At 45.0% G+C, this 72,089-nt stretch overlaps 1 long non-coding RNA gene across 3 annotated transcripts; it reads right to left on the bottom strand.

Moving 5' to 3' along the window:
• Nucleotides 1-21,255: 21,255 nt before the first annotated feature.
• On the bottom strand, nt 21,256-54,996 carry LOC147576554 (uncharacterized). 3 transcript variants are annotated; one of them, XR_015240907.1, is made up of 5 exons: nt 54,859-54,996; nt 37,576-37,747; nt 31,831-36,063; nt 31,082-31,656; nt 21,256-21,729 (listed from the first exon to the last, which is right to left on the bottom strand). It is a non-coding gene; the product is annotated as an uncharacterized LOC147576554 (long non-coding RNA). The 3 variants fall into 3 exon arrangements; XR_015240905.1 differs by lacking the exon at nt 54,859-54,996 and having other exon boundaries at nt 37,576-38,485; XR_015240906.1 differs by lacking the exon at nt 54,859-54,996 and having other exon boundaries at nt 35,397-36,063; nt 37,576-38,485.
• Nucleotides 54,997-72,089: the final 17,093 nt, after the last annotated feature.

The raw sequence follows: 72,089 nt of genomic DNA, 5'->3' as shown, positions 1-72,089 counted from the left end.
CGATTCTGTGTCTCCCTCTCTCTCTGCCCCTCCCCTGTTCATGCTCTGTCTCTCTTTGTCCCAAAAATAAATAAACGTTGAAAAAAAAAAAAAAAAAGATCTTTTAAAGATGAGGCTGTTGTGATCAAATGAGATATTCTATTAGTCAAGCACTTGATAAAGCATAAAGTATTACACGTAAGTTGTCAAAATGATAATCACATAAATTGCACTTTTTCTGCTTCTTTCCAGTGGCTCATAAACAGCCCGTTTGGTAAAGAATGGCATTGGGTCAGGGAACTAACTATAGGAGAGCACTCAATAAGTTACTGTCCTTCGCGACAGAACTATTGCCCTTTAGTACGTACTTTGTGCTCCAAGTATTAAGAGTATTTTCGCCTGGGTTTAGCTTTATCTATATTGTGCTCTTGGTAAAAACTTTTATTTTTCTGTGCCTCAGTGTGCTTACCTATGAAAAATGAGGAAACAGGAGGGAAAATTAACCGTGGTGGTGGTGGTTGCTAGTCTTGTTTAATCTCAATTCTATAAAGCGGGTCCAGCCTATTTTAACATCATCATTGCAAGGGAGGGTAATGAAACTCAAGAGATTATGTAATTTGCCCAGTGGCGCATGGTTCAGGCATCGCAACTGGGATTTGAACCCGGATCCGTGCAGCACCCAACTTCAAGCTCGCCACAGTGCAGGTGGTACCGTTGCTGAGATAGTTGGGTATTAACACACCGCACCTTCCCCCGGGAGTAACTGAGGGGCCTGTTCCTCAGTAGTAACACTGATGTGTTTGCTACATGGCCACTCTTAAATCAGTTCATGTTTTTTTCTGTAATAGTTCTCTTTGTGTCTTTCGGGTAATTGCGTGCAGAGAATGCTGAGGGATTTTTGTTTTCATTATGGACACCCCCTGTTAACTTGAAATGCTGACTTTAAGTAATACAACTGCTCCCTCTGAATGGAAGACTTGGAAAAATATCAACTTAAACTAGGGGCTTAGTTTCTCTATGGATAAAAATACGACATATTTCACACTTAACAAATACCTGAGAATCTGGTCCAAGTTCAGAAGCAAAAGTAGTGACTCCCAATTTTTCCTTTGGAGGCTCCAGACTTCTGTGTGGACAACCAGTATCAGTCAAGGTCTAATCTTGTATATTGACTTTATTAGCCAGGGACCACTGGTTGCGGTTCACCGTCATTGGGTCGTTGAGGCCAGATCTGTCCACATTCACCACGGGAAACCGGAAGCAGCTCTCCAGGGCACAGGTGAGCCTCAGCCACTGGGCTGGTGCACGTGAAAGGGCTCAGGGTGCCCCGGTGGATGGGAGGCCTGGAGCACACGGTACCTACACTGAGAGGGCCATGGGGACATAGCGTTAGGAGGGCCATTCCGGACATATGGCAAGAACGAAGACACCTGCTTATTCCGTCACGCGCCTTCCGAGAGAGCTTAACAGATCGTTCTTGCTGTACGTTTCCTAAGATATGCTTCAGAGAATTGCATTCATTATTTTACAACAGGCATTAAAGGGTAAATTTGAAGTTGAGAGACAATAAATCAGTAACTGGCACAATAAGCCCAACCAGGAAGGCTGGGGAGTAAAGTATGATGTCATTATTTGGAATAACACCAAATAATAAGAAATCTTAGAAAAGCATAGCAGTCTACATTAGACCTGCTTTGTGGGGAAAAACCTATCGAAAATACCGAAAATATGGTCACTTCATCTCAAATAATTTCCCCCATTTCCTAGGTGGGACGTCCATTAAAGTGTGAAACGAAAGTAAAATGGGAAATAGAGTATTCATTCAACAGTGCTGAGCATCTCCTGTGCATCAGCACTGCGGATTCATAGCTAATGGCCCTTGCCCTCACTCAGCGCAAACTCCAGAGGAGTGATACGCCATTCAGCGACTTCTGTAATCAAAGTATGTGCCTGGGCCTGGGTCGAGAGGTAGGCTTCCTAGAGGAGATAACATTTGAAGCAGGTTTTTTACTGGTTTTAACCACCTCCCTTTTGGTTCTGGCTTCTCTACTTTCAGTAGCCAAATATTTAACACCTTATGCACACCTAATGTACAAGTATCAGCAGTCCATCTTTTTTAACCTTGACTCAGTACCTGTGCATACCACTAGTAACTTAAACGCCAACAGTGCTTAGAAACTGAGTTGGAAGGGAAGGTACTCAGTGGGCAGTTGCATGGGCAGAGAGAGCTTTACACCCTGTTACCTGCAAGAAAATGTTCTTGCCAAAGTCGTCATGCCTAAAGAAAGTCATGTTCGTTTAGGAATAAGCGCTCGTGCCCTGTTTAATTGAAACACATTTTAATAATACCTCTATTCCTACCCTCTTCCCCAGCCTCTGCTTTTTTGAAGATGCCTTGTGTGCGCAGATGCATTCTGTTAATGGAGTAAGTCGTCTGCCAGGACAGATACTTCTTTGGGTATCTTCACGCCCATTGTTTCACATCTCAAGGGACCATCTGTTAAATTTATTTTCAGAGTCGTGATCATCTTTGGGCTCTCCAGCTAACCAAGCAAAACTATAGGAGCAAGTGAAAATCAAGTTCTATTTTGAGCACTCAGTATCTTTAATGCTAAATATCAGCTTAGTAGGTTCGGAGACCAACTTCATTCACCCGCTTAGCACCATGCAACCCTTCCAGTTAACTTGATTTCTTTACTTAATACATTATGCAATCTGTGGGCGTTTCATTTTGACACCAAGTCATCTGTTCATTATTGATACATTAATAACAATGTATTTTATCTCAACTTGTTAATGAAATTAATCAGAATGTAAGTTTCCAGATATTCTACTTTTAATGCTTTGATACAACTTGAGAAGAATGAAACTATATGGTAAGTTTTATAGATCTATCTGTTCCTGACAGTAGACCCTAATCCTCCTTCAAAAAATTTCAGTTTGGTCCCTTTTTTCAGAAGCCATGATTCCTTTGAGCTGAGAGTACATGAGCCTGTGAATTGGGCAAAATGGAAACTCCATAGTCATTGGGGGATAGGGCTTTTATATGTGTTTCCTCATTTCCTAAGGGAGTCTTCCCAATGTTGGGGAATATTGGAAGAAATCACTTCTTAAAATTGTTTTAAAAATGGAAAAACTGATAAAATGCATAAACATACATTAAGCGCAAAATATTCTTTTACTTGGGCAGTCCTCTACAGGACTTTTATTTTCCAGGCAGATATTCAATATAATTTTTCTAGTTCTTAGTTCTTCATAAGTAGATGCAGAGCTTTTCTTTTCTTCAAACTACACATACGCTGACCATGAAAATATAATACTAATTGAATAATGTAATGTGTTCCAAACATTCTTCTGAATGCTCTGTATGTATTATTAACTCATTAAATCCTCACAAGCCCCCAGGATAGGTATTGGTATGATCAGAACTTCGCTTGTCTGAGATCCCACAGCTAGCAAGTAGGACAAGAATCAAGATAGGCAGGCTGGCCCCAGAACCTCACAAAAGATTTCTCTTTTCAAAAATGCCAATCTGTTAGGAAATTCTGGAGCTTAGCACGTGAAAAAGACATTAGTTGAGGAAATGCCTCTCTGTTAATATAGTGTTAACAGCTTGTTGAACTCAGTAGCACCTCCTACAGGAATATCATAGAAATGAGTCTTGGGGCGCCTGGGTGGCGCAGTCGGTTGGGCGTCCGACTTCAGCCAGGTCACGATCTCGCGGTCCGGGAGTTCGAGCCCCGCGTCGGGCTCTGGGCTGATGGCTCAGAGCCTGGAGCCTGTTTCCGATTCTGTGTCTCCCTCTCTCTCTGCCCCTCCCCTGTTCATGCTCTGTCTCTCTCTGTCCCAAAAATAAATAAACGTTGAAAAAAAAAATTTAAAAAAAAAAAAAGAAATGAGTCTTGCTAAAGCCACAGTAATATGACATTTATTGTCCTCTAGTCTTTTATATTAATGAGTGACGTGTTCCTTTAATCTTCTGATTCCTGAAGGGGGTGGTAGTTGATGTGGTTTAAAAATTGAGGGTCAGACAGGAAGACACCTTGACCTTATTTACAGGGCAAATTTTTGGGTGATGACCAGAGTTCTTTAATTTTTGTCTGAGATAACAAGTTATGGAAAAAGAAGTGTCTGATAATTTTTTTAAGAAGCATAGTAAGTGTCTTTGTGCTTGAAAGTATATGTTTTTTCTGTGCAGATACCAGATAAGTTACTGATAACAGGTAAGTAGAGACATCTTGATTTTTCCCGGATTGTTTTGCAAGTTTCTTGGATATGTTTTTGTTTGAAGCATTATCACTTCACCCCTCATCCTATATCACCATCACAGCTATTAATTCAAAATATAGAACATAAGACTCATACCTGGTAGGATTCCAGACTGGGTCTCTCCCGTCTCCCCCCCCCTTCCCAATCCCCTGATGTGTCAGTCTGACCTTCACCAAACACTTCCTTTTTTAAGGGCCTGGGGAATCTTGTTGGAGCAGTTCTGTGCCTAGGTTTCAAGAACATACTGATCAAGTAAGAATGTTACCATTTATCAAGACTGACCCATAACATTACACTTTCCGTAAGACGAGTTCTATGGCCAATTTCCCGTATATGGTGGGTAGATATATGAACATTTTCGGCTGGTAGCAGAATCCTCTCTTACTTGAAGGTCAAGGAAGTCTTGTGTGTTTATGTTTGCAATACCTTATATAAGACATTCCAAAGCAACTTGCCTTTTGAATGATGAAGTCTCCTTATCTGCATCAATTGTGTGTGTGGTTTTTTTTCATAATTGAAAGACTACAGTCTCTGTAAATGGAGGATGACTCTTTAGAAAAGGTTTCTAGCTCACGATACTCAGATAATAACAGATATTTGGTGGACTTTTGCCTCCTTCGCTTTTTAAGAGAAAAATCATTAAAGAGAAGATGAGGTGGGAGGAATAAGACACAAATGGAAAAAGATTCATGGTATTAAATAGGCACCTAGACGAGGACTCAGGGTTAACATGGACAGTCAGTAATTTGACTTGATTAGAGACAGGACAGGCTTTTTTTCTTTTTCCTTTTCTTTTTAAGAAAACGTTAAAGTGTCATTGCAATCTATTTTTCCAGCACGAAAGTAAACTCCTCAGTGATCGGTGTTGGCTGTTGGCCTAAAGTTACCAAACAAAACTAGGAAGTAACAGAATTTTTAACATTTCTGTACATCTTGGTTTCGTAACTGCATTTTATGTCACCTTTAGACAGGCATTCTTTAAATCACAAGCAACGACAATTTAAAAATTAACATGTAAGAAGCCATGGTGTGCGTGGGTACTCTGCTGGGTGAAAAGTGGAAATCCTTACTGGTCTTTTTGTTAGGTACCCCCAACATGTACCAGAATTGACAGGAAGATTCAAACTCCTTTTGTTCCCTACTTCAACACTTTCATATTCCCCTCGTCTCTGCTCCCAGGAACCATCTGATGTGGATTCAGGCGGGAGGATATTTATTGGGCAGTGGTGGCCAAACTGCCATCTGTTAGGGTTCTTTCTTTCTTTCCACATGGCAGGTGTGGTCAGATCAGCCCAAAGCTGTCCCTGCTTGGAAGGCAACCTTCTTAGAAAGGGCTGGATTAGGCAGATTAAATTATCTGCTTCGGGTCTTTAGGAAAATCTCTTTTCCCTTTGATTCATGTTCTTGTACAATTCTTTGTATTTTTCTTGACAGGAGAATGGTAAACTTAATGGCTGAGATAAGGGTGTGGACCTATAGGATAGAAGCCAAGGAAGCTGTTCAACCTGTTTTTGTTCTTGGCTTAGGCAGTGGCCTGCTGGTAAATGTTTAACAGCTGGCTCGGGAGGGGGGGGGGGGGGATGTATAGGTGCCTATAATCAAATGTAAGTCTGTTATAAATGTTACTGATAAATAATAAAATACATAAATAACAAGTTGGAAAGGATATGCTATAAAATACAATAGTGTATAAATACATTAATAATACAATGCAATACAATATACAATTCACAAATAGTACTAGAACATACAGCGCTCTTAATTGTCAATTTTATAGAGCTCATTGATTCTCACAGAATGCATTCATTGATTTTATGGAACTCTTCTATATGGTTGCAGTTGATGAGTAAGTAGGATTCCCAGCATGAATGTTGGTTGATATTTTACTTCACACGAGAGAGTAAGATGGAAGTTAAAACAAAGACGTATGTTGGAATTTCGCTTATTTGTCAATGAAGAGGGTCACTTATTTACTGAAATCAGATCATTTTCACATACTGGAAGCACATTTCCTCAAATTTTGTGCCATTCACAACGTGCCAGCTATCGATGCGACGTATTTTTAAGTTTCATCTGCATTATTTACACTTTTCCGGCACTTCCTTAAGCCTGGAGATAATCAACAATAAGCCAAGCCCTGATTTTTAGCTTTTGCCTATTATATCAATGCTCTGACCTCAGGCTACCAATGTGATGCCACTGAATAGAGAGTTGGGAAGAGGCACGTGGCCCGCGCACCGTTAGATAAATTTTGTGCCATTAGTACAGATACAATAGATGTGAAAAACATCACGCACATGGATCACAGTACATGAGAAGGAGGTCAGGAGTGTTGGGCATTATTTGGGGTTTTGATAATTATTTAATAGTAAGCTTATGTAACAACTTTTAACAAAGGCTTGCAAAATTTCCTGAAACCATCTGCTTCCCTTAACAGTACAGCGGTACAGGCCGGGTACCGCTTGCCCAAGCTGGTGCCAGGCAGCCTCAGCGCACCACTGGCTCTTCACCCTCCAACTCCGACCGGTGCTTCCTTAATGCCCGTGGCTTGGGGGACGGGGGAGACACGTGCCAATGTGCCTTTTAAAATACAGAATCCAGGGCCCTACCCCTGGAGATCAGTCTGAGGCGAGAGGCCGGGCTGCAAAACCCAGAGCTCCCCAGGCGATTACGATGGGCAAGGAGACTCAGGAACCGTTCCTTTGGCGAGAGTGCTCATCGTCCACGCCAGTCCCCCAGGACCCACTACTCCCAAGTTCGAAGTGGGGTCCCACTAACAAGCTGTCTTTCTCGCCTGGCCTCCTTTCTCCCCTCATACACGGTGTCCCTTGGGAACCCCACGGGGCAGAGGTGAGTGTGGGGGGCCTCAGGTGGGCAAGCGTTGATGCGCTTGAGATCCTGAAACCCCTGGGCTCTGGCGGCTAGCACCACTGCTGTTCTACAGAAGTCAGGACCAACCCGATCTTTCAGTTCCTAACCAGAAATTCGACTCTTAAGAGACCACTGAAAAAGCAGAACTGGATATGAAAGGCTGTGGGCTCGTTAGTTGGAACCGTGAGATCTGTTGCTGGGGGTGGCTACTGACTCACGGGGAAGTTTTCAGTTTCGGTAGTCCACGGCGCCAAATGTCACCGTTTGGTAACGCTGAAGAGCAAAGCGCGATTGGCTCTTGGGTTGGTGCGGAGCCGGCTCAGCAAAGGAAAGAGAATGGGGGCCTCCGTCAGTGTTTCAGCTTAGGTCACGAAAACCGGAAATCAGAACCGGAATCACGAAGCATAGATGGATACTTTTCCAAAGGGCCTTTTGTTTTTTGGAAAGATCCACAGAAAGGTCCCTGGAAAATACCCTTCAGATCGTTTTTAAATGGTGCTTACAAAAATCCTTATTTGTGTAAAAATTTTGTAAATTTTTTTTTTTTAATATCTTGTAGAAACACACCGATTGCATTAAACACAGGAAACTTACATTCATCGTACAGCATCCAGAATCGGTCTTTTTCCCCTTGTGAAATAGGAAATGTGACCCAAATGAGAGGAACTAGGGGGTCACATACGAGCACATAGGGTACGTTTGAGGACAGTAACGACACAACTTTTTCTTCTTTGCTACGCTGAGAGTCACTACGCCAGCAGTTTTGAAATTGCTTTTTGTCCCTGTAACACATTCTGGCCAATGAACTTACTAATGAACATTGAGGAACCTCGGCTTTGGTGAAAATCTAAAGTCCTGAAAAATCCATCGTAAGACATTTATGGGAAGGGAAAAAAAATCATGGGTTGATGTGGAGCGGAGAGGCTGGTATTCACGGAACCAGATAAACTAAGTTCCGCTCACTCATCAGATTCTGGTATGTATTAATTAGCTGTGCCCATAATTTCTCAAGGAAAATTTAGAAAGTCAGTGTCCAGGGAAAAACATGAAAATAATTTTTCAGGGATCGTTAGGCATCAAATTGTTCTCCCGAGCAGTTTCCCGGGTCTCTGATGAGCCTTAAGTGCATTAGTGCACCGTGGGCCATGCTACAGATCAGAACAATAATAGGAGATGATTAGGACATTACATGAGCCTTTTTTTTTTTTTTTTTAAAGTAATGACATTTCCACTTACAAGCCTCCTTCAGCTCTGCGAAGGCATGATTTCCAAGGGAGAATGTTTAACCTGATGTGACAGGAAGGCTCCTTTGGTCATGGAGACCAGAGATTGGAAAAAAGAAGCAAGCAAACCCAAGTGCTTTGTTTTCTTAATTTTCTACTGCTTTGCCGTGTGGGCTGAGACCATTTACTCTATCTCTTGGTACCCTGGCTTCTAGGTGGAAATGTGTAAGATTCCGTGCAGCAACACTCTCATGGAAGAGAACCAGCGAATTTTCTTTTTTTCCCCCTCTTCCCCTACCTCCCTTTATTTGAGATGTCACACGTGGGGCTTGCTGTCTCTGCACACGCTGTCTCTTCCCATCTCCGAGTGCCATTTACACGGCTCTCCACCATCTAGATTCCTTATTTCATGACCTTATGCAATGAGAGCGTGTTCCAGAAGGCTTCTGGGATGATCACTGTACAGAGCAGAATACTGAACAAGCATAACCCTCTCAGAGTTTGAAGAAGGTCATTGCCGTAAGTCTCCTGGAGAGGCAGGCTGGCACCATGAACTGGCGCTAAGCCTGGACTAGTCTCCACATGCTCTGTAAGCCATGCCTGGGGCCCAAAGGCAGTGTCAGATGAAGCAAATGGGGACATAGAGTCTCACTAACTTCTGTGAACTTAGCAGAGATCTCATTCTTTCATACGTGATACCCAGAAAGGTCCCTGGAAAATACCCTGGTCTATATTCCAATTCTGCTGTCTCTCCCCTTTGGTGCTTCCTCTCTTTTTAAAGAGAAAGTTCAAATTTCTTAGCCCACGGGACAAAGGCCTTCATGAACCGACCATGACTCCAGCCACTCCCTTGGTTATGTCCCTCTGTCTGCTGCAACCACATCAATCCACTTGTTTTTTGGACTCTTCCAAAAGGCCTGCTATTTGTCCTTTAAAGTTCAGGTCAAGCATCATTTCTTGGCTTTTGGATGGATTTTCTGGGATCTGCACACCTACAAAGGCCTTACAGACCTTTTCTCGGAGCACGTATTGCTTTTCTAATCATGACCTTATCTTGCTCACTGTATTGTGAGCGTCCTGAGAGCAGACCATGTTTCTTCATCTCTGGGTCCCCAACAAAGAATGGTTACTCTTCAACTAGTGCTGGAATGAATAAATGATCTGTTGCATCACTCAGAATCATTGAATTCTATTCATTAGAAATTAAAACTAATGAATAAGAAGAGAAGTGGGGGAAAGTTAAGAGATTGTCTCTGAGTTCTATTCCTAAGGAATTCAGAATTTTAGCACTGTTCAGAGAGGAAAGGAAAGATGCCACCCCCCCCGCCCGTATTTGATGAAGGCGGGAAATCTGACAGTTGACTCAGTTGACTAAGAGTATAAAGCCTTGAGAAAGGACAAGCATACTACTCAGGAAGAGCTTAAAAGAAAAATTATCATTAAACAAACACTGAGGGAGAGGTGCCTTCGGTAAGAAATAATGCCCTAAGAATGCATCAGGCTTCAGAACAAATAAATCTAGATAAAGAAGAGATTGTATCAAAAGGAACACGTTTTGTTAGCTGAAAAGTTAGGACGGATGATTCATAGTTTTGGGTTACAAAGTACAGTAGATAAGTCAGTGACATGGTGGCAAAGAATCTGTAACTTCTTATTATGGTGTGCTGTTAGCTCCGGGGGAAGAAAGGTATTGCACTCAGTATGATAGGACGTATGCCACATAGCTATTCAGTTGATAAGGTCAAAGAAAGTGTCGATGCGTGGCATTCCTTCCAAGTTGGCCATAACACCTGTCATCAAACAGCACTGGTGTGTTAGATTCCCCCAAAAGGTGGTGTTGACTTGCGGCTGTGCTGGTTCGCCCAAGGATAACTGCAACCTGAGTTGTTATACTAGTTCCCGGCTCAGCCCCACCCTGCTCCAAGAGGACTGAAGACGGAAAAGACCTGAAGGGCACAGAACGAAACAACATCTAACACCCCATAATGTTTTAGCGTTGAAAAGAGGCCCCATTCAAGACCTTGGGCCCTAATGGCCATGAGCTTAGACTCAAGATAGCTTTCTACATTTTCATCACTGCCTCTCTGTAGTGAAGTGGCAAGAACTTTCCTCGTAGAGTCTTGTTGAGTTTGGGGTTCTTAATGGGCCTGTTTTAGAAATGAGTGAGCATGATGTCTTTCCTGTGCAAAGATCTCCCTGGGCTAGGATTGGCTTCCATGAAAGGCACTAAAGGCACTTGCTCTTGAGGGGAACAGCCAGGACATCAGAATAGGGCGGTCAGGACCTCAGGGTGGCTATGTTTTCAAGACCCCTGGAGACACAGCTTATTTCTTGAAATCGGTCTTGGGAGTGGCTCTCTTTGGCAGGTTTCTTGTGTTCCCTCATTCAGTATCACATGAACATTTCTTACCCCAAACGACATCCATACGCTGACAGGTCGGTAGGTGGCAAAGAGATCCCAAGCTGGTCGTTTTATCTTCGTGATTCTAGGCTTTGCCTTCCAGAATCATCCTGATTCACACCACTGCCACACAGTGCTTGTGCTTATCCATGGTAATAGGTGTCCGAAATAACGCGGGAGAACCAAGCAGGTGGTAGAGAGGGCACCGGCTGGTTCTCGTCTTGGTTCCTGCTAACCGCTATTGACTGGCAGATAAACTGTGATTCTCACCTAAGCACAATAACGTCAAGGGAGCTCGGTCCTCAGATCAGCCTATTATCCTGTATCTCTCCTGGTCTCTAGTACCTAGCTTACGGCCAGAATGCCTGAGTTCAAATCCCTTTGCACCACCCGCTGCATGACAGTTTAAGCTGCTCGACCTCTGTGTGCCATTCTCCTCACCCAGCAAATAGGAGTCACAATTACAATACTCACTCATAGGATTCTAAAGAGGATTAAATGCCTTAATACACGGAGAGTGCACGTTAGGTACTATTATTTTTAAGTCCTTCTGGAGCGTGCGGTTCTGATCTTCAACATTTCAGTTACAAAGCACAGAACGTACAGCAGAGGGGCGCCTGGGTGGTTCAGTCGGTTGAGCGTCTGACTTGCTTTCGGCTCGGGTCACGATCCCAGGGTTGTGGGATGGAGCCCTGCTGAGCGCGGAGCCTGCTTAAGATTCTCTCTCTGTCCCTCTGTTCCCCCACCCTGCTTGAGCGCTCTCTCAAGTTAAAAAAAAAAAAAAAAAAGAACGTGCAGGTGAAAGAAATATGACTGACTGCCCAGCCAGCTTCTCATTTGTAAAGAGGAGAAAACTAAAATCTAGAGAAAAGACAGGTCTTTCCCCAAAGTCAAATGGCTATTAGGGACAGAGTGAAACCTAGCTGTCCATGGGTACTGGACAATGAGAGGAACAAATTTCCGTGGAGTCAATTGGCCATTGCCTAGATGCATTAGTCTTGCCTGCTTAGTTAGGTCTTCTGAATGGCCGTGAAGTGAAGGGCTTTACAGTTGAAGAATATGATGCCAGAATCCAAGTGTGTGAGCTCAGGAGACATAAGGGTTTCAGGGGGCAACATTACAAATACCAAGTGGCCAGAGGTCCCATACTTTGAGGGCCATGGGACTTTGCTTTGGAGGTAATTGATGGCCAGGGAGGGACCGGGAGAGGAGGAGCTGCAAGAGTATTTGCCAGGAAGGGCTAAGAAAAGACCTGCAGTCCATATTCATATGTGGCAGTCGAGCAGTGAAATTGGCTTCACCAGCCAGGCGGTAAAACGGGCGCCTTCAATCTTTGGTCCTGTCTCACATGTCTACACTAAATCCCCCCCAGCCCACCCCAAGATCATGACTATCCTTGTCGACCAAAGTAGGCCTTCTGACCCCTCTTTACCGCCTCTTCCCCCATTCGTGGTTCCTTGACGATGCTCAGAGTTCATTTCCGTGTGATCAAACCTGGATATAAAGATTTGAGGGGCGCCTGGGTGGCGCAGTTGGTTAAGCGTCCGACTTCAGCCAGGTCACGATCTCGCGGTCCCTGAGTTCGAGCCCCGCGTCAGGCTCTGGGCTGATGGCTCGGAGCCTGGAGCCTGTTTCCGATTCTGTGTCTCCCTCTCTCTCTGCCCCTCCCCCATTCATGCTCTGTCTCTCTCTGTCCCAAAAATAAATAAACGTTGAAAAAAAAAATTTAAAAAAAAAAAAAAAAAAAAGATTTGAGATGGGGCACAGCATGGAACAGCCATGGCAGGAAGAGAAGAATTTAAAATCCCCCTTAGAGTAAAAACAGTCCACAGATCCGAGCGGTAAGCAGAGCAAGCATTATGCCTTTTCTTTTCTTTTTTTTTTTTTTTTTTTAAGCAACTGTCAATTTTGCTGGCTGGGTGGTCTCTGAGAGCCAGGGACCCAGGGCCACCCTCAAAACAAGAGAAGAGGTCCTCTCCAAATCTGCAGAGCACATCACTCCTTTATTTTTATTTTTTTTTTAATGTTTTAATTTATTTTCGAGGCAGAGAGACAGAGCATGAGCGGGGGAGGGGCAGAGAGAGAGGGAGACACAGAATCGGAAGCAGGCTCCAGGCTCCGAGCGGTCAGCACAGAGCCCGACGCGGGGCTCGAACTCACGAACCGTGAGATCATGACCCGAGCCGAAGTCGGACGCTCAACCGACTGAGCCACCCAGGCGCCCCACTCCTTTATTTTTATGGATCAAGATAGTCTCTAAACGCTCGCGAAGGTTCAGGATCCCTTTTACGGTTTCTCTTTTAAGTTCTCAGGAACTGGCAATTACCAAATTTTGTCAGTTAATTTACTTCATTTATTCTTTATGCCCCACTGAGCCCCAGCACGTTGGGAAGTAAATGGTATTTTCTTCTAGAATTGAGCCTGCAGACATGTTGCAATAGCCTAGGGTAGCCCTGGTGTTGACGACAGGGGGGCTCTCCCTCTGAGGTCAGGACAACCTCCGGTTGACCTGCCTCTCCCTTTCCTCCAAACTCCAGCTTCCTTGAAGCTGAAGATGAAGCGGGGTAAGAAAATGAATAGCCTGAGAAAGCCTAGCAGGATGTGAGTAAATTAAAGAATTGGGTTTTTTCCCTCGGGTTTTTAGGCAAAGGGGAACCTAGCTACTATAAAAACTTAAATAAAAAGTACCAACATGAATGAATGTAGGGGCAAGCCCAACGCTGAGATACCATTTTTGCTCTAAGGCAAAATATCCACTGAGGGAATTTCCTCCTGTAAAAAGAAGAAGAAAAGAAGGGTTAGAAACCGCTGCTTTCACCATTCTATCTATGCCTAATTTTCCACCCTTCTAAGATAGGGCTGTGGAGGCTGATCAAGGAGAAGAATGATGGGGCACCTGGGTGGCTCAGCTGGTTAAGCATCTGACTTTGGCTCAGGTCATGATCTCGCGGTTCATGAATTTGAGCCCCGTGTCGGGCTCTGTGCTGACAGCTCAGAGCCTGGAGCCTGCTTTGGATTCTGTGTCTTCCTCTCTCTCTGCCCCTCCCCCTCTTGCTCACTCTCTCTCTCTCTCTTGCTCTCTCTCTCAAAAATGAACATTTTTGTCATTGTGTTGGGTGGTGAAGAAACTAATGATTTGATGCTTGAAACGAATGATTTGAGCAGACTGACATGAACCAGGCACTTGAATGTGAGGCAGAGGTCACCCATAAGGATGGGGCGGGAGTATGACCCCTATGTTACTAACGAGTAACATAGCGATGACCTTGGTTGCTCCGAGGAAGAGGGATCTGGCTTTGGACTCGCCTGCCTGAAGCACTACACAAGCCAACTATCTCGGGGATTTTACCTGCTGACTTTATCTTAAGGGGTAGAGCTGGCTAAACATCTCAGTAGCCCAATTTCTAGGTCCCTGTGTTTTGAAAGAAGGCAGCCAACATCCTGACCCTACTCAGGTTCCTGATTACCTTGAATCAGGTGGCCAGGAAAGCCCCAGAGATTTCACCGTCTGATTTCTGGGAGTCAATTGCAAGAGAAGGTTAACAGCAGAAAACCCAAAGAAAACACAAAAGCTAGTACCTTCCGGGAGTAGCTTCTTGGTCTCCGGAGTTAGTGTCTACATGTAGCCAGCACCATTTCAAATGATGTCCCTTGGTTTGGGGAAAGGCACGTAGGGCAGCGTAATCTTTGCTTTCCCTCGGAGGTTTGCCTACTTGAGGGTGATGTTGCTTCTTTTCGTGTTGTTGCTTTGAAACACAATCGTCTTTTATTTTGCTCTTGCCACGGAAACTCATAAATAAAGGGAAGCGTGATTTCTTAACGGCCTCCATCTTCAGACATCCTTCTCAGCCCAATTAGCTGGGAGAGCACACTGCTATTTGGAATAAAGAAAAGGAGGAGGGAATGTGAATATTGGAAGTACTGGTGAGTAGACGTCTGGGCTTCATGTCTGGAAAATAATGTACCCTTGTGTCGCTTTCGGACATTTGGTGTCCTTTTATTTGCAAAAGATACAGTATATGCATTATGCTTTTAATTTTTTTAGAAAATGGAGTTAAATCCATTTTTTGGTGTGTGTTTTGGCCATCCTTCATGTAGCTTTTTTTTGGGGGGGGGGGTTGTGCACAATTACTTTGACGTGGTGTCACATAGGCTCATTCCAGTGGAATCCACTTAGACAGTCCTGATGCTTTTGGTCCAGCTGTGGACATGTGGTTTGATTTACATTGCGCTTGGATGGACCATGTGTATGCTTCATTCCTGTGGAAGACATAATTGGCAACAGAAGGCTTGGGATAGCAGCATCCTGCTTTGCAAAATTATTTAAGAAAAAGAAAAAAAAAAAAAAGACTTGCTGGTTAATTCCAAAATCTTCAACTGCCCTTCAGATAGGTACCACTTCAAGAGGTTAACCCAGTGTGATTCTCAACCCTGGGTCTCTAAGAGCCTCCCCTGGCTGGAACATTGATCCCTTCCACGTGTTCCAGGAGATGAAGATTTCAGTCCCAGAGATTCCCAGCATGTCTTGGATGGGGGCCTTGGAATGGATGGATGGATGGATGGACAGATGGATAGATTTTTTTTTTTTAAACACAGATGATTTTGCGGCCCAGCCATGGTTGAGAACCACTATGTTAAACCATGTGGTCTTTTAAAGGCAATTTGCTTTAATGATAAATAATACACACATCTAAGGACATGATGAGAAGGAGATGCTCACCGAAATAACAATCAAATAATGCCCATGGTCACCAGGGGGCTTGCTTCATGGTTATAACCAACCGCGCCCTTATCTCATGGGCTAATTCGGCTTTACATAAAGGTAAGTGCTACAAAACTCTATTACATTTCATTGTGTTTTGGAGATCACACACACGGAGCAAACTCACCTTCAGCTGCTAAAAAGTAAATAAAAAGACCACCATTTTCCTGGCTAAACCTGGCCTCATGTGCAAAGCTGACAAGGATTAGTCCATAATTAAGAGTTGTTAATTATCTGGATAGTGGTTGGCTGGTTCCCGGTAAATACAGCATCGGTTAGAGATGGACCCAAGCTTTATGGGGTTGCTCGGCACATACAAAAGATATACAAGCTGATAACGGCCACTTACCCTGTGCTAGGTACCCTTCCAATGCTTTACTAACATCACCTCCCAACGTCTCTACGAGGTAGGTAGTATTGTTCCCATAATATGAATGGGAAACTAGGTACAGGCAATTGCCCACCACTGAGCTGGGATTTCTGGGATTGGAAAGCAGATCTGCATGGCCCCAAAGCCATGCTACAACCACTACACCGTCTGGTCTCATCCCTGCCCTGCGGAGTGGGCCATACTGGAACAACAAAGACCACGGGGCTGACAGCCAGGTAAGCACTTCAGAGAAATATGTCGAACTTACACACAAGGATGGGCTCATACCACCCGTCACAGCAAAAGGAAAAATATTCTTGTAAATACAGCAGTGATGACTAAAGAGCAATATTACACTGGGCATATATGGTGGAGTACTGCTAAAGCCGGGTGATTTTATTTACCTAGTTCTCTGTATGTTTGAAATATTTCATTGCTAATCATTCTTGGGCAAAGGGAAATGGAAACAAGCCGATAAGCTCATCTGCATTATGAATTATTCAGATAGTTTTGCATAAGTTGGGGCAGATAGTTGCTGGTACAACCTCAAAGAAGAGAGAAGGTGGCGAAAGGAATGTTTGCGAATTAACTACCAAAGGAAAGAGACATGAGACAAATGTGAGAAATAATTAAATCACCTTGCTCTCTGTGCCGCTCCCAAGCCTTCTTCGAGCTTAACAGCTGAGAGCAATTAGCCAACAATACATTCTAGTAGAAAAGGGATCTTGTTAAGTTTTGAGCTTGACCCCAGTTCTGGGTGTACTGCTTTCACAAATTACCTTAGTGCTTGTGGACTGGAATCGCGGTGCTTTAAATCCTCAAAATTATGAGGCCAGCTGTTCCCGGTGGCCGTTCAGCCTTTGGCGTGAACCTCAAAGTCAATCCTTCGCTCGGGGAGGAGTCTTCCAGATTCCAGCAGCTTTTGTTCCATGCAGAGCACATCTTATTGACACTTCCCTCCAAGTTCACTGTGACCCTGGAGGTTGTGCTTTGATTTTTGACTCGGTCTGTGAAAATCATAAATGAAGTTTCACTGTCTTGTCTCGTACGCCAGAGCAGCTGGCACATCTCAGCAAATGTTGTTGCACGTGCGGTATATAAGGAGTAGCCACTTGCTGTGGTCACATTCTTCTTTGAATTCCACCTGGGGTCACATAGATGCTGATGCTTCTTCAGCAACGGATTCGAATCCTCTGGTTTCCAACTGGTTGGCCATTTTGCCGTGACACTCTTCATGGATAGCAAATGCCAAGCACGTTTCGTGCGCCATCATCAAGTGTCATAAGACACAGAAGTTTAGTATTTAATTTTCCACTAAACATACCCTTTTAGTTGAGTTAAAAATATATGGGTTTTTGTTGCCTAAAGGGTTTATTGCAAAATTGTCAAACAAATAGTCGTAGAGTTAAACTGTATGATTAATGAAAAAAGGCTATTCTGACTACTCCCTAGAAATTCGCTAGTAGAATTGGGCAGTCGCTATTTCTTGCACATAATTCATAAACACCTAACCTACGATTTCCATTCTCCTCTGACTCCCGTGAATGGTGGCCTGGCATGTTCATCCATCTCATAGACCGTGGCAAGTCCCGTTGCTACATCAAGTGGCTCACAGGGACGGCAGCCGCATCAAATGGGTGTTCCAACATCACTGGAGACCAGAAGGAATCAAATTGTCCCTAAGCCCCTCTAGCTGAGCTCTTGAATAAGCCATGCTAATTATGTGGAGTAGAAACCTGATTCCACTTGCATGAAACTCTGCAACAGGTGAAACTAACCTATGGTGGAAAAAAATCCGTAAGTGTGTTGCCTCTGGAGAGCGAGGGCAGAAGTGACTGGGAAAGGGCAGGAGGGAACTTTCTCAGGTGATGGTCATGTACTAGAGCTTGGGAGGGTTGGATTACACAGCTGCATGCATTTGTCAAACCTCAGTGGATGTGCAAGATTTGCACATTCCATTGTACACAAATGATGTCAAAACAGAAGTTAATGTGCATGATGAAGTATTGGGGGTGATATGTATTGACCCCTACAAGTTTACAAAAAAAGCAGATAGATGAATGGAAAGAAGAATAGATATATATGTGATAAAAGAAGCATAATGAAAATGTTAATGGTTGAATGTAGGTGGTGGATATAGACTGCTCACTATGAAATTATTTCAACTTCTTGTTTGTTTGAAAACGTTCATAATAAGGGGCACCTGGGTGGCTCAGTCGGTTAAGCATCTGACTCTTGATCTCATTCCAGGTCTTTATCTCAGGGTCATGAGTTCAAGCCCTGCGTTGGGCTCCGCACTGGGCACGAAGCCTACTTTAAAAAAGGAAAGACAAGAAAATGTCCATAATAAAATGTTTGGGGGATTAAGCAGCTTTCGTGTATATAATGGTCCAGAGGGTAGAAAGGACCACCCTTGTCTGTTCAGCCCCATCTATACCCACAGATAACAATTCTCGTTGGTATATTTTACATACACATGCATATCTACAACATATTTAAAGGATATACACCAAAAAGTCTTTTATTGAAAAGACTGTCCTTTCCCCGTTGAATAGTCTGAGCGCTCTTGTCAAAAATCTTTTGACCTTATATGTGAGTGTTTCTGGACTCCCCGTTCTAGTCCACTATTGTCTGTCTTTATGCCTACCCTACACTGTTTTGTTTATTATAGCTTTGTAATCAGTTTTGAAATTAGAAAGTGTGAGACTTGTAGCGTGGTCCTTCTTTTTCAAGATGGTTTTGACTTTTTGGGGTTCCTTCGGATTTTATATGAATTTTATGGATTTTTCTATTTCTGGAAAACACATCGTTGGGATATCCAGAGGGATTCAATGGAACATCGAATCTATAGATCACCATGAATGGTATTAACAACAATCTGTCTTTTTTTTTTTTTTAATGTTCATTTATTTTTGAGAGAGACAGAGACAGAATGCGAGTAGGTTAGGGGCGGAGAGAGTGGGAGACACAGAATCCGAAGCAGGCTCCAGGCTATGAGCTGTCAGTACAGAGCCCGACGTGGGGCTCAAACTCACAAGCTGTGAGATCATGACCTGATCCGAAGTTGGACGCTCAGCTGACTGAGCCACTTAGGCACCCCAACAACATTCTGTCTTCTAATCCATAAACAATGGATGTCTTTCCACTTATTAGTGCCTTGTCTAATTTCTTTCAGCAACATTTTATCGTTTTTGGTGTAGAAGTCTTTTGCCTCCCAGGTTAAGTTTATTACTAAGTATTTTACACTTTTTGATACTATTGTGAGTGGAATTATTTTCCTAATTTCCTTTGAAATTGTTCGTTGTCAGTGTATAGAAATGCAACTGATTTTTGTGTGATTTGTATTCTGCAACTTTGCTGAATTTGTTTGTAGGTTCCAACAGTTGTGTGGGTATGTGTGTGTAATGTTTAGGGTTTCTACATGAAAGGTCATATCATCTGCAAATAAAGATGGTTTTACTTCTTCCTTTCCAATTTGGATGCCTTATATTTCTTTTTCTTGTCTAATGGCTCTGTCTAGGCCTTCTCATATTGTGTTGACTCGTAGTGGCAAAAGTGAGCATCCTTGTCTCATTGCTGACCTTGGAGAAGAACCTTTCAGTCTTTCGCCACGGCATATGATACTAGCTGTGGGATCTTCATATATGCCCCTTATTATGTTGAGGTCATTCCCTTCTATTCCTACTTTGTTGAGAGCTTTTTCATTACCATGAAACGGTGTTAAACTTTGTCAGAGGCTTTTTCTGTATTATTTGTGAAGATCACGTGGGTTTTTCACCCTGCCTTCTGTTAACGTAGTGGAGTATGCTGATTGTTTTTCATATATCGAACCATCCTTGCACTTCAGAAATAAATCCTAATCGGCCATAGCATAAAATACTATAATATGCTGTTAGATTCTGTTTCCTAGTAGTCTGCTGAAAATGTTCACACCGATATACAATACTGGTCTCTAGTTTTCTTGTGTTTTGTCTAGTTTTTGTATCAGAATAATGCTGGCCTCATAGAATTAATTGGGAAATGTTTCCTGCTTTTCCATTTTATTTGGAAGAGATTGAAGAAGATTAGTGTTGACGCTTCTTCCGGCGTTCGGTAGAATCGAACAGTGAAGCCATCTGGCCCTGGGCTTTTCTTTGTTGAAAGGTTTCTTTGGTCACTACTTCATCCTGTTTTCTAGTTATGGTTCTTTCGCGTTTTCTATTTCTTCATGACTCAGCCCGGGTAGATTTTGTGCTTCAGGAATTTGCCCATTAAATGCAAATTTTAAAGGGATAATCAAGGATATAAGTGGCAAGAACTTCTGCTCTCGCAACCTCATCTATTCAGTTCCTCCCTTCCCCCACAGGTAGCCAAGTGTATCCATTTGGGGGGTAGCCTTCCACGGTTTTATATGCTGTTACTGTAACCTGAAGATATTTGCATGTTTGTCTTCCTTTTTAACACTAAGGGGTTTTTTTGTTTGCTTCATTGTCTTGTTTTGTTTGTTTCACCTAAGAATGTATTAAAATGTTCTCTCCATTGTGTGCTTCCACTGTGTGAATGAGCCATACTTTATGGTGGGACGAAAATGTTCCCGGGTTTAGAATTTTTAAATGATGGGACTGCCACTTTGGCATTTTAAAGATTTGATTTCCTTTTTCCTGGAATGCCATGTCGCTGATAAAAAGCCAGGGATCCCAAGCCAGGTGCTTTGCATACACTGCTGCTGTCTTATCATCGTAGAAACCACACTTTACACATAAGGGAACTAAGGTTTAGAAAGTTTGACGGGTTTTCTCAGAGCCACACAGCCATAATCCCAATTGCTCATTACTTTTCAGGCAATCTCTTTTATTTCTGGTTGTTTTTCATCGTCTTTGACAGTTTCCTCACAAATTGTTTAGGCGAGCATTTATTCTTACTGAACCTGACCAGGACTCTTGGGTACATTTTCTGAGATCTGAAAACGTGCGTCTTTCTGCCATTTTGGATGTTTCTAATCTATTATCTTTTTTTTTTTTTTTTTTTAATGACCACTTTAGCCTCATCTTCTCTATTCTCTCCTTTTGGAGTTCTTATCAAATAAGGGCTGATACATTGTAAAAATCCAAAACCCACCATTTATATTGGGTTCCCAATGAATGGGATAGACTTTAGAATTGTGCATCATGGCAGCCTGATTTTATATCTGCTGGATTTTCTCAATCTAGCTTTCATATTTTCTATCCGGCCATTTGTATTTGCCATCTGCTTTCTGTGATACAGTCTAGAGAGTTTCCTCAGTTCTGTCTTCCAGTTCACCAATTTTCTCAGCAGCTCTACTATCCTGTTAATTCTTTATCTTATTGACTGCATTTTCTTTCGATTCTTTTGCAAATCTGTCTTTTCTTTTGCTGTACTTTCCTCTGCTCTCACTATAGATCTTATTTCCTCCTTTTTAAAAAATTTATTTATTTTGGAGAGGGAGAGAGAGAGAAAAGAGAGGGGGAGAGAGAGTAAGCAGGGGAGGGGCACAAAGAGAGGGAGAGGGAGAATGTTAAACAGGCTCCGCGCTCAGCATCGAGTGTGGTCCCATGACTGCAAGATCCTGACCTGAGCGGATATCAAGAGTCAGACATTTAACCAACTGAGCCACCAAGGCGCCCCTTCTTCCTCCATTCTTAAAACTCCTTAGTTACTTGAAACATGATGATTTTGTGGTCTCTTCTAGATTGTTCTATCAAGTTCAGCACCTCGGGTGCTAAACTTTGTTTATGGTACCTGATGATTCTCTCTAATGGCATTTACTTACTCACATAGTTTATCATTTTCCCTCCTTTGATGTTGTGAGCTTATCTTCAGCAGAAGGCCCATGTCCTCTGGATTGGGGAAGAGCCTGTAAAGAAATGTTTTGTTTTAGTTTCTGCTTCCAGGGCTTTCAATGGTTCTACAGCAGTTTTATGTTAATTCCTCAGATAAGACTGTCAGACAACACAAGTGGTAAAAATTCAAATACCCCACCTGTGTTTGCTGCGGACTTGGAGTGTTTATATCTTGAGTGCAACTTTTTTCTTCACCTATGACCTTGGCACACGGCAGGCTTCCTTGGTCTGTTTTTGCATTTTTATATAAATAATTGTATTTTTATATAATGGATCGACTCTTGAAAATTTTTATGAAAATCGGTCATCCTTTAAGCGCTACGGTAGATGTTTTTGAAAAGTAAATAATCACCTTCTAAATGATACAACAAGTAAGGCGTTATTTTATTTTAATGTTTATTTGTTGATTTTTGAGAGATAGAGACAGGGAGAGAGAGCGAAAAAAAACGCGAGTGGGGGAGGGGCAGAGAGAGGGGAAGAGAGAGAATCCCAAGCAGGCTCCGCACTGTCAGCACAGAGCCTGATGTGGGGCTCAAACTCATGAACCGTCAGATCAGGACCTGAGCTGCAATCAAGAGTCAGATGCTTCACCAACTGAGCCACCCAGGCCCTCCCAGGACGTTATTTTCAATTTAATTTAGTGTTGCCGATTTACCTAGGAAAGAAAATGATTGGCCCGTCTTCCTGGACCCCTCTGTATCCATGCCGCCCGGCCTCAAACAGCGGATTCAGCAAGAGCTTAAACGTTGTTCAGTGACTCTCAGCTGTCACCAAAATTCGCTTAAGAAAACAAACAAACAAACAAACAAAACCAAAAACAAAACTAAGGTGTTGGATTTGCCTATGACTTCGGAGGTAGCTTGGGAGTTTGGGGTTTTCTGACCGTGGGTCCCCGAGGCCCTCTTTCTGGTGGTCCTGCCAGCTTCTTGGGAAAAGTCAAGCTGCCTCTGTTTGGGGTGTGGCTCCCAAATTTTCATCTGTAAGCAGAGTGACTCATTTGTTGGGCTCACTTAATAGAAAGTGGTGGGAAGTTGTGGGAAGTGAGCTACTTCCCAGGAGAAAAATATAGTACTTTGGGGGTTTCTAATGGCTTTCCTGAGACAAGGTGTCTGCTGAGCTGAACTGGCATTAGCACTTTGCATGGGCGTGTTCTGTGTCTGACGGAAGGCCCGGGGCTGGTAGCCTCAGATGGTTTCCACGAGGAAGGAAGCTCACGCTGACTGCAACCCCCATGGGTGGGATCCTGAGCCAGGTGCTTTGCAGCCATTATCGTCTTTTCAATCGCCCTACAACCCCCATGTTGTAAATTAGGGGACCGAGGTTTAGAAGGTTTGACGAGCTTGTTCGCAGTCACACAGTCAGTAAGCAGGTCATGGGACTGGGAGTTTAAAACCCATTCTCTTTCTGAATCCGCTGGGCCTGGAAGGATGTACAGGAAACTCATAAATTCAATTCACTGCTGGGAAAGTATGTGACGGGCTTAAATTAGCAACTGGACGTCCTTAAGAAAAATTAAAGAGAAAACGTATGCGGTGAAGGGAATTTTTTGCTAGCAAAAAAAAAAAAAAAATTGTTATCGCTTTTTCTGTATTTCCTGTATCTGGTGCTCCTTCTTCCTGGGGAGACCGGGCCCAGCGTGAACATTCTTGCACTCCATGAATCTTGCTTTAATAAATCCTCTCAGTCCCTGGACGAGGCTAAATTCTGATGCCCAGGATGAGCCCAAGCAGACGTCAAACTAGTGTGTCATTTATGAGCCTCCGAGCTAACTCCCATGAGCTGTGACTCACTGGGCTTCTAATTATACCTTGTCCTGGCTCCTCAGATAATGGGTTTGTCTCAATGGTTTCCAGGGACAGATTAGGTCAATCCTGTATTTTGCGAGTCTTGGGTGTTCTGCCAATTCGTGTTGTTCTTTGTGTAAATAGAGGAGAGATTGACATGCAGTCAAGAATTTGAGTGGGGCCCCTAAAGTTTTCACCGTCACGACAATACCTCTTAGCAAGTGCACCCACAGTTCAGGGGTCCGCCGTGGAGTTTGGCAGTCCTGCTTCAGGTTTCGACACTAGAGTGTACAAGTCCTCAAAGGGCTTTGGCACCAAGAGGACATGAATACCCCGGGGCCATGATGGTGGTGATAGGTAGATATACTTTAAACCCCACAGAGGGGGCAACTCGGGGGACGGCATAGGTAATATCCATGGACACAATAATGGGCAGAGCCACAGCAGGAGACATCAGATGTCATCTGACCTGTGGAAACTGACAGAAGTCCCGTCAGTATATGAGAAGCACCTCCTGGTGACTGTTGGGAGCAACAGGGGAGATAACAAGAAGCCTCTGAAACTCAGGCTGCGTTGACACAAAGTGCTGAGACTGGAAGGGACCCGAGAGGCCCTCCGCTCGATTGGCCCGCTTTACGGACCGGCCACAGCTCGGAGAGGCGAAACGGTTTTCCAACATTGCACCGCTGGTTAGAACTCACTACTTTTCAGCTCCCCAGTTGGCACTTTTGGTGCCCAACAAATATCCAAGCTTTTCCTCCAAAATGAAAAGATTTTCTTGGGTTTACCAATCAGTTGACTAAACTTGAGGGAGTGTTTGGGGGTCGTCTAAAAAGATATGGGCAGGATAACTCGGTGGTATGTTTCCAGCTGCAGGAGGTCCAGAACATGACTGACGTTCTAAATCTCTGTATCTATACCGTTCTTACAGAAATGGGCACAGAGGGCTTGAAGCTCAAGGCTCCAAGAATGGGTCTTCACTAAGACCTTTCCCGTTCCGTCCTGCCTATTGCCCCTCTCCACAGATGCCTTGTCGACACCGACCAAATCACTCCTGGAGACAGTTCAGGATGGGGTGAGGGTGAGGAAGAACTGAAAGAAGGGCAGAGAGGGGCCTGGGGACAAGTCGCAGGCTGAGCTGGAGTCAGACTTGTGAGAGACCAAGACCATAGGCTGAGTATGGAAGGTCGGAGTCAAAGTAGAACCCACGTCGAGAGCAGAGAAGAGACAGGGGTTGAGGAAGAATGGGAATGACCAAGGGAGGAGGGTCTAGGCCTGGAAGGGCAGAGAGATTTCCTCTAGCGTCAACACTCATCAGCTAGTCAGAGCTCCCAGAGCAGCAGATTAGGGGCCATGTGTGGGGAGATAGTTCTGTGACAGGCCAGTGGTGTCCACTCTGGACAACAAAGGAAGGGTGCATGCTATGTATTTGCAGAGTATGATGGCAGTGACAAATGGTCAAGAGTGCAAGCTCTGCAGACCTTCTCAACTCTACCCCTCTTGACTGATGACCTTGGACAAGTCACTTGCCCCTTCAATGTGTCTCTTTCCTAATTTGTAACAAGGATGAAAACCCATAAATGTGTTGTGAACATCAAACACAGTAACAAAGGAACCGAATCTAGACCAATGCCTGGGACACGGTCAGCACTAAATAAATGTTAATTATAATTGCATTGCTATCCCTGATCTTGGATGAGTACCATGAATAGCTCTGTGGTATCTGCCATATATAAGGGTGAGGATCAAATGAAAAGGCCATAGCAAGCACGGAGTTCATTAGACTTCTCTCTCTCTCTCTCTCTCTCTCTCTCTCTCTGACAATATCTATAAGGTATTTTGAATCTAGACTATTTAAAACAAAGCTTAAAGGTTTGTTTGGAACTGAATGCTGGGTGTGGGGAGCGGGGGGACGGCTCTCAAAACAATGTAGAGTTCATAAAAACAGCCTCTCCCTACCCCACATTGGTGCTAAGTGTGGGCCTTTGTTTGAACCACTCATGCTGCTTAATTAGCTTACTCTGGTTATTTTTCATCTGCAAACTTTTGAAAATCTTCTCCCTGAACCGGAAGTGGGGAAAGGGGGGATGGGAGTGAACAGGCTTTAAGCAGGCAGGCCCGGACTTTGTATTGTGTAATAGACTTTGCTGTGTACAAAGCAAATAGGGGTTGGAGCTGGTTGGGCCTCTTCTCTGAACTCCACGTCGTTGCCCTACTAAGAGCTGCCAGCTCACAAGTCTACCGCTTGCTTCTAGGTCTGTCAACCGGAGACAGTTTGTTCGCTCACACCCCGTGTACCTCACTCCCAGTGGGGAAGAGGTGTCCTCCCCATTCGCTCCTGCCCCTTTGCTAAGTATGCTTTCTTGCTAAGCAACCCTCTCTCTCTTTCTCCCTCTCCCTCTCTCTCTCATCCCCTCTCATCTCAGCTTAGATTCCATGGACCACCATTATAATCACTCTCTTGCAAATGCCCCCAACTCCCTTGCCTCACCCTGTGTCCCATGCGTCTGGCAAGACTCCAACTCCTCAACGAATGCAATGTTCTACCTCCTCCCTTCTCTGTGCTTCTATCTGAACCACTGGACATTGCAGAAGAAAATCAAGGAATGAAGTTCGCTGGTGTCACTAAAAATTCATGATCCTAAATCTCAAAACATGTCTAACAATTCTACCACCCTTCTCTAGATGAGTAGCCTTCGTGGTTTCCGAGGTGACTCTTTTGTACTCAAAATACGCTCTCTTCCTCTACTTTCCTCTGGGGCCCTGCCTGCCCCCCATACTTCACTAAGAAAGTAAAAGTGACGAGACAGGCACTACCTTCATTTCCCTAAGCAAGAAACTACAAACCTGTCTTCACGGTGCCCGTCTCCTCCCGACCTCCTGTTTCCAAACACAAAGTGTCTCCCATCTAACCAAAGACCTGCCTTCTCTCATCCTTGCAAGGACTTTGATACTTATCACCTTCCCTCCTCTCTCCCCAATGTGTCCCCTTCTACCATGTTATTCCCATCGATACATAACTATGACGTAATAGTATTTATCTTAAAAAAACAGCTTGAGAGTCCTTCATTAACTTAACGGCGCCCCCCACCAATTCTGCTCTCCTTAGCCAAAATTCCCCTAAATTTCCCACATACCCCACATACTCTATTGCATATCTTCTCCCACTTAAGCTTCAGCTCAGTCCAGACTGGCTTCCGTTCCCACTTCTTAAGTGAAGAAGTCATTTCTGTCAAAGTTACTGCCAGTTAGTAACCCTCCTGGGAGCTTCCCAGGCGTAATCTGAAGCACGCCCCCTTACGCAGAGGGCAGGGAGAGACCAAAGAAAGAGGCCGCCACTCCAGGCGAGGAAGTGGCAATTTAATAAGCGAAGGGGACTTACTTGGGCAGCAGCAAGATGAATGGATCCCCGCTGCCAAATCTGAAAAGTTTATAAAGAGGCCTTAACTGGGTTTCAATCATGAATACTGCACACACACGTCATTCTTAACACCACATCACTCTCTTACGGCCATGTCCCTGGAGCAGCTCTGGGAGCAGGAGAGGTAAGCAGAACCCACATTCCGAAGACAGGGTAGGGGGCGAGGATGGCTCGGGTCCAGCTCATGGGTCAATCGTGGTCATGTCTTCTCGCCCACCTTCCCCCATAGTTACCTATGACCTTGAAATCCAAGAGATGTTTTTTCTATCCTCTTCCTAACCCAGTTGAACCTCCACTCCTTGAAATGCTTTCTTCTGTTGACTTTCCTCTTACCTCACCATCTGACCCTGCTTAGTCTCCTCACTGGTTTCATCTCATCTCCCCAGTGTCCCAACAATAGAGTATCCAAGATCAGTCCTGGACCCTTCCTATGTAGATGCTCATCTCAAGTCTTTACATACTGTCTATGTTGGGGTGGCCATCTCTATGTTGATGGCTCACGAATTCCTATATCCCATCTGAAGAGCTCTCATAAGACCCAGACCGTGATAACAATATTATTAACAATAGTAACAACAACAAAAGTAAACAAAACTCAACTGTTGACCGCATGCCAGGCCTGTCTGAAACCCTTCACATGATGGAATCATGGATCTTCATCCCATACCTTTGAAGAAGGTACAGTGTAATCCTCACTTTATAGATAGGGGGACGCAGGCAGAGTGCTTGTGCGTTTTGCACCCCACAATTGGTAAATAGTGTTTCTGGAATTTTAAACCATGCAATTGATTTTATCCCCTGGACATAAATTTTAATACCTATTCATCCAGCATGTTTTCCTGAAATGTTGCTCAGGACAGAAGTCTGAAAGGCATCTTTGGATTATTTCTTTTTCCCATACTCCACTTTTATTATTTTATTATTATTTTTTTAATGTTTATTTCTGAGACAGAGACAGAGCATGAGTGGGGGAGGGGCAGAGAGAGGGAGACAGAATCTGAAGCAGGCTCCAGGCTCTGAGCTGTCAGCATAAAGCCCAACACGGTGCTAGAACTCACAAACCGTGAGATCGTGACCTGAGCCGAAGTCGGTTGCTCAACCGACTGAGCCACCCAGGCGCCCCCTCCCACACTCCACTTTTAATCTCTAGAATTCTTTGTCATTTCGACTTAAAAAATGCATCTTGAATCCAATTCCTTCTTTTCACTTCTCCGGCCATCACCTAATCCAAGGTTTGTCTATGTTGGTATTTTTGACATTTGGGCCTGGATCATTCTTCATTTGGGGGCCTATCATGGGCATTTTTAGGATGTTTAGCAGCATCCCTGGCCCTCTACCCACCAGATGCCAGAAGCAGGCCCCAGTCGTGACTATCAAAAAATGTCTCCAGACATGACTGCCCAGTGTCCCCTGGAGGACCGAGGTCAACTTGGTCCGAGTACTCACCATCCCCTCACTGAACGACAGTGATCTCCTACCTGGACTTCTTGCTTTCAAATTTTATCTATACTCTTGTTTTGTTGGTCCGCAAAGCAAACAGAAAATTGAAACAAGATCATCATTATTCCGGTCTAAAATGCCTTAGTCCTTGCCTATTGAATTTGCAAAAAGTTGAAGAAAAAAATATCAGATCTTTGAAAAGGCTTTGTGCGATCTAGCCTCTGCCCAGCTCACCTCCTATCTCCTATCTCACCTCCGGTCTCATCTCCTATCACCTCCCCCGTGCCGCACCCGCACGGACCTCTCGCCGCCCCTTCCACCGGTGGAGATTTCTACCAACGCGCTCTTCCGCCCTCTGCCAGTTTGGCTACTGTTTTCTCCACTTCTCGATGCGTCTCATACACACACACACACACACACACACACACACCCTCTGCATGCTGCTCCTACTCTATCCCGTGTTACATGAAACTGGAGCCTTGTCGTCCTTCGGGGTCTCTGCTCTAACGCTACCTTCACGGAGAGATGTCTAGTTGCTCTAGGCAAACGTCTTCCTGGTGGCCCCCTGCCATTATTGTCCACTGCTGCCCCGCCCTCCACTTCTCGTTTTATGTCCCTCGTTATTTGTTTGCTTTCAATCTCCCCTGGACTACAAGTCCCATAAAGGCCGAGGCCGTGTCGGTCCCGTTTACTGCGGTGATCCTGATGCCTGGCCCGGGGACTGGCACATAAAGACACAGCCAGTGGCTCAGTGGAGAGGCGGGTAAATGCACGTCACTTAGAATAATTTCCAAGACTTCCCCCAAAACCCCGATGATGGGGCACAGTGCGCTCTTGGGAATAAGGATGTGAGTAAAGGAGGGGGATTTAGCTGCCACCAGGAGATTAATCAAAGCCGACATGGTTTGTCTTGGAAAAAAGGAAATCCTAGCTGGGCTACCACTGTGCATTCCCGAGCTATGAACTGGTGCGTCCCAGGTCAGGCTTATTATTTCTGGCCCCAGTTACCCACTACTGGCTAGGTCCTTGGGTAGCATGGTTTTCCCCCTTTCAGTGTGTGGTTAGTCACTGGGGGGAAGTACCCCATTATCAGTTCTGTTGGACCTCACATCCAGGATGTGAGGAAACAGGAATTAAGTACAACTCCCTGGGAGCTATTTCAACAGCTGTGGTTGGTGAGGAAGTTCGCCTCTTCCAGAGCCAGCTTCAGGGTAGAGGAGCTGCGCAGCAGGGACAGTATTTTGAGACTTCCTTCTTGGAACACACTTGCAGAATCCTCCCTGGTGCGTGCGTGCTTGGGTGTGTGTGTGTGTGCGTGCGTGTGTGTGTGCACGTGTTTGTGTGTGTGTGTGTGTGTGTAACGCAGGCACCTGAAGTGGACTAGACAGACATATCCAGAGTTAGAAGACTCTTTAGGCAATACTTAGCCCAATCTTCTCATTTAATAGAGGGGCTTTGAGACCCTGAGAAACTTGACTTACCTAATGTCACACATCTGGTTAATGGAAAAGCTGGATTCAAGTAAAAGCCCTCCTTCTACCACGTCCTGCTGTCTGAAAGGTTCATTTCAAAGCATAACATTTGAATTTTTTTTTTTCTGATTAAAGAGTCAGAAGTAGATGAAGAATTCGGAACTGCCACTCAGAATGCTCTGGGTTTGGCTACCTCTTGGAAAAACCACTTCCGGCTTCCCTTCTAAGAGGCAGCACTTGGCGAGCCCCTGGCCAGAAGAGGCCCATCTCTGGGTGAAACCCCAGTCTTATCCTCTGACCTCACCTTAGCCCTTGCGTCCCTACCCTGTTGGTTTTGGCCATGACTTATTAACCACCGGGAGGCCCGCTGTGGTTCCTCTTGCCGCCCAGTGTCCATGGTCCTGCTTTAGTCACTGGCCAGTCCTTGCCATGACTCTAGCCCCCTTCACTAGCCTAGTTCTCGCTTGTCATGAACACATCTGAGCCATGCTCCATACCTGTGGACCCAGCCAACCCATCAGGCCTTAAGAGAATGCGAGAGTCCAGAATGACCCCATCTTCCTTGGTTAGCCTCCCGCTTCCCTGGAAACACTGAGAGCGGTGGCCACCACACAGGGTCCCAACTGGGTCATTTTCATTTTTCATCGACCTGTTTTATAACTTATTAAATTTTGTGAGCCACATCAAATTTGTATTGGAAGTGTCCAAAGGAATAATAGATACGAACATAAACAATGTGTTTACTGTGCCAGAATTTGGCAGAAGAGGCCAGATAATGTGAAAAATAAGGGCTATGCTCTACAGCCCAAAGTGGGTCCTTTCAGCTAAGAGTTTTTCTTTTTTTCTTTTTCTAGTGTTTATTTTTGAGAGAGTGTGGGGCAGGGGCAGAGAGAGAGAGGGAGACACAGAATCTAAAGCACGCTCCAGGCTCTGAGCTGTCAGCATGGGACCCATTGAAGGGCTTGAACTCAGAATCACGAAATCACCACCTGAGACAAAGTCAGCCGCTTAACCGACTGATCCATGCAGGCGTCTCAAAGAGTTTTTCTTATGTGTAAGATAAGACTCTTAAAGGATCTGACCGGAGAGATAGCTCTGCAAGGAATAACTATAGATTTGGCTTTTTTGGAGGAGCTTGAAATACGTGGTGGATGCTTATTATTTTTGTTGGCTCTCCACCTTCCTGCTCCCCTTTGGGGGAACTTCCCCACCCCAACGTGTTTTGCATTGGTAGAACCTGGTGCCCTACCTCCTCCTATAGAAGCCTGAAGAGGGAACTTCTGAGTTCTGGCAGCGTGGGCTGTAACCTCCGCTTATCCAATCAGATGCTCCTTTGCAGGACACGGAGTCTCTTGATCATGGCGTAGGATGGAGGGACACAAAGAAAGACTTTAATCAGCAGAAATGGTGGTAACAGCAGAAGGAGGTCAGCTAGACCACCGGTAGTAGCCACAACATGTCTTGAACGAGTTCTTCCTAAGACATGATCTCGATGGTGCTTACTGTTCCCTGGATCCTCAGAGCTGCTCTAGTTTCTGCTTTTTCCCAAGCCTCCCTCTCCCGCCTTCCTGTCTATTCTGTGAACGTCACTAAACCCTGCCAACAAATATCGTTTCTGTTTCAGTTAATCCAGACTTGATTTCTGTTTCTTATGCTCAAGGACTCAGGATCACACAACACAGAAGAGGTGACTTAACCCTCAATTCTCCACGGCACAGTTAAGTCGTGGCCTTTAGAAAACAAAACAGAGAGGTACCTGTATGGTCTGTGGTCTCCAAGGAGATGAGAGGAGTTGTGGTTATTGATGGCTGTTGATCCTCAGATCTGATGACCACAAAGATAAAATTAATTGAATGCATGCATGCATGCATGAATGAATGAATGAGCGAAATCTTTCTTCAGAGAAAAATTAACTCCGCTTTGAGCTTCCGGCCCAGGGAGAGAACTTAAGTTGGAAATGACTGCACCGACTACTCTCAATTTTATAATCCCATTTACCTAAGAGGTTCAGAGTTTTCCTTGGCAGCGAAAATACTCTATCTGATCACTGACATACAGAAGAGAGCTGGATCCTGGAAGTCCTGGTTCCTTAACCTCTGCTTCCTTCACATGTTCTGGAAGAAGGGCACCGGAAAAGGGATCAGAGGCAGCCGCAGACAGTCCTGGCTGAGAGCTCTGTTCGGGAGGTAGATGAAGACAGAAGAGGGATAGATTGACCTCTGGTTACTTGAGTCACTGTGGCTGCCGAGCACTGGGTTTATGTCATGTTCATGGATCCACCCTGAGACAGGTAGCTCCCGAGTTAGATGCTAATTCCCAAATATGATTGAACATGTTGCAGAAGGAACATTAGATGATCTGCAGTGTGCCATCGGGCAGCCCTGTGGAATGCAAATTCTTTTTTGAGGCCTGGGGACCAGGTGAGCGGACTCCTTGCAGGGGCCCCACCCCCACTGCATCATTTCAGGGGCAACACCCCATTTTATTCATGGGGATGCTTTACCCATCCTCCTCTGTTGTTGTTGTTGGCTTGGTTTGTTCTATTTCAGTAGTCTTGCAATGAGCACGCATTTGCAAGCGTTCTAGACCACGCTGTCTCTAAAATCTAAGCCAGACAAGCAGCAGTTCTGGAAGACAAGAAGGCATTTCCTCTTCTGGAAAATGAAGGTATGGCGGACTAAAGAATTCCTGAATAAATTCCTCCGGGAAGGCTGGGGCAGGGCTTTGAGGAGCTTTAAAGGCACAGGCTGCTATACACGCTGTCCTTTGCCTCCCGAATGGAAAGCTGTGCGCGCCTTGGTAGAGGGATCACCTGAGGGCGTGTGGGGTCAGTGTTGGAAATCAGCGGGGAACAGGCTTGATCTTGACAGAGAGTAAGGGTGTGGGGAAGTATCTTGAACTAATTCTGAGTCACCAGGAGACCGATTTTTCCAGCAGGGGGAGGATCGAAAGAGGTAGGAACACCCAGTTCAAGCTGCTTCACCTTGGGTGTATCTAAGAGGGCAATCTGATTGATTTTGCTGCCTAGCAGTGTTCTCATTTTGAACATGCATCCCCCTCAGATCAGTGTCTTAAAGGTGCTGCCTTGTATGGATATGATCAAGGGATAAGTACGCTTGTATTTAACATAAAAATTTGAGAACTTTCATCGTCAACTACTCGCATTTAAATCCCTTGCTGCTTCTCACTGGGGCTGGGAGAACAACAACAACAACAACAAAAGAATACAATTCGCTTAGCTACCCACTTCAGAGAAAATCTGGGCTCATCTTTAGGTTGTACCGTTCCTGCCCAGGTGGTGCCGCTGAGAGGGAATGGACCGTGGTACCATCTTGTCTTCACGGGGCCATTCTCTACAAATCTCCGAGTCTTGTTTTCATAGCAGAAGCGTGTTTTCCTCTGTTGACCAGGTGTCTGAGTTACAGAGAAGGATGGATCCTGAAGGGTCCTAGCCCCTTAAGCTCTGCTTTCTTCCGACTTTTGGGAGGACAGACATCGAGGAGGGATAGAGAGTGAGAGGGTGTTAGGAAGATGGGCCGGGGATCCCCCATTAGGAGTCTGTTTACGTACATGGTGGCCCAGACTTTCGGAGATCTGGGTAGAGACAAGGGGGAAATAAGACTGTGTTTTGGAAACTGTGGTAAGAAGGAGGCAATGACTCAGTGCTTACTATCCCCAGAAAGTGATACTGCTCACTAGGGAGGCTTTGGGGCAAAGCCCGTACATGTATCTGGAGGTGGAGTTGGAAAAGCAGATTGGCACCTGGGAATTTGGAAGGAAAGGCGTGGGGGGTGGGGAGAGAGACTGTGAATGAACAAAACGGGGAGGGGGGGGGAAACACATTGGGGAAACAGTACCGAAAATGGGTCCCCGAGGTGGAAAGAGCTGTCAGAACAGAAGCAGAACTGCTGTGTTGTACTGTTACAGAAGGGAGATTTGCAGGTTGTGTGGGAAACCCACAGACGTTTATTTCATTTTCTTTATGCTTCTAATTTTAATTTTCTTTTCACTCCAGCATGTGTGAAATAATTGTGGTTTAGAGCAATGTAGTCTTGGGAACCTTAGGGCTATACTTAATGTCCAAGTTTAGGGTTTAACCAAACATAGCATACCTGGAAACAGTCCTTTATTTATCAGTGGCTGAAATAGCAGCTGAGTCACAGAAGTGACACAAACACATGTGGTGCCTTTCTCATACGTCCTAAGTCCCCGGGGTGTTGACGAGCCTTGCCTTTGCCCGCTCAGGCCTTGCAGTCTCCTCTCCACCCACCTTGCCCGGGGACAATGCCCCTCACACTGGTCCTTCTCTGATTGTTGCCCAGACATCAGGCCCACATGCTGACGATTGACTTTCAGAGTTGAGCTAGAGAACATTCCAGCAACTAAAGCATCAGCAGCTCCACTCATTGTTCTAAACATTGGAGCTCAGTTTTGAAATATCAACTTTGCTTCAGTTGGATTTCATCTGTGCTCAAAGGGGAGAGGGAGAAAGGATCCATCTGGTCTGGAAGAAGACATTTATTCTTTCCCCACCTTGTAGTAATCAACGACAGTCACTATGCACTCTACCCCTAAGCCCTAGCCCTGGTACAGAGGAAGGAATGGGCTAGGACGGAGCGTGCCGCTCGCTATCTCAGTGGCTCGGGGGCCATTAAACACAGTGGGATGGATTTACACCTGTAAGCAGGGTTGCGTCATCCCCTCATTTCCCACACGTTCTTGCTATCGTAGATAAGACTGTGAGAAAGCTCCAGTGCAAGGTGTGCCTACATCAGGGGAAATCAAGATGATCCCTTGGGTGCAAAGAGAAAATACTAGAGCCTCTATTACATTTATTTAAAATTTTCTACTTTTGTGTGTATGTTACAATGTGCATTACAAATTAGTATGTTGGTAAATATACTATCTATCTATCTACCTACCTACCATCTATCTATGTCATCTATCGTCCAGCTACCCATCCTATCAGGGGGCGCATTGAGCAGCATTGTGGAAGAACACACTCCTGGGAGATTCTATTTCGGTAGATTTCAGGTGAGACTGAGGAAACTGTAGTTATCGGATGCATTTATCTTCGTGAAAGAACCTTTTCTTAAATGTAACCTCACACACAATCCTAAGAAATACAGCAGATAAGGATGGGACCACTCTTCTGAAGGAAGCTGGAGGCAAGGCTAGGGGATGGCCCGGCTTTCCTTGTGTCCCATCTCCCCTCCGCTCTCCTTGGTCTACGTAGGCTCTCCCTTGGAAACCATCATGGTAGCTTCTGGAAGATGAATCTTTGGAGGTTAACTGTTCCCATGTTTGAAACTGAACTAACAGGACATGGCCCCCATTCTCAGGTTTGATGTCACAGATAGTTTCCACTAGCTGGATCGCTTTCAGTCTTTTTCTTGATGCCACATGCTCAATACACCCTCCTAGCCCAGGCTAAGTGAAGGGACTGATCTGAGAATAGACTCCTTCTTCCTAAGGCTCCTTCCCTCGGCTGCTTCCTACCATCCTGGGACTGCTTCATCTTTCTTAGCAAAGGGACTTCCCCACAGTAAACAGGCAGGACTCACCTATTCACGAGGGTTCACGTTCATCGGCAGAGGATGGCCAGACTGCTGCAGCAAGCACTTCTCTGATCTTATTTCAGATTCGCAAGGCGCTCCCTCTGCAGAAGGAGATTCTGCTTAAATGAAACGCAGTCCCATATCCTAGGGGCACCTCACCTTTTAGCTGATTCAACTATACTGACGTATGGTTATAACTTTCTTTCTAATTTTGCTGGTTGAGAGATGGCCTATTTCCCAAGGGCAATTCACACACTGTCATTTATAGAGTTCTGTTGTCTTCATGAAGAACCACGAAGGGTAAAATCGCCTCACAGAGTCAGGGGGAAGGTGGGGTGTGGCAGATACAGATACGCTACCCAGCGACCCCCGTAAGATGGGACTCCCTGCCCAGCGATGGAGAGGGTAGCTAGCTCACAGCCTCCTCTGTGAGCAACTGTTGAGCCGAAGTCACACACGGTTCTGAGTGGCACTAGCCAGTAAGTGAGCAAGGCCATGGAACAAAGACCTGGCCATTTCCTCCTGATGAGGACTCGGATCCAACAGGTGCTCTTGCTCCGTATCCTGATCGGGTACCTTCCTCATGACCATTCTTGCTTCCTCACATTTCCTCCCAGGTGTTACTCCCCCCAAAACCTTATGTACTCCTCGTTCTGTCTCGGCATCTTCTTCCCTGAGAATCAGAGGCGGGGGAGGGGGGAGGAGGAGGAGGAGGAGGAAATGAGAACCAAATACAGGTTGCAATAGATCGCTTAGGTTTACAGTCCCCAGCCCCCGGGCAGGAGTAGCTTGTGGGGAGCCTCAGAGTCATTGCAAGGAGTCTGTGAATATACACACGTGTCTGTGGCCTGAATATATCATCTATTTAAATATTTTGAATAACAGATGTGCTGCTTTTCAAATGTAGGAATCAAAATTCACTGAAGTCGTTTTTTAAATAGTGCATTTTTAGATCGGTGGTCACTACCAGTTACACACACACACATCGAGGGACATTCTCTGTCCCTGCAGGACAGAATTGTGTGGAAGACCCTGGAGAGGCCCCAGTTCTGGGGACAAATGATAGAGTTGAGGGCAGTGCGTGTCTGAAGCAGCCTTTTCAAGAGAAGAAGGGGCACTGAGAGATGGCGAGGCTGCTAATTACCAACTTCCTTGCCCTCATCAGCTTGCCCCAGGTTGCCTATGTGAGCATGACACCGTTCCTACGTCCGAGGGTGTCATCTGAATGATACCAAGTCCTATCAAACCTTTGATCCTATGTTATTCATAAGATCCTGTCTGACCTGCCTTGCCTCGCCAGCCTCTGAACACTACTTTGACAGTGACGTTGCTAGCCTAGGCTGTTGGGTTTCCTGCCACATGTGGGTGTCTGCAGGGCTGGGCCGACCAACATGGCAGAGATACACGCTGCAGAAGGAAGTCGACTTTGGTTTCAGCATGAACTGGTTAGATCCTGGACGTTTCCCAGGCTACGACTTTTGTTGGCCTGGCACACTCAGGCCGAGGTGAGCCACGGCTGGGAGTTTTGTGAGCGTTTCCGAGCTGAGTGGTTACCCCAGGTCTGTTAGCCATCTGGGCCTAGGGCATGAACTGGGGCACCCTCTCCTTTGAGTTCTTGCACCTTTCCACTCTGAGCCAAAAATATTTGTGAAGAGCCACTTCTGCGCATGGTGAGCGTGGGATGTTTACTCTCAGACTCACAAGCGTGACACGTGGGGGTCAGATTAGAACAGAGCAAAGTCTAAGAGTCTGGCCAATTGACTCTAATGGATTTTTTTTTTTTTTTTCTTAAAAAATGGACGAACGGACGTGTGGCTTTCTAGTCCGGGGCGTGACTTTGGAGTCAGACCGCTTGAGTTCGTATGCTGACTCAACCATTTACTAACCATGTGGTTGTAGGCAGCTTACTTAATCTTCCCGAGCCCCAGTTCCTTTACCTTGACAACAAGGACAATCGCATCTACTTCAATAAATGTGAAGCCCCTAGGGAGCGCTCAATAAATATGAACGATTACTGTTTCTGCTGTGCTGTAAAGAGATTCTGGGAAAGAGGTCTGGTAATTTGACGTCTCTGACCACCATTGTCACTGTCAGGAATAGTCCTCCAAGAGCGAACGTGATGTACTGCCACTTGCTTCGGTTTTCACACCCGGAAAATGAGACTAAGGTTGCGGGCTTTTCATACCTTATGGGAGTTTGAGATGCATCCAATGCAGGAAGAGATGCCTTGAGATGTAAATATGTCCTCTGGAGCTGGGAGATCTTGTCCACGCTTGTCCAGCGGCAGTGGCTGTGGCGGCAGTCGAGGGTCCTTGCCCGTCCTGCACCGTTCGTGTTGATGTTGCCTCTGCGCGGAGCTGTGATGGAGCAGAAAGATTTTGCTGGGGTGGGCGGGGCTATTCTTCCTGCACTGCCTGTGACACAGCCCCGTGTGGTTGAGAGCACTGCTTTTTGATGTCCGACGACCTCTCTCATAGGGTCTGAGGTGCTTCTGCTAGAGGTGACTGATCTCTGGGGTCGATGCCAGAGCCTGCGAGGACCATAGGATGAGCAAAGCCAGGTCCTACAGCAGCAATGCGTGAGACTCGGGTGGGGGGCAGGCCCTCACTCCCTCTCCTCTCTGAAGGGTCCTTTTGAGAGGGGATGTTTGGCTGCCCCTGGGTGAGACATGGTAAGAAGTTTGCATTCATGGAAAAAGGAAGGGGGAAAAAAAAAATCACCAATGCTTTCATACGACCCAGCATGTCACAGTTCCTATTTAAGGGGGAGGACTCATTTTTCCCTAAGCTGAAAATATTTGGGCTAGGATGTTGAGGCAGAGGGTGGGCGGGGAGAAATTGACTTTCTATCCAGAGCCAGACAGAGATGAGCATATTCAATGAAATATTTGGGGTTCTTATCTGAGGGGGAGTTCTTTAGTTCCAAGCAAAGAAACACCAACATGGGCTAACTTAATCCAAAACTAAATAAAGGGTGCCTGAGCGGCTCAGTCGGGTAAGCGCCTGACTCTCGATTTCAGCTCAGGTCATGACCTCACGTTCGTGAGTTTGAGCCCCATGTTGGGCTCTGCACCGACAGCATGGAGCCTGCTTGGGATTCTCTCTCCTTCCCTTTGTGTCTCCTCCTCCCCCATGCTTTCTCCCTCTCTCTCTCTCTCTCTCAAAATAAATAAACTTTTTAAAAAAAATTAAAAAATACACACACACAAACACACACACACACACACACACACACACACACATAGGGTAGCTATGGAATCTGGCTTTGTACAGGACAGGAAGCTGGGAAACCTAGGTCGGAGAAACGAATGGGCTTCCCCTTAGCTAGGGTTCCCTTATGTCACTTCACACAGGATTTCTCCTCCCTGGAGAAACTTAATCAGCCTTGCTTGGGGACAAACCACTACTTGACCCGCAGGAGGTCAGGCACCTTGCTTCAGGCTTTGTCAGAAGGGCGAACAGAATGCTGAGCAGGCCGTAGAACAGATGTCTTCCACGGTCTCTGCTTTTTACCATCAGCCTCGTCACTATAATTAGTTCCCTGAGGCTGCCCGGTTTTACGTGCATCCAAAGTGGAGTCAACACGTTCCTGTTTTAGAGCATCCTTGGTAAAATTTGCCCGCGTAAAAAGTGGATTACAATCTTGTCGCCCAAGACGAGATGCCTGCCTCGTCTTGCTGGCCCACCTGGAGAACAGGTGCTTGGGCCTTCCCGACGAGGTCCGCCTACCTCGCCTTGCTGTCTCTTTAATAGCTCCATGCTCTGGGTCATAGAAGCCTAGGCCTCAAGGCCCCTGGTTACCCGGCCTAACTGTTGCTTAAACAGCAAACTAAAAATAAGTGTGCCCGGGACCATTCATGCTGGCAGTGACAGTTGGACGGCCACCTCACCACAAAGACACTTGTCATTTGGAGGTTTGGAAAAGGGAAACACTTAAGTGCTAGTTTATCGGCCCAAAGAAGCTGTGACAAAAAAAAAACAAAAAACAAAAAACAAAACAAAAAACACAACACCCATCCCACCCACAGACTTCTGGTCAGAGTATCAGCTTACAGGGGAAAGTTTAGCCTGTTATAAATTAAAGGCATAGAGATGTTGCTTTATTTGCACATTTGCGGAGGGAAGAGGGGACGATGCAATACCGCAGCAGCTGCCTTTTAGAAGTTTCCAGGGAAACTCTGAAAGAGAACAAAAGCGTTTTCTTTTTAAAGCGTCAGAACATCTGCAAACTGTGGAGGGGCAACGAAGAAAAGCCTGCGATGATGTGCAGTGTTCATATTTCGGTGTGGCTCCAGTCCTGGCTTTTAGATGAGGAGGAACGACTCAGGGGTCGGTGGCGCGGTGCCCTCTCTGACCCCTTCCAAGCCAGTCCTGTCTGTCCGCACTTGGGAATGATGCCCGAAATAAAGTAAAACCTTAACAAGGGCTTTTAGCACAAGGACCGTGTGAACGCATCCCATTCAGAGTCCTCGTTTATGCACTTCCCTGGAACGTGTGATGTTTTGGAATTTCCTTGCCAGTATCATTCTAATGGCTTTATGATAGTTCATCCAATGGCTGTTCTGTAACCTATGAAAGCAGGCCCCGGCCTTGGACGTGATATCTTGCAAGGACTGCCGTGACGGACAACTTTGTGCATAAACCGGGGCACCATCTGTCAAAGAAGAGTCCAGCCTCGCCACCTGTCGGGTGTGGGGCTTCCGCACTGTCCCCTCTCTCTCCGTTAAACAGCAGTGCTTACTTGAACAAAGTCTAATGATCCATTTCGTGGGTTATTCTAACCCAATTTTTCTTCACTCTTGTCCCTCTTCTCATGTCTCGGGAAGTGATTTCTCACATTGTTAGCAAGCACACTGGCAAGTTAAAAAAGAGGACAAACTTTGGCTTAGGTACCTTTTGCTAAGTAATAGAAAACAGTGATGCAGGACTGTAAGAGGCTGGGTGAGGTATATTTAAGAAAATCAGATGGGGCGCCTGGGTGGCTCAGTCAGTTAAGCGTCTGACTCTCGATTTCGGCTCGGGTCACGATCTCCCTGCACGAGAGATCAAGCCCCACGTTGGGCTCTGTGCTGACAACCGGGAGCCTGCTTGGGATTCTCTCTCCCTCTCTCTCTGCTCCGTTTCCACTCATGCTCTCTGTCTCTCTAAAAATAAATAAACATTCAAAAAAAGGAAAATCAGGTTTAGACACTGCCTTTAACAATCTATTAAGTACTCTTGTATTTTCTCCAAATACATTTTATGTTGCTATTGTTTTACATACTATCATTAGACACAAAGTAACTGCGTGTGTGACAATAGCAGCTGACAACTCTTGTTTTAAGGCAGGGAAAATAATTTACAAGCCCACGTTCTTACTCCTCTGAAAATAGCTCTCTTAAAAGCTCCTGGGGGCCCAGATATTGATATTATTACTCTTTCCTACTTCATTTAACTAATCACCTAGGCGTGCAATTTTAGAGTGGCTACTAGAACAACAATGATCAAAGCAGTTAACAGGAACTAACATTAACTGAGCGCTTACTGTATGCCAGGTGCCGGTCTGAGTCTTTGGGTGGATAGACTGATACACTTAATCTTAGCAGAGGGAGGATGTCGAAAATGCAGATCCGGCGGGACTCTTTGAGGACGTCGCAGCCACGGGAACGGCGGAAGGAGACTGGAACGGCGGAAGGAGACCACCCCGGCACGAGCGAAGGGCTCCAAGTGTGGAGGCGCATGGCTCTTCTGCTGTGGCTGGGGGTTAGTCAGAGAACGGGAATATGGCATCGAATCCAGCTGGAAGACAGGGACGAGATCCAATCCTTATCTTAAGAAGCCCATACACATTTTCCATTTGGAGGTAGATTGCACACGAAGTGGGGTGTGCTCACAAAGCACAATTGATGCTGTTGAGGCAGTGGATGGTGGTAGCCTGGGCTCACGGGCTGGTGGAGATCATGGAGTGGACAGAAGTAGACTCAGGATGCATTTTTGGAAATGAAATTGACAGCACTTGCTGCTAAATTGCCATAAAGGATGCAGGATAAGGGGGTAACAAAGACCCAGCTCTGGGTTTCTTATCTGAGTACGAGGCTAATGGTGCCATATTCTACAATGTGAAAATCTGAGGGAGTAACTGATTCATGGGAAGGGAAATGGAAGGTTCTATTCTTACCTTGTCATTTGCCAAAATTGATACTCTGACCAAAAATAAAGAACACAAAACTAGAAGGTTGAACTTTTTAGTCATTTTTTGTTTAGCAAGAAGAGACCAGACAGACCTAGGGCTGGGTTCAGACACACCTAACTAGGATGGCCCTTTTCAGGTTGCGTGACCTCAGTCAAATTCCTTGGCCACTCACCACCATTCAATGCTTCGGTTTTCTCATCTCTAAAAAGGAATTAATGTCCAGTGTCCCACAGAGCGGTTGATAGATTGTGTGTATGGCTCCTAGCTCAGTTTCTGGCACATAGCAATTCCATTTCTTTCTTTCTATTATTATTAATTTATTTATTTTTAAAAATTTTAAAGTTTATTTATTTATTTATTTATTTAGGGGAGGAGGGAGAAGGAGAGAATGAGGGGGGAGACAGGCAGAGAGAGAGAGAGAGAGAGAGAGAGAATCCCAAGCACGCTCCACGCCATCAGCACAGAACTGGATGCGGGGCTTGAACTCACACATCATGAGATCATGACCTAAGCCAAGATCAAGAGTTGGAGGTTTAACTGACTGTGCCACCCAGGCACCCCGATAATCCCATTTCTTAAATGTTAGTTGCAGTCCTTTGAAATAACCTCACAAGATAATGCTGTTATGTGCAATGAATTCTTCCTTGTGGGGTTCCTGTCCATGCCTTAGCCTGGGTGACAGGGTATGACCTAGATCAAAAACACCTGAAAGGCAGTGGTGCCCCCAGATGTCTCTCTTACCTGCTGTCTGAAGTTCCACATTTAAATGTTTCATTCCTTTGGGAAGGCTTGAACTGAAACACCCACCTAATTTTATTATTATTTTTTTTTTAATTTTTATTTTAAGTAGGCTCCGTGCCCAACGTGGGGCTTGAACTCACAACTCTGAGGTCAAGAGTCACATGCTATACCAACTGAGCCTGTCTGGCACCCCAACCCTTCCTGAAATACCAATGGCCTTGCAAAAGAGAATCGTTTAAAGCGTATTTGTCAATAATAGAAAGTCACCATAATATAGTGATTAAGCACATGGATGCTGGAGCCAGGCTGCCTGGGTTTGAATCTCATTTTTTGTCACTTCTGAGCTGTGTGACCTTGGGCAAGTTACCTGACTTCTTTGTGTCTAAGTTCCCTCACAGGTGAAATTGGGCCATTACTGATTCCTACCATACGGAGTCACTAAATGTTTCAATGGAGCTAATGTATATAAAATGATGCCTAGAAAATCATAACCACTATATAAGTACGTGTTGAATAAAATACAAACAGTTCAGGTGTTAGCAACAGATGACTTTGAGGAGGCGAGAGAAAGGCAAGGCTGGGGAGGCAAGGCGGGGGGCTGAGGTTGCTGGGTCTCTGGAGGAAACAGGAATATGACACCGTGGACAATCATGGCAGAAGGTGACAGCAGACCTTTCTGCTTCTCAGTTTTGTCTTGTCAAACCCCCAAAGCAAATCCCAGCGTGGCCCCAGTCCCAGCTACCAGAGCTCAGTTTTTCCCACCTTAGACGCAGCCTTGAATCCAGGGTGCGCTCTGGCAAGATAACATGCTTTTCTGCTGTTTTTGCTTCCATCTGTGGAACTCTCTACCTGGAGACATGTCAAAGTGTCCTCTACCCGCTTGATGTGGCTTGAGTGCGTGCTTTCCTATGGCTTATCAAGGTTTTGACGGAAATCTGGCCATAAGACTATTCCAAAGCTTCAAGCGATGCTCATCATTTCCGATGTTATTTGAAGTGGACCGGGGAGGCCAGGGAATGTGTGAGTTTCCTTTCTTGTCCCCTCTTAAAGGAAAATGCTTGGTGGGTTGTTCTACCTAGGTGACAGTTGGGTTTTTTTTTTTTTTAATTTTTTTTTTTCAACGTTTATTTATTTTTGGGACAGAGAGAGACAGAGCATGAACGGGGGAGGGGCAGAGAGAGAGGGAGACACAGAACCAGAAACAGGCTCCAGGCTCCGAGCCATCAGCCCAGAGCCTGACGCGGGGCTCGAACTCACGGACCGCGAGATGGTGACCTGGCTGAAGTCGGACGCCTAACCGACTGCGCCACCCAGGCGCCCCATTAGTTGGTTTTTATCGTTAATCTCCTACTGAGCTAAACTAGGAACAGAGAACATCAGCCTTTTTAGAAAAATAGGGCGGGAAAAAAATCGGTTATTGAATTCCCAAACCCCCGGACCCGTAGTAGCATCTAAGGAATACCCGTCTGTTTTTTCCAAGGGCAGTGCGAATGTGAAGGGACTAGATCACTCAGACCCTGCTGCTGGACTAAAATGGTATGGCCACTCTGGAAAGCAGTTTGGCTGTTTCTCAAAAAATAAATATATAGGGGAGGCTGGGTGATGGGTATTGAGGAGGGCACCTGTTGGGATGAGCACTGGGTGTTGAATGGAAACCAAGCTGATGGCAAATTTCGTATAAAAAAAATAAATACACCACTGCCGTACCACCCAGCGATTGCATTCGTGCCCTCTTATCCCCATGAAATGACAAACTGACTTTCACACGGACACCTGTACTCAAATGTTCATAGCAGTTTTATTGGTAGTATCCTCAAGTTGGAAACAACACAGACGTCCATTCACGGGTGAATGGTCAAACAAACTGTGGCATCTCCATCCCATGGAGTATTACTTAGCAATACAGAAGGAATGAACTGGAGGCATGCCTCCGAGGTATTACAGGCTCAGTTCCAGACCACTGCAATAAAGTGAGTCAAATGACTATTTTGGTTTCCCAGGGCATATAAAAGTTATGTTTACGTTACACTGCAGTCTATTAAGTGTGCAATAGCATTATGGCTTAATAAAAAAAACAAGGTGTTTACCTTAATTACAAGATAATTTATTGCTAAAAATCACATAATTTTGTGATATTATGCCATAGTTTTTGCAAGGGGTACCACTGGAAGAAACTGTATACGAATGGAAGGGAACTCTCTGCATCCTTTCTTTTTTTTTTTTTTTTTTTTTAATTTTTTTTTTTTAACGTTTATTTATTTTTTTGGGACAGAGAGAGACAGAGCATGAACGGGGGAGGGGCAGAGAGAGAGGGAGACACAGAATCAGAAACAGGCTCCAGGCTCCGAGCCATCAGCCCAGAGCCCGACGTGGGGCTCGAACTCACGGACCGCGAGATCGTGACCTGGCTGAAGTCGGACGCTTAACCGACTGCGCCACCCAGGCGCCCCCTGCATCCTTTCTTAAGGCTGGATGTGAGTCTACAATTATTTCCAAATAAAAGTTTAATTTAAACCAAGGAGAGAGGAGAAAGACTGTTAACTATCCCCAGACTCACCTTGAACTCTAGTAAGACCTACATAATGCTTCTTACGTTTCCCATATTCCACGCTCAAAAGAATTTCTAGTTAAAGAAAGACCTAACCAGATCAGAAGTCAGGCAAATGAATGTTTTCCTTGCCCTACAGTTATGGCCTCAGTTCACCGACTGTTCCTTATGTCAACTCACTCATTCAATGAGCATTCATAGTGCCACTCCTATGTACCCAGGACTGTACTAGGTGCCGTGGGTCCAGTGAGACAAATAATAGACTGTCTATACCTGAATGGAGCTTACGTTATAGCGAGGAGATGAACAATGTATAACACACACATAACGAGACCACTTCAGGGAGTGGTAAATATTAAGGATACAGTAATGCAGGCAGTGTTAGCAGATGGAGCCTCTTTTGAGAGGAAAGTCAGGAAAAGCCTACCTAGTAAGTGTTTTGATCTGAGACCTAAATGATGGAACAGCGTCCCAGAGCTGGGGAGAAGAGCACTGCTGTATAACCTTTGGAAAGGTCACTCTTGCAGTGTAAAGAATACGTCGAAAGGCAGCAAGAATAGAAGTGAGGAGACCACTTCACAGGCCATTTCTGTGATGGTTCCCTCAACTAAGGTTTAGCGGTGGAGACAATGGTGCCACTTTCTGGGATGAGAAAGACTGTGGGGGAAGGAAGGAATCGGTTTGGTTGGAAGAAAGAAATCAAGAGTTCTGTCTGGTCATGCTCATTTTGATGTGTCTGATAGACATGTGCATTGGGTCACAAACATTGTTCAGCCTCCTTCTTTTCCTCAGTCCCAGTCTGTGCTCCATCAGCTCTGTGCCTTTCCCCATGTCCAGACTTTAATGGCATATCGCCCTGCAAGGTGGCTTCCCACATGGCAGCAAGGGTTTAGATTACACATACCAGAAGTATGGAGTTAGCAACCTGAGGCTGGACCGTGAACAAAGGGAAATGGGGCTTAAAAGGAACCCGACAAAGTCTTCATGTTTCCTTCTCCTGTGGACAACTCAAGGATATAATAGCCTCAAGCAGCTCTCCCAGAGAAGTCCCATATGTTGAGTGAACACAACTTCTGAGTGACCTCCTGGGTCTCTTGGCAGCCTTCTAAGGTGGAAGCCAGAATGATAATGCTGCTCGGCACATCGTATCACACCTCTGCCTCCTTGCCTTTTTTTCTCCTACACTCAATACCAAGGACTTGCACATCCTGATTAAAACTTCAGGATCCTTAATCCTTGCCTTGGGCTCTGTTTTACAGAGGACTCAATTAAGACAACCTCCAAACGGAGATGTTAATTAAGAAGTGAAAAGTCTAGAGCGCAGGAAGGAAGTCAGGATTGGAGCTACTAACTTGGTGAAACTACTAACTTGGGAAACATCAGAAGTTGCATAGTACTTAGGGCCAGAGGACTAATGCAGTCACATTGAGAGAGGGTGTGGATGGAAATATGGGTCAAAGAACAACCCTGAGACACTCTGAAACCTTATGTTCGGGCGGGGGGTGGGGGGTGGTGGCAGATCCAGCTGAGGAGAACTGAGGAAAAAATAACGAGGTAGAAGAAAATCTGAGGATGTGTAGTCAATCGAGGTGAAGGAAGGAGAGCATGTTGCAAGAAAAATGGGAATAAACAGGTGGGTCAAAACTAGCTGAGAGGTCTAGAAATATGAGAGACACTGGGTTAGGCAACAGAGAAATGAGAGCCTGGAGGAGAGCAGTTTCAGTAAGGAAGTAGGATTGGAGTAGGTTGAGGAGAAAAAGGGAGACGAGGAAGTGGAAGTAGCTAACAACATAGACAAGCCTTTGAAGAAATTTAAATGGAAATGGGGAAGAAATAAAGTGGGTTACAGCAGGGCATCTGTTTGCTGGGCATGATGGCTGGAAAATGTGCGTGGGAGAAGCCTAGCGATCGGTCGTCAAGAGACCTAAGTTCTAGTCCTTTTACCTCTATGAACCAGCGAAGGGGGCTCTAGGTAAATCAGTTCCCTCCCTGGGCATTAATTTCCCTCATTTGCCAAATCAGTTATCTCTCGGATTCCTTCCAGCTCAGAGGAACTATGTCCTGTGGAGATGTTGAAGCTGGCAGAGAAGGGAAGTAGGGTCCTCAAGATGACGGGGAGGGGAAGGATTAAACAAGATGGTGCATGCGAAGCACTTAGCAATGTGCCTGACTAATAGTAAGAACACAACATGCTTCATTTACTACTAGACGTAATAGAATAGTAGCAGAAACTTGCAGAACATTGTGGTGCAGTGTTCTACTTACACACAAGAAAGTGCTGTTTGTATAAAAAAAAAAAAAAGGAAGGAGGAGAAGGGAGAATGGACCAGACAGTGTCTGGCGAGGCAGTGAGGACCGCGCTAGAAGCAGCTGGCGGAATCAGTTGTGGTATAGCCTTTATGACAGTGGCTCAGAGCTGGTGGCTTAGGTGACGTGAGGCTCCGCCGAAATGGAAAGACATTTTACTTTAAAACACGCTTTGTATTTCATGTAAAAAGTAAGGTAGGGGTACAAAGAGCCAAGAATAGCCAAGACAACCTCAAAGAAGAACAAAGCTGGAAGACGTACTCAACTGGATATGAAGAAGTTTTTAAAGGCACAGTACTGAAGACAGTGTGGCGTTGGCACAACAATAGACAAATGGGCAGAAAAGAGTCTAGAAACAGAGCCATGCACACATAGGCACTTGATTTATAAGAAAGGCAGCACCTCAGAGTAGTGGAGAAAGGACAGTCTTAATATATGGTCCTGGGTCAAATGGATATCCAGATGGAGAAATAAGAATAAAATTCAGGGGCGCCTGGGTGGCGCAGTCGGTTAAGCGTCCGACTTCAGCCAGGTCACGATCTCGCGGTCTGTGAGTTCGAGCCCCGCGTCGGGCTCTGGTCTGATGGCTCAGAGCCTGGAGCCTGTTTCCGATTCTGTGTCTCCCTCTCTCTCTGCCCCTCGCCCGTTCATGCTCTGTCTCTCTCTGTCCCAAAAATAAATAAAAAACGTTGAAAAAAAAAAATTAAAAAAAAAAAAAAAAAGAATAAAATTCAACTCCTACCTCATACCAGGGAAAAAAAAATCAATCCTCTGTGGTCTGTAGATTGCAGGTGAAAACTTCTAGTGACAGCATAGGAGAATAACTCTCAAATACCCATAAATAGGACACAAAAATACTAACCATAAAGAAGCGCATCTATGTATTGCATTTTATGAAAGTTAAAAATGTTAGTTCATCCAAAGATACCATTAAGAAGGTAAAAAAAAAAAAAGCCAAGTTACAGAGTGAGAAAGATATTCTGATAACTGATAAAAGGCTCACATTCACAGTATACAAAGAATTCTTACAGAAGAAAAGAAAGCTACCTCATTTGAAAATAAACAGGCAAAAGACATGAATAGGTACCTCACAAAACTAGAATGGCCAATAAACACATGAAATGGTGCTCAATTAGTCATATGAGGGAAAAACAAATGAAAATCATATCACTAAACACCCACCTGAATGAAAATGAATATAATTAAAATGACAAATAATACCAAGTGTTGGTGAGGATGTGGAACAGCCAGAAAAGTACCTTGCCAGTGGGAATCTACGATGATACAGCCATTTAGGGAAAAGTTTGACGTATCTACTAAATGTAAATGTGACAAAATCCATCAGATCTATTCCTGGATATTTATCCAGCAGAAATGAGGGTTTATATTCATCAAAGACCTGCACAAAAATATTCTTTGTAACATTGTTCATAATACGCTCAAGGTAGAAACAACCCAGATATCCATCAAGAATGGAACAAATAAGACACTGTGGTATAGTCATTGAATGGAATACTCTACACAATGAAAATAAATTAACCATCACTATACTCAACATTGAGGAATCTCACACATACAGTGTGGAATGAAAGAAGCTATTTACAGAAGCCTACATTTTGTCTGACTTCATTTATATCAAGTTCAAAACCTGGAAAAATTCATCTCCAATGTTACCAGTTAGAATAGTGATCCCCTTAAAGAAGAAGGAGGTAGTAGTGGGAAGGGTGTGAGGTGAACTCCGGGTGCTACTAAGTTCCATTTCTTGACCTAGAAGGTGGATGCCAGGATGTGTTTTCTTTGCAATAATCCATCAATAACTCACTTAAAGTTCGTGCACCTTCCTGTATGCATGCTCTACTTAAAACAGATGGTTTATCTAAAGAAATGAAATTCGAGGGGTAACACTCATTTTAACAAATGACAAAATGTTTCTCCCCTCCTTGTTGCCAACATTACTCCCCCAGCCACATTCCCCACTGCATGAACTTGTCGTTCTCACCAAATGAGTCAGTCACAATGGGAAAAATTTCATGGACTTTTACAGATTCTTTTTTTCAGTGTAATGTCTTCCTTGTAAGGTCTTTAAAAAACACGACCTTCAAATAAAACCACCAGACCTCACCCTCCCTCACTTTATGGGTATGAATGCTGAAATGCTGGGTCCAAGAACAACACTCATCCTGGGATCAGAAGGTGAATGTGGATCCGAAATTTATGCATTCATTCACCTGATAATATTCATTCACCTGCTGTAACTCAGATATTATTCTAGGCACTGCAGATACAACAGTGAACAACAGAAAACATCCTATTGTGGTAGAGATAGAAAGTGCACACGAAAACAAGCAAATCCCATGCAGAGAAACAAGGCAGGGGGGCATGGGATAGCAGGAACCAGGGGTAAGGTTTTGCCACGTGTGGAGGATGGTTAGGGAAGTTCTCACCCAAAGGTGAGAGATCTGAAGGAGAAGAGGAGCGACCGCGGGAGAAAGGTGCCCTGTGCAGAGGAAGCCTCAGATGCGGGCAACGGCCAGGGGGCCAGTGGGACAGGAGGGGAGTGAGCAAAGACCAGATCAAAGATGGGAGCCTAAGATCACGAGGCTTCCTAGGCCAGTCTAAGGGCTTTGGGCTTCCCCTCTGAGTGAGATGGGAGCCCGTGGAGTGTTTTCGGTAGAAATAATGACCTGATTTGACTTAAATTTTAAGAGTCACTCAGGGTGTTGGGAAAGAATAGACAGAAGAGCAGTAAGGGCAAAACAAGTGATTCTGTGACACAGGTGAGAAGCGATGGTTCCTTGGACCAGCTGTGCAGACAGTGAGAACTGGATATATTTTATGGTAGAGATAAACAGGGTTTACCATTTGGGTTGTGAGACAGAGAGGGGCCAAGGGTTTTGTCCTGAGCAGCTGGAAGAACAGATTTCTCGTCAACCAACATGTGGGTGGGATGGGTGTGAGTAGAAGGTTCCGAAATACTGTTTGCGCATGTTAGTTTGAGATGTCTATTAGCCATCCAAGGGGAGATTGCAAGGACGCAGTGGGAGATAATGAGGCTGGAACTCGAAGAAGAAGTTGGGACTGAACATGTAACTTTGGGTGTTGGTGTATGAAGCCACGAGGCTGAATGAGATCACCTAGGGAGAGGATATAGGCAGAAAAGAGAAGTTGTCCAAGGAATGGCCCTCTGAGATCAGCCCTGCCCTAAATTCTGCTTCCGCTGCAGGAAGGCGCTATATCCTCATGCTGGAAGAATTGGCCTCATTTCGCCTTGTGCCAGATGGCTGATTCACACTACAGGTGTGAGGATAAATGCAGCAATACAGTGTCCTGGAAATTAGAACCCAAAGGAGACCAACCAGTTACAATTAAAATTTCTAGTTAAAATTTCTCGTCTCCCTGACCCCAGTTCAGTTGGGGTTTGAACTAGCAACCTAGAGGCAAGCTTCTCCATCCTAGTACAGGTTTGCCAAGCGCCCCTGGCCTTCTCCTCTGGGGTTCTCTTCGCCTGTCTCCGGGTCCCGCCCAGGGTATTCTCCTCACCCAGAAGAATGCTTAGTCCCTGGCCAAGCAGGACATCCTTTCACACTGAGCTGGAGACTGAGGGCTGGAGAAAGGGGCCCTCCAAGGCAGCAGGGGCTTGGATAGGAGCCATCCTACACATTTTACCCATTAGTTGCAAATCCTTTCATGATGTTTTCCATTCCCCTTAAAATGAGTCATCAAATGAGCAGGGCCTCTGCTAGAAAGTTCATAAGAACCTTACAGGATTTGATGGTTTGAGCAAAGAGAAGAAATGGCTGATGGTAGCCTTGCAAGGCTGCAGTCAGAACCTCCTTTCAGGGTTGCTCTTTATTTCTAAAACTAGATTACCAGGGAGATACATGAAGAAGAGTGTTGAGGAAGAAGCTCTCCGAGTGCTTCCTCAGCTTCCCCGCTTCCTCAGCGTTAGTGTCACCACTCAGGCTCCCTAGGACTTGCTGGAGGGAGTTCCAGCCAAGAAAAGCACCCACGGAGAGGAGAAAAGGTGGAAAAACAATAGCAGCAGAGGTGGTGTTTATTGACGTAAACTTTCCGGCGCCCCACCTCACTTTCCAGAGACGCCATTATTTTCCCACCTTAGCTGTCATTCTTTCAAATGATTCTAACATATACTTGGTTGACCTGCCCACTCCTTCCCTCTCTTAGCTTGATTCTTTTTTTCCTTTTGTCTTCCTCTTTGTGGTAAAGGAGCAGTGGACAGACATAGCTGTTCCACAGCTTTTGAAGTCCCAGTTGGCGGGTGCCTGTCCCAAGGCCTCCCACTCTCCTTTTCTCTCACATTCACCGGAGACTCTCCTCTTTCGCTTTTCTACCCAAGAGGGAAGGTGGTCCCAGGAGCCCACCACTTGAAAGCAGAGGCCGTGTTCATGTAGCTGGTGCCCAGCTGTTTCGGGATGGGGTTCCCTCCGAGTCAGCTCTGGGAACTCAGCACACAGTAATAAAAACTGAGGAGTCTGTGATCCCTGGAGAGTTGGAAAGACAAAACCCACTTTCTCTTATATTCAATCGGGGTCCTGGAATACAAAAGTGAATTACAGTTTACTCTCTGCTTCTCGTAACTGGGAAGAAAGGAAATATTTTTGATGTGTCCAAACTCCACATGCAAACATTTATGGAAGTCAGTGGAAAGGGTGCCTTTGTTGGCCCTTCTCCACGAAATGGTTCCTACTGTGTATCAGGGGGCATTCTTAGCAGAATCCACAGAGGCAAGCATTAAAAACAATCTTTTGTGCTAAACAGATTTTGCTAAAGACATTGATATTACTAGGTACCCTTTCTACTCCAAAGAGCTACCTCACGGTTCAGGCATCCAAAATTTTCATTCCTCGTTTATTCATTCAGCATCTTTTTATTGAATGACTACTAGCCCAGGTTTGGTGCTGTGTGCCTCAGAAAAAATGGAGAACAAGGCAGATGAGTCTTACAGTAAAAATGATGGGAGAGGCAAAGAAAATAAACACATCCAAATTATTACACATTTTAGTAAGTGTTATGAGGTATCTGTGGGCTCCTAGCCCAGAGGGTGAGGTTTGATGAATTACAGGCTAAACATAGAAATAAATGTGACTTGCATTAATGACTTGCTTTTACATGTAACTTAGGAAATATTCTTTGGAGAGTCACAACAGGATTTTAAAATGGAATCGCTTGCCCCAGAACTATAACATCTGCATTATCCATGATCTCACGAAGGCAGATCACATCTCCTAAAATGCCTTTCGTGTGATGTGGCTTTGCCTCTGTGAGGGAGAGAAATCAAAGAAACAGCCCAATTGCCCTAACGACAGACTCTACTGGTTGTCTACCCAACAGCTGTTTACCCAACTCCCCCGCCTCCTTTTCCATGATCTTGTGTAATGTCTGCAGAGGTCTTTGTGACATTGTTCTCGAGACAATGGTCTAAAATTCACTATTGGGAACTTGTTTGGGAAAAAAGTGGATAATGTCCTCTCCTTAAGAGAGGTGATATTATGGAGGTCCAAAGGAAGCAATGTCGTTTGACACTTTCTCTTCTTATATTGCTTTCCTGGACTTAGCGAATGAAAGCTATACCATAGCCCTCTGCTTGTCCTTATTTTAGCTCTCTGTCTTAGTTCTAGGGAGGGCTCTATATTTGACCCAACTTGATACAAATCTCATCAGCACAGGACTTGTTGACCCACTCCAGTTCTTTCTCTTTCTTCTATATCACCACTGACAAATGTGGACTCATATGGGTGGTGCTTCCCCAAGAACACACATCAAGCTGAGCATAAGGGGGATGCCTCAGTGACTGGGTCATGTTTGTAAGGTTAGTTCCTGAATTGGTTTTCAGTCTTTCCACTTCTCTCATCTCATCTTGATGGTGTCCTTACCACCTTTGCTGCCTACTAGTCCCATCCTGGAAAACTCCCTATCAATTAATTTGGTCCTCAGCCCGCCTGCTCCACATCTCATACTTGGACTAACACTCTCCCTTGTGAACTAGTGTTATAGCCTTTTGTTCTGAGCTGCCAGCATCCTTTGTTAGGGAGAAACCACTCCTCTCCTCTCCTCTCCTCTCCTCTCTGTCTCTGTCTCTGTCTCTGTCTCTCTTCCTTTAGGTGCTATGTCACATGCTCTAGTCTATATCCAGCACAAGAGTGGGAGTGAGGACAATCATGCAATTCAAAATTGAATCCGACTCTAAAATTTAACCAATCAATAATCCTATTGGTGAAAACTGGGTGGAAATAGTGAGGACGTGCTTGGGCTGTTAAGCTCTGTGGTTGAAAGAAATGAGGAAAAAACCAACTGAGCAGTGTAGGTAATACAATAGCCAGTGGCCAGTCCCCTTGGAAAGGCCAATGGGCCTGGTTCTCCACTGTGAAGTAACTTGGTCTTGGTATAATCATCTCTTTGTGTTTCCTGAGCAGCTATAATCATATCTAGAACTGCTGCTGAATCCAATACTTCTGGGGATGAGCCCAGGTTTGAATAACAGCTATCATATAAAGAATGAAGTTATTATGCAGCTAAGTGGCCTCCTAGATTATACTGTCATCAAAAGAACTTTTTTTCTGGACACAGGCAGTGTTACCCTTTAGGAAAACCCGATATGAAATATTACGTAAACTGGAAAGTGACTATCTGCTTTTTAAAAGGAGTACCATATAATTCTTTTAAACCTGGAACAAAAATATTGCCTGCTGGAACACATTATTTTTCACACACACACACACACACACACACACACACACACACACGGAGAATAACTCCAAAATAAACAAACAAAACCAAATGAGTGACTCCACTTATGAGAAGGTAGAGTAGATAAAGTTTTCCGTATTCTTCCTTGGAGGAACAACTGAAAAATACAACTAAAAACCCTGGACATTATATATTAAAGAAATGTAAGGAGGCGCTAAAACGGGAGAGAAGAAGGTATATTGTCTAGGAACATTGGGACCCATGGGCAAACAAAACATTGATGAGTTTTCATCTCATATATCCCAGCCTTGGAGCTGAAGAAACTGGCAACCTGGAAACACCAACAGGCGCAACCACACACACACACACACACACACACACACCCCAAAAGTCTACTCCCTCTGGCCAAAGTTGTAGGAAGTGAGTAGCCTAGCAAGATAGAAAACTTTTAGATTATAACTTCTCTACTCTAGACAAACACCACCAAAAAAACTATGACCCCACTCCCACTCAGCAAAGACCTGGTGGAAAGCTTAGACTCCACCTTCACCAGGCTGGAGCCAGCCCCCTAACATTACACCCCTACCTCCCCAATTCCCTCTCAGGGTGGTGTTAAAAAAAGCTAAGTAGGGAGCTAGGACTTTCATCCTGCCAGGTGGTAATTAGAAGCCCCATTCCAGGATTAGTGAAGACCAAGGAAACCTAGACTTCCATCCCCACTCAGCAATAATGAGGTGCCAGCACCAGGCCCCCAAACAGGAGTGGTGGTAGAGGAAGCTTAGTGAAGAATCAGTACCACTGTGGCAGAGTGTGGCCACTCTTCCAATGGTACCAGTGAAGGCTACGTGGGAAACAGTAACGAGACACTCATCTTCCTCCAGGGAGATACCAGTGGAGGGGCACCCACCTCTGGCCAGCAATAATGAGGAGTCCCCCTTGGGTACCAACAGAGGTCAAGTGGGAAACATGGCAATAATTGGGCAGTGGACTTACCCCCTTCTCCTGCCAGAGAGATGTCAGCAGAAGCCAGCCAAAACAGAAGGCTTCGATAAGACTCAGAGTCTTGTTGAATCAATAAGATTCAAATGCCTAGGTTCCAATTCCCATCACTCATCATACCAGGAACCAGGAAGATCTCTGAAAGAAAAAAGGAAATCAATAAATACCTTCACCTAGATGGCAGAAATGTAAGAATTATCTGACAAATATTATATGGCAGTCCTCAGAAAAATGCTTCAAGGAGCAATTAGGAACATTTCTGAAACAAATGAGACTATTGAGTAGCTCAGCAAAGTCTCAGCAAATAAATGCAACATATAAAGAACCGAATGGAAATTTTAGAACTGAAACATATGAGGAGTGAAATAAAAGCTCTGTGGATGGGCTCAACAGGAGAATGGGGAGGACAAAAGAATCAGTGAACCGGAGGATGAAACAATAGAAATTACCCAACCTGAGCAACAGAGAGACACATGCTGGGAAAAGTAAAACCAGAAATGAACAGAGCCTCAGGGTCAGCGAGACTGTAACAAAAGATTTAACATTCATGTCATCAGAGGCCCAGAAGAATAGAAAGAGGGCAGGGCTAAAAAGAAGTACCAGAGGTTGGAAACTTCCCAAATTTGGCCAAAACTACAAATCCACATGTTTAAGAAGCTGAGAAAACTCTCAAGCAAAGATTACTCAACTAAAGCCACCCTAAGATACACCACAGTCAAACTTCTGAAAACTAAAGATAAAGAATCTCGCAAGCAGTGAGAGAGGAGCAGTGCCTTGCCTGTAAGGGGAAAACAATTCAAGTGACAGTAGATTTCTCAGAGGAAACTGCGGAGGCCAAAGTGAAGCAACACATTTTCCAAGTGCTCAAAGGAAAGAATCGTTAACACAAAATCTTATTATAGTCAGCGAAGATACCATTCGGTAACAAAGAGGAAATCAGTATATTCTCAGATACAGGAAAGCAAGAGAACCTGTCAACCAGCCTTACCCTAAGAGAATAGCTAAAGGAATTTCTGTAAACAGAATAGAAGTGGCAAAAGAAGGAATCTTGGAACACCAGAGAAGAAGATGAATGGACATGGGAGGCACACATATGAGTAAACACAATAGACTTGCCTTCTCCATTAGAGATTTCTAAATTATGTTCGATAGTTGCAGCACAAATTTTAACATTGTTTGATATGGTTCTCAACCTATGTAGAGGAAATATTTAAGACAATTATAAATGGAGAATGGTAGAGAAAAATAAAGAGTAATAAAGTGGCTATACGTCACACAAACTAGTAAATGTTGATGTCAGTAGACTGAGATAAACTATGCATATACAATGTGATACCTAGAGCAACCCACAAAAATACTACTATACAAAGAAATGCACTCAAGAAGACTACAGATAAATACAAATGGAGTTCGAAAAAATGTTCAAGTGACCCCCAGGAAGGTAAGAAAGCAAAAACAGGGACGTGAAAAACAGAGTAAAGGAACAGACAAGACACATAACGGCAGACTTAAGCCCTGAGATATAAATAATTATAGTAAGTGTAAGTGGTCTACATATGCCAAATAAAAGACGAAAAGTGGCAAAGTGGATTTAAAAACATGACCCAACTATAAGCGGACTATAAAAATCTCCAAATATAATGATGTAGGCAAGTTGAGAACAAAAGAATAAATGGGTAGACCATGAAAACATTAATCACATGAAAGAGTGACCACATTAGTATGAATTCAAGTAGACTTCAGAGCAAAGAATATTACTAGAGCCAGAGAAGGACACTCTATTGATAAGAGAGTCAATCTACCAAGAAGACATAGCAATCCTAAATGTGTGTGCACCAACCAACAGAGCAGCAAAATATGTGAAGCAAAACCAATGCAATTGGAAGGACGAAAAACCAAATCCATTGTTATTCCGGGATACTTCAACATCCCTTGCTCAATAATCAACAGAATACCTGGAGAGCAAATTGGCAAAGATGTAGGATTCAACAGAAGTTTCTTTTTTTTTTTAAATTTTTTCTTTTTAACATTTATTTATTTTTGAGACCGAGAGAGACAGAGCATGAACAGGGGAGGGTTAGAGAGAGGGAGACACAGAATCTTAAATAGGCTCCAGGCTCTGAGCTGTCAGCACAGAGCCCGACGCGGGGCTTGAACTCACGGACCGCGAGATCATGACCTGAGCCGAAGTCGGACTCAACGGAAGTTTCAACCAATAGAATCTGAGTGCCATTTAGAGAGCACTCCACCCAACGATAGCAGAAAATATATTCTTTTCAAGTGTCTAAGGAGCATATAGCAAGATAAACCACATCCTAGTTAATTAAACTGAAACAAAATGAACTCTAAAAAGGCCTTGTTAAAAGGATGAAAATATAAACTACGGAGTGGGAGGAAATATTTGTAAATTATCTATTTGTGATATAATTTGGATCCAAAATATATAAAGAATTCCCAAACTTACTATAAATTGGCCAAAAAAAAAAACAATTTAAAAATGGGCAATATATTTGAACAGACAACTTGGCAAATAAAATATCAGATGCCAAAGAAGCACATGAAAAAGTTCTCAATATTATTAGTCATTAGAGAAATGCAAAGTAAATTATATAGAAATATCACTTACACACATATTGGAAAGGCTAAAGTGAAAGCTGTCTGGCCGTACCAAGTGTTGGCGAGGATGTAGAAAAACTAGAACTCTCACACAGGACTGGTGGGAATGCAAAGTGGTGCAAACATTTTGGAAGACAGGTTCAACTGTTTGCTAAAAAAGTTAAACACACGCCTAACATGTGATTCAGCCATTCTATTCCTGGGTATTTACCCAAGATAAATGAAAGTGCCTAAGCATACAAAGACCTGTTTATGAATGTCCATAGCAGCTTTATTTTTAATAACCCCAAAGCGGAAACAATCCAAATGTCCATCAACAGGTAAATGGGCAAACCGTTATCAGGTGATCACACAGCAACAAAAAGGAGTAAAATATTGATGCACATTTCAAATGGATTGATATCAAAATGATTTTGCTGAATAAAATAAGCCAGACAAGCAAGAATTTATAATGTATGGTTCTATTTATATAAAATCCTAGAAAATGCAAAAGCAGACCAGTGCTTGTCTGGGGATTGGGGTGAGGGACAGATGGGGAGAGATGGGAAGGAGGGGTTACAAAGGAACATAAGCAAATTGGCAGGTGATGAATATGTTCTTTATCTTGATGGGAGTGATGGTTTCATGGGTCTATACATATGTCAAAGTTTATCATACTATATGCTTTAAATGTGCACAGTTCATTACAGGACAATTATAAAAAATACACCTGTTAAAACAAAGTCTATGCTAATAAAAGTTTGACCATTGATCACAATTATTACAGAACTCTTTACCTCAAGTAGTATTTGTTGAGCATATATCTAATGCAATCAGTTATAATCAAACCACAAAATAACAGTAATGTAAAAAAATCTCTTCCAAAGTCATCAAAATTAATTGCAACATTTGACTGGTTTGAAGGAGTTCAGATAATTATCAAAAGATAATTCAAAAATACTCTTTTCTAAGAAAGCATAGAGAGTTTTAATTTGGGGATATAATGGTTATTGGAAATTTGTTATAATGAAAGAGGATAAATAGAAACAATTTTTTTTTAATTTTTTTTTTCAACGTTTATTTATTTTTGGGACAGAGAGAGACAGAGCATGAACGGGGGAGGGGCAGAGAGAGAGGGAGACACAGAATCGGAAACAGGCTCCAGGCTCCGAGCCATCAGCCCAGAGCCCGACGCGGGGCTCGAACTCCCGGACCGCGACATCGTGACCTGGCTGAAGTCGGACGCTTAACCGACTGCGCCACCCAGGCGCCCCAGAAACAATTTTTTAATGAGGGAATGAGGGCTCCAAAATTAGAACTCTCTATTTAAAATAGTATTTGGCTTACAAACCCTTTAACTGCACTCAACCTTTGAGATAAATACTTATCCCATAAAGTAAAAGGATATGTAGAACAAGGTGGTCAAACTGACCCAGAGCAGCAGCCAATGTCAATTAACATTATTGAAAATGTTTGTGCAGTTTTTTTTTTTCACAGCTGTTGTCCTTTCCTTAGTTAAAACTTTATTTGTTAACATTCATTCACTAGATCCCAAAGTCCTACCCTATGAGTAGGTGGATTTATTCATGCATGTCCTGAGTTGCTTGTGAAATCTGCCTTGCTTGCTCACACCATAATAAGGTTTTTCCGAGGTCATATTATTACCTCTAATAACAGCATCAATACAATTTATAAGGCTGATTTTTCTTCATGCTGAAGCACTGCATGTGTAGCCCTGAAACTGTGCACTGGCTGATTTTACCTGGTTCCGCCTGGGTTTTTTAATCAGCTAAGAGAGAAGGGTTTTCTCTAAATCCATAGCTATTACAAGATAAACCACGCCTAGCTCTGTGGGTAGTGTCATTGACTTACTATGCAGCAGTGATAAGCAGATGAACATTCCTCCAGACCCAGTCTAAAGCACAGGCAACTAAATCTTAAACTAAGATAGTGTCTATGGAAAGAAAGAGGGTGGATCCTTATTGTAGTGTGGAAACAAAAGCAGAAGTTGACTCACTCGAGTGTGCTCATCCTCTAGACATGCTAGGACCTCAGAGCCTGGTAGAGGAAGAGAGAAGAAATCTGGGAACTGCCAGGCTCAAGACTAGGGCACCAAGATTGTAAAATAGGACTGGCCCTTAATGGGGTCCTGGAGCAGCCATCGACATAATATCAGGTGAAAAAGATGTGGCATAGGGCAGCATCTATATCTAAGTGGAAGCCTTGGGGCAGAAACAGCTGCCCCAGAAACTAGGGTCTGTGGGCCTGATCTGGCTTGTCATCTCTTTTTGTAAATAAAGTTTTATTAGGACATGTCTGTTCACGCTACAGTGGTAGAATTGATACACTGTAGGGTTTACAAAGCCAAAACGTTTTCTATCTGACCCTTTAACAGAAAATGTTTGGTAACTCCTGTCCTACCGGAGGATGAGGGTTGGAGTCAGCATTGTGGTCCCGGCTGCCATGTTTGGTTTGAAGACACATCCTAGGTATGGGCTGAGGGAAAAGAGGGAAAAGATAAGGTATAGGCTGGATGTCAAAACCATAAGTGAATGCTCTAGAGTTCAGTACCTCAGGTACAGGCAGAAACCAAGGCAAAATTTCATTCCTATTGACAGGACAAACATGGTGGGAATTAAGTCAAGAATGAGGTTCGGTAGAATTGTGGGATTCAAGCTTACCTCAGTTATGGAAAATACCAAGTCTAGGACAGTGAGTCCAATTTTAGTGACCGGCTGGTGGGTGTGAACCAATGGTCAGTTTTAAGTGCTCAATGCTCACCAGAGCTGGAAGGCAGAGGCTGCCCCAGAAAGAAGGAACTATCGAGTCCAAATAATTTGGATCTTTCTTCTAGAAAATAGGCGTATGGTGTCATCCTCTCTATTTCCTCTTAAGTATGGTAGCTTGTCACCTCATCAACCCAAGGTGATGAGATTGAAATGCCTCCTGGGTCGGGTAGCCAGGTTTAGCAAATAAAAATACAGGACACTGAGTTTAACTTGAACTTCAGATAAACAATGAAAACGATTTAATATTAGTATGTCTGACACATAGCATTGGACACATTTATGATAAAATTTATTTGGAATTTAAATTTAACTGGAATCCTGCATTTTGTCTGGTAACCTCATTCCTAGGACACTGGCCACCTTTGTTATAAATCGTGACTAAACAAACAATGTTTTGACTTCTGGGGCAGCAAGAAATTTCTAGTCCTTTGGTTTCTCTTCTAGTCTTTTTTTTTTTTTTTTTTTTACCCTTCTCCCTCTCTCCACATACAGACTTCTTCTTTCTCACTTCTTTCCAGTTCCTCTCTATGACTTCCTTTCAAGGGCTGTCTGGCAGAAAGGACCAATGACATCTACCTACACTTCCAAGAATTATAATATGGCTTCAACTGCCATTGATTAAACCAAAAACAGGGCTGAAAACTGAGAAAGAAGAAGTCAATCTTCTTAATGTGACTCACAGGAAGGAAACCTGGTGAGCAGACGGTTGGATGATAGGCTTCTGACTCACAGAAAATTTCTTTGCTAAAGATTTGTAGACATCTATCACCGTTAGTTTGCCATTGACAAACCACTAACATTTCCCTAGCAGCACACAGAGTCTTGGTTTAAAAAAACAAAACAAAACAAAACAGAAACACCTGGGTTTAGATTAACTGCTGGGCACTCGACGGTTCCAAACATTGGATTAAAGTGGGCATTCGGGGTATTTACAGAAAGCCTCAGGTAAAAAGCAGAAGGCTCCAGGAGGGCCACACTCAGGCTTGTGGTTTTAAAGCATTACTCCAGCGTTGTGTTTGGTGAAGATGTTCTTAGGAGAGATTCAGGAGAAGTCACGTCTGTGTGACTTGTCCCATGCTGCAGTCAGTGGAGAAGCCTCACCTCCAGTGAAGAGGATGTGGGCTGAGATTATTATTAGTCTCAGTGCTGGCTTTAAGAGCTTGGGTATTTTGTAAGATATGTCGAAAACATTAAACTGATGTGGTTTTGCCATCCCCCCCATCGATCATCTCTCTAGCAACACTTTCACACGGTAGTGGTGTTGGAGGTGCCCGTTTGGGCCTTCCTTCAAGAAAGCACTGGCCGTTCAGCTGTAAGGTGTGCAGTCAGCTTACAGCCTCCAGATATTAGCACCTTAGCCTCTGCTTCGTCTTTTGAGCTGGGGCAGCCCCCAGTTAATGGCTGAGCCACAGCCAGCGATAGGCCTGGCCGTTTCTTTTCAATATGAGATTCCTCTACTGAGTGATCTGTGTTCTGGAATCCCCCACTGCATTGGCCAAAACTTAGGGCGGTCTGAGGCTGTCCCTGTCCAATCTTGCTCTCTGCATCTTCTATCTTCCCAAGTGTCACTCCCCGATAAATCTCTTACATTCTTAATTCTGTCCTCAGTGTCTGCTTCTCGGGGCACACTTGACACAGCCATCAGGGCCCCAAGGAAGTGGGCAGGCCAGGTGCCAATCTAGCAAAGGAAAAGATATTTTGAGGGCAACATTCTTACCAGAAAGGAAGGCACGGGGAAAGGCCTACTCTTTCCTGCCCAAGACGGTACAGAAATGAGAAGAGAGGTTGGGGGCAGGGTAAGACCTTCACATACTTGGGTGCCTCACCTCCTCCTTGGGGCCAAGCCTTGTTGGGGAGGGAACCATGGATGCGTTCAGAAAGGTATGGGGAGACTAATACCATTGGGGCAAGTGAACTATGTCCCCCATATAACCTGGAGGAGGCTGGAAGCGTCTACCGGAAGCCCCACATTTTTCGCGGCTTGAGTAGGACACGGCAGCGTTGGAAGATGGAGGGAACTTGGTAGTCAGCGATGTGATATATCCTTGCGTTACCACGTGCCCTGCTGAAGGTCAGGGATGGTTGGCAATGCAGAAGCCTGAGGTTTGGAAATGGAGGCCAGTGAGATCAAGCAGTTTGATTTCTGGGAGGAAGGGCAGCATCAATGTCCCGTGACTACAGATGCCATACCATGCCAATAAACGAACTAGACCAGGGGCGACTGAGGATACTAGCTGGGTCCAGAAACCCAGCAGGTGAGGCCACCAAGACCAGAGTTCGCCATGCTTATTCCCATACCCACAGACACATAGTAAGGACGCCTCCATCAACCAGAGGTGCAGGTGCTATGTCGGAAGACCAGGGGATAGTGGAAGAGGCCAAGATATGCTGACTGAGTGTGTAAGTCCAGCCTTTTCCTCCAAGTTCTGTGTGGTTGGGAGGGTGCAAAGGTTTGATCAGTGGTAAAAAAAACAAAGGAGCTGCATGTTTTTCCATGTCTGAGTGTGTCGGAATCAATTGGTGACCCCATTGCCCTTGAATAAAAACATTTTACGTTTTGAATGTTAGCCCAAGCAATGGAGTTAAGGAGAGGTCAGGCTTAGCATCTCCTAAGTCATAGCTGAACAGCAACTTCTCTGCAGAGAAACCTCCACGGGTTGGATAAATTACAGATTTGTGTATGGTGACGGTTGGGCTGCTCTCTGGACCGCATTTTTCAAAGGATGGGAGATAAACCACTGGTGATAGCCAGGGTGATTTTAGGTTGTGTGTAAACACCATCAATTAGCACTGAATCACACCCAGGTATCCCATTTTCAACTTCTCCAATGTCTCGGCCCTTCTAATCACATGAGAGCAAGTTTTGGCGGTAGCCTTGTCTCTGACCTCATGAGCACTTTCCAGTTCCCGTCTTTAACAAAGTGAGAGCAGGCGTCAGACTCAGAGTATGGACGGCCTTCCATTCCCAGTCCATTCTGCATGAGACAGCCACCAGGACCCTTCAACAGAAGTCAAACAGTGCCCCTTCTCTGCTTAAGACCCACCAATACCTCCTCGTTTAACTCACAGGGAAAGTCCAAATCCCTTCAGTGGTGCCGAGGCCCGACTTGAACTGACACTTTACGCTACAGCCCCATCCTCTTTCTTCCACTCACTTCCTTCCCTTCCTTGCAGTGGCTTCCTGTTGGTCTCGAGTATTCTTTCCCCATATACCAGCACAGTTCACATCTCTATCTGTCAGGACTTGACTCAGATGCCCCCTGGTTATTATTATCCTAGATGGCAAATCTCTCCTCCTCGCCCATCCTTTTCTGCTTTTTGCATGCGCACGCACGATATTATTTCACTTACTGGAATGTTTTTGGGTAATTTTGTCATTTGGTAATAAATTTGTCATTCTTATTTCCTGCCTTTGTCGCCTGAATGTGAGCTCCACGCGGGCAGAATTTCTGTCTATTGTGTTTACTGCTGTATCCCCAGGCCTAAAACAGAGCCTGGTATATAGCGAATTCTCATACATGCTAATTGAATACATGAGTTCTCAGCTTGCTCCTACTAGTCATTGTCAATATCATGTCTTCCCTTTCTCAGTGCCTTGCTTTTTAATTCTCTTTCCTTTCCTGGCAAAGCAAATGCAAACAAAACAACAGCAACGACAACAACAAAAGCCCACTAGATGCTATCATTCATGGAAATTCTGATACATATTTACATATATATTTATGTTATAGATCTTCCTAAACTTACAGTGAGATTCCGTCCTAATAAACACATCGTAAATTGAAAATATCATAAGTCAAAAATGCATGTAACACCCCTGACCTACCGAACATCGTAGCTTAGCCCACCCTACCTTAAACGTGCTCAGAATACATACCTTAGTCTACAGTTGGGCAAAATCATCTGAGGCAAGGCCCACTTGATACTAAAGTGTCGGCTGGCTCCCTCGTGTAACTTATGAGTACTGTACTGAAAGTGACACACAGAAGGGCTGTGTGGGTGCAGGCTGGTTGTGAGCTTGACCCCAGTGATCGTGCGGCCGGCAGGGAGCTGAGGCTTGTTACTTCTACCCAGCATCACCAGAGAGGATCATACTGCGTATCATTAGCCTGGGGAAAGATCCAAATTCAGAAGTCCAAGTACGGTTTCTACTCAGCGTGCATCATTTGGGCACATTGTAAAGTTGGACACCACTGAGTCAAAGCATCATAAATCAGGACTGTCTGTCCATTTTCCTTCTAGACGCGAGATTTGGCTTGTAGAACGTCAAGGGAAGAGCATGTGGAACATTCTTGGCCTCGCCGGTCTCTCTTAGCCCCCCGGCTCCCATACCTCTTCTCTCCCTCCTGGCTGCCCCCTGCCTTTCTCCTGATCAGCGATCCATGTGGTGAGCTCTTTGCTTCAGCAGATTGCAAATCTGGTCAGGGAAGGCTGGAGCCCCGGGGTTGGGTGTCCCGACTTCCCCACACAGCCTGGCTGTGTGGCCCAAGAAACACGTGCCAGGCTGGTTCTTCTGGGGCCGCGCCTCAGCGTCGCTGTTGTGCTAGACTGAAGCACAAACATGAACCTAGAACCCTGGAAGGGAGAGTGTGTCCTGGGAAGCCACCACAGGCCCGGCTCCGCCCAGCTGGCTGACTCGCATTGTTTCTCCTCACCACAGCACCGTGTCCGGGTTGTCAAGGAGATACGCAGGAACATTCCGATGGGAAAGAAACTCTTCAGAGCGTGGGTGGCAGCAGACAGGCAGTCATGGAGGACAACACCCTGATCCTTAGCTCCGCCCCTCCTACCAACCCCCAGAAGGAGCCACACAAGGGGCTGGAATTCAAGGGGCTGACTTTGGAATTCAAACCCGGAGCTGGGCCCACACATACCCCTCGGTTCTCGGTGCCCCCTTGAGCAGGAGGTTCCTGCTGCTGGATTTGTGGACTTCTCCAAGCCTCGGGGGTGGATTTGCGTTTTAAGAAGACACCTGGGTTTCTTCAAGGTTCAGGGAGATTAGTGGCTGAGCTGTTCTGCTCTTGTATGGATGTAAGGCTGTGCTAGGGCCCTTGATCACCACGGAGGCCCTGGGAAAATGGAAGGAGAGAGGCCAGGGCAAAGCCCCAGGGCCTGGGATTCCTCCTGTGAGTTCACCGGCTTTCAATAGAGCAAGGTGCACTGCGTGGAGACATCCACACCAAACTCCGAGAAGGACCACTGCCGTCCAGCCGCTGACTCTCATGACGAGCTGCCCCGTTTCTACATGCCAACCCCTGAGTCGCGGATCCAGTTTGACGAGCCTTTGGGAGCGCACCGTAATGACATAATAATGTCACTAAGCGCACCTAGTGCTCGCATCTTTCCAGAGCTTGTGTCCGTTCTCGTAATCCTCTGCACGGGAAGAGGGCTTTATATTCCCTGCTTTGAGGACGAGAAGATGGAGGTGGAACAAGCTTCTGCAACCACAAAGTAGAAAGACAAGCATTGCAAGCCCAGGTCTCATGATCTAAATGTGGGGTGTTTCCCAGTCCCTCCCGGTAGATGAGTTCCTTAAAAACGAGCTGCACGAGTCTGACGCCTAAAACCACAGGGCTTACTGATGTGGCTGCAAACTGCTGCTCTGCTCGGCCAGAGAGAGAAAAGCCAAGTGGAAGAGGAACCACACTGCCCTGGAGGACATTAGCATGTCTCACACATGCCGAATATTTACATGTGTTCCCCCCACGGTCTCTATGGCAACCGGCAGAGGTACAGAAATGCTTGGTTGCTATTTGTAAGAAGACAAGACAAGGGTGCTCCAAAGTCCTCTTTCCCCCAGCGAGCGGGGCTATTTCCATCCACCGGCTTCGTGACTCTCCCAGCAGCCACTTGGCATGAAGATCTCCAACGGCAGGGAGCCAGTGAATGGGGCCAATAGGCGTGTGGACCTTACAGGATGGAAGGACCTCATCTCCCGCTCCCTCTTCCAGGCAATTATGCACAGAGTCAGGAAGGGATTTAGTTATTAAGAAGTCTCAATGGTGAGGAGCTGTGAGTTTGTGGTTTCCAGTTTTCAACCACAACACTTAAGGTGTGTCTCCATTTTTCTTATGGTTTCCAGGGCATACCATTATCTAATTCTCCCGGAAGAGTCGACATGGCTTTACGATGCATGTATATCGCTGATGTGCACTGAGGCTCCGAGCCAACAGGCAACCTCTTTCTCAGAAACCTCCCTCCTCAGACCTCTGTCCCGCATCGTGCCTTGAAATTGCCCCCTCCACCCCTTCTGCCACAAACGCTGCATGGAAATCTGTGGACGGGAATGAGGTCTGCGTGGCCACGACTGAAACTGTAATTCAGCTCCACATCACGTGCGACAGAATAACTCTCAGCACACCGGTTTGTGACTCGTACGACTCCTGTGGCGTTTGTCAGTGCCTTGCGTGTCGAAAACACCATTCTGAGTGCTTTGGGGAAAACAAGGATAAAGATGACTCCCCAAAATCTTACAAGCTAGTTTAGCTAGGCTCGTACACAGCATTGAACAAAGCATTACACCCTCCACGTGGGACCGGCACGTCTATCAAAGCCCATAGGAGAAAGAAAGCCCCTCTGCAAATGTCCCAGGGGAGGCTGGATTCAAGGGCAAGGAGCTGGTGCTGTCATCTGAGACTTGTGCTCAGGAGACCTTGCTTGAGTCTAACACAAGGCATTGCTATAGTCTTGCGTTTCTTAATTCATCTTTGAATCTGTGTTTTGTAAGTGAAGTTTGATGGGACAGTGAAGCTCAGATCACTGGCGATCCTGCCCCCTGCCCCCACCTCCTAGTGCCCCAGACCTCACCCGACTGCCTTGTCCCCACCATTCCACGAGTGCTGCCACCTTCCCCCAGGGTGGCTTGCCAGGTCTCGTCTGCGGGCAGGATGCCCCATGCTCCCATCTGCTCCCGGTAGGAGACCTAGGAGCAGATTCAGCGGGGGATGCATTGGGGCATGCACCCCATGACATCTTGGGGGAGAGCATGGCAGTGCTGTCCCTGCCCTGGGCTGACAGTGCCATGGTGCATTTGACATGGCGGGGTCTTCTCATCTACCCCAATCTGTGTATGCTGGAGGCTGAAATCCTCTGGGGGGCGGGGGGTGGGTTGAGGCGGCAGGAAAGGGGAAGGGGAGATTCTCCACTTGCCTGCCGTATGTTCACCTTGCTCTTGAACACACCAGCGACTCTCCGTATACAGTCGAAGCAGGTCTTGAATAGCTGTCATGAATAAAGCCAATCCTGACTTCCTACCAGTTCAATTACAGCAAATAACATTCTGTTCCCCAGAACCCATTGAAACCATAAACATACCAAAACTAATTATGAAAGCGAGACGTGAGTACTATGAGGTCACCTCCTAAGTACATTTAAGACATTTATTTGATCTATGTAATATATCAGTACAATCATGATCTTACTGTATGTTTATGCATAAAACGAGTTCCATGTCCTAAGCTCTTACAAGCATTTGTTTATTATGGAAAATCAAGCATGGTGTAAAATTTACACCATACGCGTGCCTCGTGGGAGACCTTCTTGCAAAGACTGGACTGACTGAAGCTTTGTTCTCTCAACTTGGGCAGACATTTTAAGTGTTGAAAAGTGTCACTTTGATGATGATTTCTTTCAGCGCTTCCTTTGGAAAGGAAGAGTTACAAATAACAAGGCAGTGCATCAGATTCCCCTCAGAGGTATATTTTTAGCGAAATAACACCTTGTAAATTTTCCTCTTGTGCTCAACAGCGAGGCGGCTGCATAGAAGGTCTGTCCAAGCTGACACATGTTCACTGGGAGTCGGCCATGATTTGAGCCCGACCCTGGGCTGTGGGCAACATGGGGGGGGGGTGTAGAGATAAATAAAAGGGTCCCTGCCTCTAAGAAGTGTATCAGCTGAGGAAGAGACATCAATTTGTAGAAGGGAGCTGGCCAAAACCTTACGGGTGGCTGGCAGTCTTTTCGTAGCGACTCCCTTCACCCGGAACGCCATATTGTCAGCAGACATTTCTCTTGGAAAGGCACTGTCTTGGGTCAACATGGAGACGACCCTGTGGAAGACTCTGGAAAAATTAGCCATAAGTAACCAATATTATTGAGGGCTTGCTACATGGGAGGTACCAAGCCACAGTCCAGGAATATAATCCCTGTTTTCAAGGTGTCACGGTAAATTAGAGGAGATGTGTGTGTAAGCAAATGACAAAATAAGGTATGCATTGAAACTGGGCATGGGAAAGTGACGGTCAAAAGTTACCTAACCTTAAATCGCATCTCTGACTAGCTGGCTCACTGACTATAGTTAAGCCCTGTAACTTCTCTGGGCTCTGGTGTATTTGTAAGTGGGTTTGTGGCTGAGGGGAGAGAGCTCATCTATCTGGTTTCCAAGCTGCCTTTCTTTATTCCAATTGCCCGTCTCTTTGAACCTCCTAGAAATAATCTGCGCTCCATAGGCAAGATTCTCCTTGACCTGTGTTATCAGTTTTCTAGGGTTGCCGTGACAAAGTACCACAGACTGAGGGGTCTAAACAACAGAAATTTATTGTCGCAGAGTTCTAGAGGCTGGAAGCCTGAGATCAAGATGTCGGTAGGTTGGTTCCTTCTGGGGGCTGTGATAGCATCTGTTCCATGCTTCTGCCCTACTTTCTGATGGTTTGCTGGCAATGTTTGATATCCCCTGGTTTATACAGCTCTGTGTTCATGTTCATATGGTGTTTCCCCCGGTGAATCTATGTGCAAATTTCTTTTTTTTTTTAAAACGTATACCAGCTTCTTGGTATCCTCGGTCCATCCTTATTCAATATGATAAATCTTCTTCATTTCAGTTGCCAGCTGTAGTCAGTTGGAGTGATTACCTGGGAAGTTGCACAGAAAAGGGTTGTGAATTAACATCCAAGATTAATGGGAAAGGTGATTGGAATTGGTTTGGATTTTTTAATGGCTACCGGACATAAGGAATAGGGGGGTTTGTCGTGTATCTGCTCACCCAATGAGCAGAAGGCTTTAAAATCCTGCTGCTCATTCCTAAAGGAGGGATCTCCCCAAAGAGTGAAAAAACTGCAAATAACTGCTTTTTTTTTAGATCTCTCCAATTGAGATGATCCCCAAAAGGTGGTTGCCCATTTACAGTCTTGATGCATTCAATAATCCTTGTAGGGCTGTTCAGGCTAGCCTGGGAGAATGATCAGATCTTCAGTAGGACTCAGCTAGTCCACAATAGGCGTGAAGGGAGTTAAACCTTCAGAAAGGCATAATCAGTCTGTACTTCCTGAATGTCTTCCCTGTTGAAACTGAGAATTTGCTTTGGCTAAAGAGTTGTTGCTGGAACCAGATAGCTTCTGGAGGCACCAAAAACGAATCTTCACTCCCACTCTTGACACCTACCACATCCAAACCACCAGATGATGACAGCTGCTGTAGAAATCTAAGCAAGTGGAGTGATGCCCAGCTTGGTACAAGAGCCAAGTGATGGGGAGTGACAGGAAGTTGGTTGTCTGTGTCATTGTGGATACAAAGGAAGTACTTTCAGGACACAGAGGGGAAGTGGCTGGGGACCCTAAAGCCAGCTTTGACCATCCAAGGAAGTCCTTTGTTTTTGCTTCATCTTGTAAGGTCCTTGAGGAAAATCTAGCAGACTGACCAAAGCCAAAGCCCATTCAACACAGAGAGCATTTCAACTGAGGCTTTTGATCCTAAGACATTCAACCGAATTATGACTATCATTGATTTGAAACTTTTCCCATCATGAAAGGGAATCAGGCTCACATCCAGGCACTGTTTCAAATGTTTCCCACTGGTGAAAGCCACATCCTCTTCCATGGTATGGTAGATAGATTGCATTCATGGCCCATTTTCATGTCTCCCTGCATCTACCCCTTTAGTAGTATCCTCTCACACTAATTCTTGGTTTGGTCATGTAATCAACTTTGACCCCAACAGAGGCTTGAAAAACACTAGTCCATTTCTGCCTACCCTCTGTGACCCTGGCCCTCCTCATGAGAACATTCTCAGGCTAGTCTGCTAGAAGGAAGTCAGGAACACATGGAAGAGAGCCAAGTCATCCTGTCATCTTAGACCGGGTATCCCCAGTCACCTAACAAACTGACCACAGCCACATAGGTGAGCCCAGCTGGCATCAGTCAAACTGAACCCAGACCAGGAGAACCGCCCAGCTGACCTGTAGACTTGTGAGAAATAAGGAATGGTTGTTACTTTAAGCCACTAAATTTGGGGGTGGTTTGTTATGTAGCAATAACTAACTGCTACATAGGATCTCCCACATGTAGGGCTAAAGAGGGAGAATAAAAGATTATGTATAAGCTGTGGTGTCCACCGCTAAAATTCAGTCATGACTAGGAAACTCTGAGGAGCTGACAGGGCAGGTCTAGTAGAAGGTTATTTACATGAGGTGCCTCCCAGGAGAGAACTCATCCCAAGGGAAGAACAAGTCAAGCAGAGAAGCTTGGGCTGGGAACAAAGACTTAGTCATCAGAGGCTGAGAAAATCCACCCTAGTGTCTATTATTCTAATGGGTCTTTTGGCTTAAACTCAATGAAGTCTTGTCTGACTTTTATGGTGGAGGGTACAGGAAGAGTATGGGGAAAAGGTATCTCCCTAACAGCCCTGTAGGACACTGGAGTACAAGTTCCCCAGCTTTGGGATCAGTGTGGAAAATTGTAGAGCTAAAGCAGCAAGAGGGGATCTATGTCCTCTTTCTATGTCTCGAAACACAGGTTTGGTACCCAGAAGACTCCAGCTTTGGTAACCAGAAGAATCCAGCACCTCCATCAAAGATAGGGCATCCAAAAGAAGACTGAGCTACCTCTGTCTAAATAGCTACCTTAATTCACTGCTTCATCCATTTATGCATTCAACCAACATGGGGGGCTATTCAGACTATATCAATTAAGTTACATTGAGGGGAGATAAATGCATTCAAAAGTTAGGGTCTCTCCCGGTAAGGAACACAGAGACTGATTTACATTTAAAACCAGATCTTATCTCGTGTGCTCTGATTGATTTGTATCAACTGCTGAGAGCACTCTCTTGAGCATTTGAGGGGTCACATCCTGATTCCAAGGAGTGCTGTGATTGACTAGCAATGTCTGCTTTGGCCACATATTTGTCATCCTGGAGGCAGGTCTAGTTTTACATCCTGGCTCCAGAGTAGCATTTAGTTATAGACCCATGAACTAGGCCTCTTGCATGTATTAGACGTAAAAGCCATCTCCCACCACCTGTTTCCACCTTGGCTGGGTGACAAGGGGCTGGACATATACTGAGAAAGGTGGTTCTGAGCATTTTTTTTTTAATGACAAAAGGGCATGATAATTTCTCTCATCTGTTTGTACTCCTCCCCTGTAAGTCAGAGACGTAGTCCTCAAAGCGGGGATGGGGTGGAGTGGGGTATGGAGCCCAAACCTATGCTCCATGGTGACAAAAATTGTCCCACCTTCCTCCAGCAGAGGATAAAGAGTTTGAAGATGTCGGGGACAATAACCCGGCCTCAAAAATAAGCACTAAAATATTATCAGCCCGTACTGACTTGGCGTCGTATGAGCAACAAAATAAAGAAAATCCCACCAGTCAGGTTTCTTGTATTTACTGGGTATGAATGTGGATGATCTGCTGACAGCCTTGGGGAGACTGCAGGACCGGGAGGGTGCCAGGCAGAGCTCCCAGCGGGCATTTAACGAACACCGTGGAGGGGTCCTCAGTTGCTCAACCGAGGAGCTTGGCCTGGATTTGGGTGCACAATCCTTGGGCGACTGCAGGGGAGAGAAAAGGCTCAAATTCACCGTACCAAGTTCACTGTTCCTAGATGGCTCTATGAGCCATCTAGAACTC

This window comes from Puma concolor, chromosome D1, assembly GCF_028749965.1.
Source record: "Puma concolor isolate L17-30 chromosome D1, mPumCon1.1.hap2, whole genome shotgun sequence".
NCBI lineage: Eukaryota > Metazoa > Chordata > Mammalia > Carnivora > Felidae > Puma > Puma concolor.
This window is presented reverse-complemented; position numbering and strand designations above follow the sequence as displayed.